The 72,089-nt window shown below is 38.3% G+C and overlaps 3 protein-coding genes across 3 annotated transcripts; 1 reads left to right on the top strand and 2 right to left on the bottom strand.

The window, feature by feature from the left end:
* Positions 1-14,670: 14,670 nt before the first annotated feature.
* Positions 14,671-17,092, bottom strand: LOC145097202 (putative prolyl 4-hydroxylase 10). The gene is made up of 7 exons (XM_079034724.1): positions 16,758-17,092; positions 16,579-16,663; positions 16,016-16,113; positions 15,753-15,850; positions 15,335-15,464; positions 15,057-15,244; positions 14,671-14,966 (listed from the first exon to the last, which is right to left on the bottom strand). Exons 1-7 carry the CDS (start codon positions 16,958-16,960, stop codon positions 14,893-14,895), a joined length of 876 nt encoding a protein of 291 aa, XP_078890850.1. The 5' UTR covers positions 16,961-17,092; the 3' UTR covers positions 14,671-14,892.
* A 17,148-nt stretch (positions 17,093-34,240) lies between these two features.
* Positions 34,241-35,884, bottom strand: LOC145099466 (uncharacterized). The gene has a single exon (XM_079037039.1). It carries the CDS (start codon positions 35,882-35,884, stop codon positions 34,241-34,243), a length of 1,644 nt encoding a protein of 547 aa, XP_078893165.1.
* A 19,143-nt stretch (positions 35,885-55,027) lies between these two features.
* On the top strand, positions 55,028-69,686 carry TOR (target of rapamycin). Its single transcript, XM_079034723.1, has 55 exons — positions 55,028-55,435; positions 56,681-57,019; positions 57,134-57,208; positions 57,347-57,519; positions 57,621-57,719; positions 57,793-57,952; positions 58,040-58,183; positions 58,868-59,037; positions 59,128-59,332; positions 59,459-59,644; positions 59,725-59,877; positions 59,958-60,079; positions 60,174-60,273; positions 60,356-60,454; positions 60,539-60,669; positions 60,756-60,858; positions 60,941-61,123; positions 61,206-61,298; positions 61,400-61,534; positions 61,622-61,720; positions 61,788-61,950; positions 62,039-62,163; positions 62,254-62,306; positions 62,424-62,547; positions 62,635-62,811; positions 62,889-63,041; positions 63,104-63,256; positions 63,345-63,416; positions 63,491-63,625; positions 63,705-63,766; positions 63,850-63,947; positions 64,043-64,152; positions 64,241-64,414; positions 64,496-64,561; positions 64,656-64,724; positions 64,806-65,057; positions 65,142-65,270; positions 65,359-65,518; positions 65,639-65,853; positions 65,954-66,160; positions 66,248-66,361; positions 66,456-66,659; positions 66,740-66,820; positions 66,933-67,007; positions 67,120-67,186; positions 67,263-67,423; positions 67,506-67,679; positions 67,763-67,891; positions 68,008-68,091; positions 68,208-68,269; positions 68,379-68,451; positions 68,547-68,681; positions 68,780-68,953; positions 69,029-69,291; positions 69,385-69,686. Exons 1-55 carry the CDS (start codon positions 55,316-55,318, stop codon positions 69,401-69,403), a joined length of 7,401 nt encoding a protein of 2,466 aa, XP_078890849.1. The 5' UTR covers positions 55,028-55,315; the 3' UTR covers positions 69,404-69,686.
* Positions 69,687-72,089: the final 2,403 nt, after the last annotated feature.

The raw sequence follows: 72,089 nt of genomic DNA, 5'->3' as shown, positions 1-72,089 counted from the left end.
ATCTCCTATTCTGTTATTTATGGTTGTTCATGATCAGCAAAAAGAAGAATAAGAGACATTTTTTGAGAAACGTCTTTGATATATATATATATATATATATATATATATATATATATATATATATATATATATATATATATAAAGTGTCATTGTCGTTAAAGACTCAACAAGTTAATGAGATGGGATTTTGAAAGATAGATTTCGTGGGATTGAAAATTATGGGACCATATAGGCATGGAGTACCATTCCCATACTTGTAAGTTGTAGCCTTGTAAGTGAAAGAAGACATCATGAGCCCAACTCATTAAGAGTAGAAGTTGATGTGGGTGCATTATATTTCACGATGTCTCATATATCTCTTAAATAATAAGTACTAAGTAGTAAGTTTTGTATATTATGATTTATTTTTTTTAGGAACTAGAAATTGCATTCTTCTTGTTTTGTGTGAAACGCAGACAAGGTTTTTGCACTATATTCTAGTCACGCAAAAGGAAAGTTCTACTATTTATCCTTTTATTGTTTTATGTACTGTTTATGGGAGGACCAAACTTATCGATATACAAAAGTTTAGAGACCAAACGTACACAAAGCAATATACAAAAGGTGAAGGGTGGAAATTGTCAATGTTCATATTTGAGGGGGTCAAAATGATATTTAACAAAGTAAAATGGTGGAAAGCTTCATTCTACAAAATAAGGAAAGTAAATTGTTATCATATGAAAATGTAAATTGTTATCATATGAAAATGTAGAGACCAAATATATCAATATAAGATACGTTGGTGTGACCAAAGTACGAAATAAAAAATAGATTTGTCGCCAAATTATGAAAAACAAAAGTTTAGAACAGTGGTTTGATGTAAATTTAAATACATGTGTTTTGTTATTTTGCAAAATAACACTAATCCGGAATGGAGCATTTTGGATCTGATTTTGTATGGGTCCCCTAATCAGATAACCCAAACTGATATATAACATTTGAGACGCTTTTAGGTTAAATTCGCATTTCATACTCCCTTTTGGACATTTCAGAGTATCAATGTTTAATGTTTTCTGATGATGAAGAGTTGGCAACGTTGCGGGTAAGTTATATTTACAACTAGGCGAATCCCCGCGCGTTGCGCGAGAATAGAATTATATAGTTAAAATAATAACTTTTACCAAATTATTATTTTATATTTGTTACTTTGAAAAAATATGTTAGTAATAAAGCAAACATATACTTAACATATTAGTTTTATTAAACATTATAGTTTAATTTTTAAGTCATTATGATATATACAATTATTTGATAATTTTATAAACCGTTTAAAATTGTGTAAATTATATATCAAATTGATGATAATATAACGGGTAACAAAACATATGAACAAAAATATGAACTGCAACTTTTAGTAACATAAAAATAAAAAAGCATCTATTATAACATTTGTATTAAAAAAGATATATATACAACGAATAATAAAAAATATGAAAAATAAACACTATAACTTTTAATAACATAAAAACACTAAAACATCTATTATAACATTTATATTAACTCTTCATATTTAAATCACAAATCTCTTCAAATACATCAACGTTTTTAATGAACAAAACTTTACAACCTTCTAAAAGAATGGAAAATAAAAAGTTATTGATGATTACTAATTAATAATCATAAGTTAAAAACTCTTGAGTTGTAACTAATAAATATACATAAATTAGAAAACTTTTGAGTTGTAGTGTGAGTTTCAAATGAATGTGGTACTTGGAAATGTATTATTATTATTATTATTATTATTATTATTATTATTATATTCGTCTAAATAATTGGTTTTGATGCATTATTTTAATCCCTTTAATTATTAAACATAAAGATATTTAATTATAAATTTATAAGATACATAGGTGCATATACATGTTAAACAAATCACATATAATATATATATATATATATATATATATATATATATATATATATATATATATATATATATTCGTAAATTTCATATGTAATTCTTGTCGTAGTAATATGGATAAATTACTTTCATATGAAGAACATATCATGATAAGTCTATCATAATTACATATCAAATGTTCAAAATTATGTTGTTTTTTCAATATTATCTTTTAAATATGTTGTGTAGGATAACCCAACAAAAAAATAATAGAAAATAAACATAATCAAAATAGAAAAACTACAATCAAATAAATAAGAACATTGGGTGGTTGAATATATAAATAAAGATGTTACATAAACATACATTTAAATCAAAAGAAAAAACTAACATTCGTCAACTTTGCTCAAACAAAAAAACCTATATACATTTTATGAATCTTCTTTCTTCATTTAACATCATTCAACCATAGAAACTTGATGAAAATTCTTCACTAACCTGCAATCAAAATATTTTTCTTGAAAAAGAATAATCAGAAAGATATTCCAAGCAAAACATTGATGTTTGGAGAGTCATATTCAAGATTGAGTAATACATACAAATCACATATAAAGATTAAATGAGAAAGTGAATATAAAGAAAGAATAGAAAAGCTTCATTTGTTTTGATTGAAAAAAAAAATCATATTACAATTACCATCGATGCGACATAATCCATTTCTTCAAATCATCATATTTGGATCGTGAGTGCTTCAACTATATGAAAACTTTTGAATCACAATATCTTCAAATCCTTCTTACATGTAAGATTTTATATAACACAAAAGACACAAAAGATTGACATTTTTATAGTAAAGTTTTTACTAAATGCTAATTAAACATAATATAAGTTATAAAACTTTTGAGTGTTAAATCATAATTAAGAAAACTTTTGAGTTGCATTAGTTAAAAAAGGGGGTTTCAAATGAATGTGGTTTGAGAAAGTTAAAAAATGGGGTTTCAAATGCATGAGATTTAAGAAAAAATGTTAGCTTTATAAGTATGTATGATATGTTACTTTAAGCATATTATTGAATAAATATTAGTCCGAGATATGAATATATTGTCTAGAGAATGCCAGGAATTTACTGCATTATTCTGATGAAGATATTTCGTTTAATTAGTTATTGTTACTCTTATGCATTGTGTGCCACTAAGATTTGTATTAGGAAAAATAAGAACTTATAAATCGTAAAAAGATCATGTTGGGAACACTAAGGACGACTTTGGAACATGTAGGGGTGCAAACGAGCCAAGCTACTCGCAAGCTACTCGAGATCGGATTGTTAAAAGCTCGACTCGAAATTGATTTTAAACGAGCCCGAGCCGAGCTCGAGCTTAATATTAAGCTCGTTTATTAAACGAGCTCGAGCTCAAGCCTATGTCATTAAGTTTGATTAGGCTCGCGAGCCTAAACAAGCCTTTATATAATATAATTTAATATTATTTAAATATATTAAAATAAAAACATATTAGGGGAATTATGGATTTAGGGTATTAGTAAATGAGTTTCTTAACGAGCTCGAGCTGAGCTTAAGCTTATTTAGACACATCAGATAAAAAACGAGTCGAGCCCGAGCCCGAGCCGAGCTTGTATAATTCTTTACGAGCTCGAGCCGAGCTCAGTACAAGGAATTTCGAATCGAGTCGAGCTCGAGCTCGAGCGTTATATAACTTAAACGAGCCCGAGCCGAGTCTGGCCAGGCTCGGGCTCGGCTCGGCTCGTTTGCACCCCTAGCAACATGTATATCTTGTCTGATGTAACACCGTAAATTTCAAAACAATTTTTCGCATTTTATAAAAACACAAATCATTTAACATTCATAAAAACATTAATGTTTGAAACTCAATCCATGCTATATAAAAATCCCAAGATCTGATAATATAAAAATCCCGTGTGTGTGTACTGATCAAGCCGGCGCCTTCCCACGGTTATCACTAGTACGTGAAACAAATAACACCAACACTGTAAGCACAAAGCTTAGTGAGTTCCCCAAAATACCACACGTAACACATATTAGCCACTCGAGGCTATAAATCTGTGGGTCTGTGGACCCTACTCTGTGAACCCTTTGGTTCTATCTCTGTGAACCTTCCGATTCCAACTCTATAAACATGCACAGCATAAATCACATAAAAATAATGCAGTACAACACATAACATACATATAGCATACAAATACTCTGTCACATAACTCTGATTACCTACTCAAGGTAAAGTATAGTGAGAAGACTCACCTCGCGTATCTCGGTAACTCGCAAATCCCTGAAATCACTCGTGCTCGATCCCCCGATATATAGTCCTCCTATAACACAATATATCTTCTAAATAACACTTCACAACTAAGGTTGACTAACCCTATCAAGTCAACACAGGTCAACACTGGTCAATGGTCAACGGTCAACTTTGACCGGACTCGGCGAGTGCACTATAGCGACTCGGCGAGTCTATACGCATCCACTGATTCCCTGGGATCCTCTCTCGACACGTCGAGTATTTTCCTAACTCGACGAGTTCCACCTGGCATGAGTTGCGGGGCCACCACGACTCAACTCTCCGAGTCTCAAGAACAACTCGGTGAGTTCCAGCTTGACTCAGTCCACCCGTCAACCCTCTCTGACTCACTGAGTCAACCCCTTAACTCGGCAAGACCACTCGCTGAGTGGTTATGGACAATCTTCATGCTACTCGCCGAGTCTGTTCTTCAGACTCGGCCAGTCTATGCCATGCAAAAACTCAAACTCACTCCTAAGGTCAGATCCGTTCCAATAACTCATAGATCCAATCCTTCCAAGCACATACATCACGTAAAGTTACTATCTTGGTGCTCATGCAAAGGTTCAAAGGCCTTATTTGATGATATGGTCTCTAGAATGCTATTCGAAGCTCATGGCCTCCATTAACACTCATAAAGCTTGAGGGAAAAGAGTCTCTGGACCTCTTTGGGTCCAGATCTAAAGCACCAACACAAGAATAGGCCAATTACTCCATGGATCATTCCACAAAGAAACCCTAACTCTAAGATTTACACCAAGGACTGAGAAAGAACGAATGGTTACCTCAAATGAAGTCTCTGAGCTCATAAATCACTGGATTAGCACCCTCTTTGGTCTCCTCTTGCCTTGTTCCTCTTTTATATGCAAAAACACCCACAAATAGTCAAGGACCTTCCTCTTCTCTCTCACAAAACGCTCAAGGACTCTTTAGGGTTCTATCTGGGGTTGGTGGCCGCAAATGACGGCCATAAGCCCCTTTAAATAGGTCTCATACCCTGGAAATTAGGGTTTCATTAAACAGCGTGGACTCGCCGAGTCCACCTTTTGGACTCGCCGAGTCCGGACGCGAACCCTTGCCCAAAACCGCGATCATACTCGGCGAGTTTGAGCTCCAACTCGCCGAGTCTCCTTACAAATCACCAAAAATTAAAAGAATAAATGATACCTGGGAATCCGGGCTGTTACAATTTTCCCCCACTAGAACTAGACTTCGCCCTCGAAGTCTCGTTCTGCAAATAACTCCGGATGCTGCTCACGCATCTCACGCTCCGGCTCCCAAGTCATCTCGAACGCCTTCTGATGCTGCCACTGAACCAAAACCAAGGGTACCTCCTTGTTCCTCAGAACCTTGATTTTCTGATCTCTGATTGTCACTGGTCTCTCAGCATAATTCAGGCTTGCATCCACCTGAATGTCCTCTAATGGAACTACTGCCGACTCATCGGCTATTCATTTCCGCAATTGCGACACGTGGAAAGTGTCGTGAATCTGCCCCAACTCTGCTGGCAATTCCAAACGATAGGCTACCCTGCCTACCCTCGCGATCACTCGGAATGGACCAATATATCGGGGCCCCAACTTGCCTCTCTTCCTGAATCGAATCACTCCTTTCCAAGGAGAGACCTTCAGGAGTACAAGGTCGCCGACCTGAAACTCAAGCTCGGACCGGCGTCTGTCTGCATAACTCTTCTGACGACTTTGAGCGGTCAACAACCTCTGTCTGACCTGTTGGATCTGCTCTTTCGTCTGAAGCACGATCTCCGTACTGCCCATCACACGCTGTCCAACCTCTCCCCAACAAATGGGGGTCCGACACCTCCTCCCATACAACAGATCAAAGGGTGGCATACCAATGCTCGAATGATGGCTGTTGTTGTAGGAAAACTCTGCCAAGGGCAAGTACGTATCCCAACTTCCCCCGAAATCCAACACACATGCCCGGAGCATGTCCTCGAGCGTCTGAATCGTCCGCTCACTCTGCCCGTCCGTCTGGGGGTGATATGCGGTACTAAAATGCAGCCTAGTACCTAACTCCTCATGAAACTTCTTCCAGAATCTGGAAGTGAAACGTACATCCCGGTCTGAGACAATCGAGATCGGCACCCCATGCCGAGATACCACTTCCCTCACGTACATCTCTGCTAACTTCTATGCGGAAGAACTCTCGCTGATAGCAAGAAAGTGAGCGCTCTTCGCCAACCTGTCCACAATCACCCAAATTGCATCAACTCCCCTGGCAGTCCTTGGCAATTTGGTGATAAAATCCATGGTGATCTGTTCCCACTTCCATTCGGGAACCTCCAACGGCTGCAACTTACCATGCGGTCTCTGGTGCTCGGCCTTAACCCTACGGCAGGTCAAGCACCTCTCAACAAACCAGGCAACATCCCTCTTCATAGAGGGCCAACAATACTCTTTCCTCAGGTCCAAATACATCTTAGTGGCCCCAATATGGATCGAAATTTTGACCGATGAGCCTCTTCCATCAAAATGGTACGCGTTCCTCCCACAAACGGCACCCAGATACGCCCCTGGAATGTCATAAGCCCCCGACCATCGGTAACGAACTCTGAAATCAATCCAACAACTCGCTCTTTGTTCTGCATCTCAGGTTGCACAGCCTCGGCCTGTGCCCCACGAATGGCGTCTAACACTGGAGCTATCACGGTCAATCTCAAACATACATCCCACAGCGGGGTGCTCTCCGCCCTGCGGCTCAGTGCATCGGCTACAACATTAGCCTTGCCTGGGTGGTACAGGATCTCACAATCATAATCCTTGACCACATCCAACCACCTTCTATGTCGCATATTTAGGTTGGGCTGATCCATCAAATACTTCAAACTCTTATGGTCCGTGTATATCGTACACCGAACCCCATACAGGTAGTGACGCCAAATCTTGAGGGCGAACACCACTGCCCCCAACTCTAGATCATGGGTGGGATATCTCGTCTCATGAGGCTTCAGCTGCCTCGATGCATATGCTATCACATGCCCTCTCTGCATCAGCACCACCCCCAACCCCAAAATCGATGCATCACAGTATACCACAAAGTCCTCCATCCCTTCCGGGAGGGCAAACACCAGGGCTTCGCATAACCTTTGGTGAAGCGTCTCAAAGGAGGCCTGCTTCTCGGGGCCCCATGAAAAAGCGACACCCTTCCGGGTCAACCTGGTGAGTGGCACTGCGATTTTAGAGAAATCTTTGATAAATCTCCGATAATAACCTGCCAACCCTAGGAAACTCCTGATTTCGGAGGGTGACCTCGGCACTTCCCAACTCATCACCGCCTCAACTTTGGCCGGGTCGACCGATATCCCTTTCTGGTTAATGAGATGACCCAGGAACTGGACCTCTCGCAACCAGAAATCACACTGGAGAATTTGGCATAAAGCCTCTCCGATCTCAGAACTCCGATGATCTCCCTCAAATGATCCTCATGCTGCTCTCTAGATCTCGAATATACCAAAATGTCGTCGATAAATACAATCACCGACCGATCCAGCATCGGCCTGCACACTCGGTTCATGAGATCCATGAACACTGCCAGGGCATTGGTGAGCCCGAAAGGCATCACCACAAACTCGTAATGCCCATAACGCGTCCTGAACACTGTCGTCTGGACGTCCTCATCTCGCACCCTCACCTGATGATATCCAGACCTTAAATCGATCTTGGAGAACCAAGATGCTCCCTGTAACTGATCGAACAAATCGTCGATCCTCGGCAACGGGTAACGGTTCTTGACCGTCAGCTTGTTCAACTCCCGGTAATCAATGCACATCCGGTGTGAACCATCCTTCTTCTTGACAAACAGGAAAGGCGCTCACCACGGCGAGCTGCTCGGCCGAATAAACCCCTTCCCCAGCAACTCCTGAAGCTGCAAGGATAACTCTTGCATCTCTGGAGGTGCAAGGCGATAAGGCACCTTAGCGATAGGCGCGGTCCCCGGAACCAAATCGATACTGAACTCCACTTGCCTCACATGAGGCACACCCGGCAACTCCTATGGAAATACATCCGGGAACTCACGCACTATCGGAACCTCCTCAACTGACCTCGGTCTCTCGGAATCCACCCGCGTATCCATCACATACGCCACAAAACCCTTACAGCCCTGCTGTAGACACTGCCTCACCCTAGCGGCCGAACAAAACGCTGATCCAGAACGTGTACCCTCGCCATACACCATAAGAACTCCCCCACTAGGGTCTCATATGGTCACCAGTTGTCGCTCGCAGTCGATAACCGCACCGAATTTGCTCAACCAGTCCATGCCCACAATGACACAGACATCACCCATCGCAATAGGAACCAAATCAATCGGGAACACAACACCGAAAATCTCGAACACGCACCCCCGGAGAACCTCCGTGGCATATATCACCCTCTCGTCAGCTATGGAAACTCTCAGAGGCCGACTCAATTCCTCACGACTAACACTGATATGCTGACTAAAAGTCAAAGATACAAAAGACCGACTCGCACCCGAGTCAAATAACACCAAAGCAGGTACAGAATTCACAAGGAAAGTACCTACGCGTAACATAATATAAGCATAATATCTCAACATCAAAATAAATACACGAAAGAATACGTACCAGCCACGACATCGGGCGCTGCGCGGACCTCCTCCACGGTCAACTGAAAGGCTCTCCCTCGTGCCCTTGGCGCCTCGGCCTTCACTGGCCGACTATCGGTAGCTCTGATGGCGGCATGGGCAGATCCCTGAGGTGCTCCCTGAGCTGATCCCCGCAACTGCGGACACTCCACCTTCCGGTGTCCTGTCTGGTTGCAGTGGAAACACACCGCAAACCCCTTGGGGCAGTCCTTGGCCATATGCCCCTCCTTGCCACACTTGTAGCAAGATCCCGCTCTACAGACTCCACCATGACCCTTGTCGCACTTCCCACAAGTACGGCCCTTCTGGCTCCCTGATTTGGGATCAGCGGGCTTGGCCCGCTTGGCTGCCGGCTGAGACTACGTCGGTCGCCGATCCCTCCCCTGAGACTCCGCCTCCTCCCTGGCCTGAGTCTCTTGCTCAATCTCCCTCTTCCGGGCATTTTCCTGAAGCTCGTAAAATGTCCGGTACGAGGAGTTCGCCATGAACTCCCGAATGTCTCACCTCAAGATACTCAAATATCGGCTCATACGTGTCTGCTCAGTGGACACGTGCTCAGGGCAGAACATCGCCCTCTCGTGGAACATCCTGGTAATCACCGTAACAGACTCAGTACCCTGCTTGAGGGTCAGAAACTCCTGGGCCAAATGCTCCCTCTCCACCTGGGGAACGTACTCATCTCGGAACATGGCAGTGAACCTCTCCTAGGTCACTGTCGCAAGCTCAGCAGGCGTAAAGTGCGCCGTCACAAACTTCCACCAGTCCTTCGCTCCCAAGCGAAGCTGGTTCAGCGCGAACCGTACTCTCAAATGCTCAGGAGATGAGCAAGTGAAGAAACACCCCTCTATGTCAGAAATCCATCTCATAGCCGCCACCGGGTCCTGGGTCCCATCAAACTCTAGCGGTTTTGTGTTGCTGAACTCTCGGAACAGCAACGCATCACCACCCTGCGGCCTCGCGGCAGCAATAGCTGCGGTGGCCGCTGCAACAGCAGCCTCAGAAAGAGCGGCAGAATGCTCGTCAAAGGTCTCAATCAACGTGGTCTTAATAGACCTGAACATCTCTGGTATCTCTGCCCTGATGGCCGCAGCCACCTCCTCATGGATGATCTGGCGGATCTCCTCATCACTGGCCCCACTGCTCTCAGGCATAAGACGTGTCCTCACCATGATCTACCTCTGAAATACAACATACGATAAATTAGAATCCATTCGAGCATACTCACACTCGACAACTCATTCCTCCTTGATCCTTGGTATTCCAAAGATTCTTACTTGGGTTGTACACCGCCCCGGTGCTTCCAGTAGTACGGGCCCAATACTACTGTCCGCACCGTATCAGAATACACCCCAAGTCCTCCTCTTCTGATCCCAAATTCCAAGTACTCTATCATGCATAATCCACTCTCTAACAGATCTCTCATAAGCCCCTCGCTGCTACCTACTCACTCTCAAGCATCTCATAGCAGCTCACCTCTCCCTAGGCTAAGGCATCACAAATCAGGCCACTCTAGTCCTAATATGAGTACCTAGCCTACTCTAGCATGAGAATACATCATATCAATATCAATATCACATAACATGAGGGTATTTTGGGAAATCATCGTTCGGGCACGGACTGATCGTACACACAACCCTGCTCTGCGTTTTTCCAAAAATCTTTTACTCTTTTTGAAAATACTTCTCAAATCCTCAGTTTGAGTTCAAATACGCCCGAATGTGTACTCGAATCCCTCAAACCAAGGCTCTGATACCAACTTGTAACACCATAAATTTCAAAAAAAAAATTCGCATTTTATAAAAACACAAATCATTTAACACTCATAAAAACATTAATGTTTGAAACTCAATCCATGCTATATAAAAATCCCAAGATCTGATAATATAAAAATCCCGTGTGTGTGTACTGATCAAGTCGGCGCCTTCCCACGGTCATCACTAGTACCTGAAACAAATAACACCAACATTGTAAGCACAAAGCTTAGTGAGTTCCCCAAAATACCACACATAACACATATTAGCCACTCGAGGCTATAACTCTGTGGGTCCGTGGACCCTACTCTGTGAACCCTCTGGTTCTATCTCTGTGAACCTTCCGGTTCCAACTCTATAAACATGCACAGCATAAATCACATAGAAATAATGCAGTACAACACATAACATACATATAGCATACAAATACTCTGTCACATAACTCTGATTACCTACTCAAGGTAAAGTATAGTGAGAAGACTCACCTCGCGTATCTCGGTAACTCGTAAATCCCTGAAATCACTCGTGCTCGATCCCCCGATCTATAGTCCTCCTATAACACAATATATCTCTAAATAACACTTCACAACTAAGGTTGACTAACCCTATCAAGTCAATACAGGTCAACACTGGTCAATGGTCAACGGTCAACTTTGACCGGACTCGGGGAGTGCACTATAGCGACTCGGCGAGTCTATACGCATCCACTGATTCCCTGGGATCCTCTCTCGACACGTCGAGTATTTTCCTAACTCGACGAGTTCCACCTGGCATGAGTTGCGGGGCCACCACGACTCAACTCGCCGAGTCTCAAGAACAACTCGGCGAGTTCCAGCTTGACTCAGTCCACCCGTCAACCCTCTCTAACTCACTGAGTCAACCCCTTAACTCGGCAAGACCACTCGTTGAGTGGTTATGGACAATCTTCATGCTACTCGCCGAGTCTGTTCTTCAGACTCGCATAAACTCAAACTCACTCCTGAGGTCAGATCCGTTCCAATAACTCATAGATCCAGTCCTTCCAAGCACATACATCACGTAAAGTTACTATCTTGGTGCTCATGCAAAGGTTCAAAGGCCTTATTTGATGATATGGTCTCTAGAATGCTATTCTAAGCTCATGGCCTCCATTAACACTCATAAAGCTTGAGGGAAAAGAGTCTCTGGACCTCTTTGGGTCCAGATCTAAAGCACCAACACGAGAATAGGCCAATTACTCCATGGATCATTCCACAAAGAAACCCTAACTCTAAGATTTACACCAAGGACTGAGAAAGGAACGAATGGTTACCTCAAATGAAGTCTCTGAGCTCATAAATCACTGGATTAGCACCCTCTTTGGTCTCCTCTTGCCTTGTTCCTCTTTTATATGCAAAAACACCCACAAATAGTCAAGGACCTTCCTCTTCTCTCTCACAAAACGCTCAAGGACTCTTTAGGGTTCTCTTTGGGGTTGGTGGCCGCAAATGACGGCCATAAGCCCCTTTAAATAGGTCTCATACCCTGGAAATTAGGGTTTCATTAAACAGCGTGGACTCGCCGAGTCCACCTTTTGGACTCGCCGAGTCCGGACGCGAACCCGTGCCCAAGCCGCGATCATACTCGGCGAGTTTGAGCTCCAACTCGTCGAGTCTCCTCACAAATCACCAAAATTATAAGAATAAATAATACCTGGGAATCCGGGCTGTCACATCTGAAACATTATGGTACGTAATTTTTAATTTTTTGTAGGATGTCGATATGTGACATAGTTTCACTACAACTTGTAAACCAAAACTAAGTCTAAAAATTATGGCTAGGTAGCAGCAGGCTTGTACAATATGATATTAGTTTGAAGGAACTATTTGTTTAGTTATGTCATATCTTATCTTAGTTTTGAGGAAAGAATTGGTTTAATTATGTTATATAGACAATTAATTACACGTAGTCAGTTAAATATAAGTGTGATTTGTGATACGTAAATAGCCTCATAGGTAGTTAAATGTTTAATATTGGTCACCAATACTTTTACTATGATTTTAAGTTGATTTTATGTTTGTTGGTCTAGACGTCTAGTGTGTAAGTTTGGGCTTGTATTTACAAAATAGCGAAGTAGTGGCCTTATGAAGCAGCTGCCTTTCAAAGTGTGATGAAACGTAACTCATGCATCTCCTTGGGAATTGACTTCAGATGTGTAGGCCTGACGAGTATATCGAGTGTTTAAATGAAAAAGTATGTCAAAGTAAGAAGCCAACTATGTTACACATCACATGAACAGTTTTACAAATCTCACCCATGAGTGCGACCACCACCACCTACATTCGGTGGTGTTGTTCTTCAAACACATGAACACAGACAATACACTTGAACACAGATAGATCATGTTATTCTCCTCAAGTTCGACATTTCGAAATCTACGATGTTTATGGTGTCGAGGGTTTTGTGGTGGTTGTTCTTATCTGGTGGCGGTGTCAGGGTCGGACATAGGTGGTTCCCGTGGTGGCCGATGCAACTCCTCAAAATTTTCAGCAAAAAGTAATTTTTTTTCGACAAATTTCCGACCTAATGTAAATTTTCCAGCATACCACCCCTAAAATCATATTTACTACCCCTGAGATTTTGTATTGCGTCCACTGCCACTCGGTGGTGGTGGTGCTGTGGTTTGGACATGCAACGTCGTCTAGGGTGAAGATAGGTGGAGTTTGACGGCGGTTGGAAGGTGGTGATGGTGGTATAGTTCGTCTGAAAAAGATGGGTAAAGATGAACACAATGGTTGTAGGACTTGGACTTGTATTGTCCAAGGTTTCTTGAAAGTTTTTTTTTTTTTTAGAGAAATGAAAAAGGAAGGAGATAAAGTCCGAAAGTTTTTAAGGAGAAAGAAATTTAAAAATCAACTAAAATTAAAAATCATTTAAGAAAAATATAAAACATAATAAAAATGAGCAAAGAACATCTTTTTACAAGCAAAATTGGTTAAAATATCACAAAGTTTTTGAAACCACGTTGACCAATCGTATAACTTTGTCTTGATTTTATTTATAATAAAATAGTTACAAGTTTCAATTATTATAATTAAAATATTATCTTATACTCCAATAAACTAAAAATACATAACATTCAAAAACATAGATGACCGACTTATAAAAAAAACCTCAAATGTAATGCTAATAAATTGTAAAACAATAAATTTGATATTCTTATTATTCAACCACACTAAAATAGTGTAAAAACTAAAAATAACTATAGTATCTGAGAGGATATAAATTATGTGAAAAAAAAAAATGAGTCTGTTGAGTAACAGAAATTTAAGACAATTTGATATGTTGAGTAACAGAAATTTAACACAAAATTTGATGTAAAAAAAGAATTTTTAGTATCGGTTGAAGATGTTCTTAAAGATATCTATATGTTGTCTTATATAATTGTATAAGACAATGATTTGTAGACCTAGGCTCCATTTGTCTTTATTTTTCCCTTCTAAACCAATCAAAATGCATGCAAGTATGCAACATTTTATCAACTATTCAACACCCATTAAAAGTTTTGGTCAAAGGCCATAAATGTTGTGATTGTTACACATGACATAACAATATCAACTATTCAACACCCATTACAATATCAGCTATTCAACACCCATTAAAGGCTTGGTTAATATTAGTTAGGGTCAAAGGCCATAAATGTTGTGATTCTTACACATGACATATGCATTAGATTAGACAGGCTTTTTAGGTTGTTTCTGATCATAAGGATGAAAAAGGCTTTCACATCTTCGAGATATTGAAAGCAAGTTCTTAATCCAGCTTTTGAATAATTTAGAAAAAAAAAATTGTAATTTTTATCTAATTGACATCATTTTAAGTCATGGTCCAACGCACGGCAAAAGTAGTACAAAAAAATATTTTTTTTGAAGCTACGAATTGATGGGGTAAAAATAAAAGAACAAACAACCCACCAAGTCTAAAGTATTATGGCTTCCCTTTTTACTTCATAAAATCAACAAAATAAATAAACAAAATATTACCCGTATGTTGAAAATGACGTTTATTTTTCACTTTATAATAAAGTTTCAACTTTGTCCAATTGATATCAGTCTCAGTAGAGTCTCAGTCTCAGTCCAATGCATGTCAAACAATACAAAACTGGTATATTTTGTCATGTACGTAACAAACGTGGCCTACATCAAGTTCAACAATCCTTGTCCCACCTTTTATGGGTGGGGACAAAACTCAAAAGCCACATTCAGTCCCATTGACATCAGTCTCAGTCAATACATGTCAAACACAGTACAAGTTGTTATATTCTGCTCAACACATGTTTTATAGATATACCTTTCTAAACCAAAAATTAAGCTCTATACTCATTGACACGGATCCATTTTGTAGCCGACCACTTGTTCCCCTTGATAACGGGGCACCCACCTACAACAAGAAATAGCAATCTACTTTCATTTCTTCATATTACAGTTGAAAATACAATGCTATAATTGGTATGTTTTTACTAATACTAACCATGTAGACTTGAAGCATCAAGAGATGCATCGGGTTTCATGCTCCAAAAAAGCAAAGCATCTCCCATTTTTGGTTTAACAGATAAACCTTCTTTCCCACATTCAGATAATTCATTCCACCAAGGGACTGCACTTATGTTTCCTTTTGCTGATGGGAATACGGTTTCACCCCCTTCTTCAACGTCTGATCTGTCAAATGATACCACAAGTAAAAAAAGATGAGAGAATTGGAATTGGAATTCGAGATTCCATTCCATCCAAAATTAAGGTGTGACTTACAGATACATTAGAACTGTAGCCATACGTTGACCTCCATTTTTGGTGTTAAATTCATCTTGGAAGTAATCAAAGTGAGGCTCATATCTTTGTCCAACTTCATAGTGGAGAACTTGTAGTCCTTCCCCATGTTCTGTATAAAAAATGGTTAAAAAGGTTTTTTTTTACTTGATGGAAAATTTTATAATAGTTCTCAAAATAGATAGTCATTTGTTATCAAGCATCGGTTTTGAACAGAAGGGTAAAACGGTCATTTACTCATATTCAGACAGTTCATTTAGTCCAGAAAAGTAACAAACTTTGTATCCAGCACTTTTTCTCAATGGGTAAATACAAAGTAACATTGCCTATATTACAACTAAAAGTGAAGGAATAAGTAATAAGTAACTTAAAGATTGATAATGTTGTGTGAAAAGCATACCTACAGGTAAAAAGGTGAAATCTGCAATCTTTTTTTCAATGGTCCGGATCGTTTTATCACGCCCACGTGCCAAAAATGTGCCAGAACTTGTTCGGACCCTAAATGAAGGAAGGGTGAAATCTTAAGGTATTTCAAATAATATAAGGATACTATATTAGTAACAAAGATAGTAAAATGCAACTTATGCAAGAAAGTGTGTTGGTAGTTCTTGCATTTAGCATTATAAAAACATGTGAAAAGGTCAATGAAGTAAATAAGCACACCTACTATCTTTGCTTTTGCCAGTTTCACTGTCAACAACAGTTGACTTCTCCATATGAGGTTTAGCAAGGTTGATTAGATACTCACATTCAGCCTGAGTCTGCCATGAGAAATGCACAAATTTCAGTTTGGTGAGCTTTTATAAGCTATTTTTACCTTTTATTTAACTTTGTCTGATCGATCAGGTTAGCATTAAAGCATAACTTTTTTGTAACCAAACAACAGGAAGAAAAAAAGCATCTTTGCTTGTAAAAGTAGAAGTGATAGAGGAGCTTCAATTATAGATAACTCAAACTCAAGTAAGCAACTAGCTCCTTTCCAAACCAAAAAGTTGGTAAACTTTGTTAGCAGAGGCAATGAAACCCAAGTCCATAGAACATTTTTGTATATAGTCAATTCTTCTCCATTAGTTTTTTCCCAAAAGAATTTGCATGTTCTTACAACATTACTAACATGTGAAAAGGTATCTGATTGTATAACTTCAATGACAACTAGCTCAAAACTATTTTATGCTTCATAACAAAATTGAAAGGGGATATACGATTTCAATAGAAAAAACGCTAACCAGAAAATTGTGATAAATAACAGCTCTAGGCTCCCATGAGATCACTTCAACCCAATGATCTGCAGTGTCGTCTTTACTCTCACTTCTACTTTCACCAAAAACAATGTCAGCCCAATTTGATACTAAACCAGATCACAACAATAATTTCGAACAAAAACTCAAATTAAACCCGATTTGACCTGTCAACAGTAGTATGGTGAACGATGGAGCTGAGATCATGAGCTTTCGGAGAATTGCTGGAACTGTTTGGAATTGAAAGAATTCCGAGAGCGAGAAGGATTAAAACGAAGAATGAACAGATAATTGCAATTGAGAATATGAGCGTCGAGGATGAAGATCTCCGTGAAGTACCCCGAAGTAAGGATCTCCCTTTTGACGCCATTTTTACTATTTGGAAAATACAGATCGCGAGAAAAACCCTAGAATCCTCCTGATAGAGAAGAAGACTTGCTGTTGATATATGGGGGAAAACCACGTTTTTCCAATCTCATGTGCTTTGATTCCAGAGTTTATAACACTACACGCACTTTGTTTCCTTTTCTAATTAAGGAATCACTTTTACTTTTCTCATAACATCAGTTTCATGTCTTTCAAAAAGGTAAACCCCTAATCTTACACGATATAACAACTGCTATCAATTAAACTAAGGGGATTCTTGTTAAAATAAAATAAAATAAAAATTATTATTATTATTATATTATATAATATACTAATTTTGAGTTCCTCTTTGGGCAGTTCTATGCTGTTATTGGTGGATTTTTTTATCTTTTTTTTTTATCTTTACTTATCGTTTACTATTGACGGCATAACCAATATACATGTGTTTTTCTCTGTTGACCAGTGGCTTCAAAAATGACACATCATCGGGTTGGACGATACGTGTTGGGCCTCCATTCTTCTTCATCATGACGTTGCCTCCCTAACCCAATTACACCGTCAATTGAGTCCAAGATAAGCACACACGTACACTTCCAACTTCCTCCATCATTTCACTACCTCTCTCGGCAAAACAGTTTTATGTTGTTATTGGTGGGTTTTTTTTTCAATGGGGTCCTTTTTTATCTTTACCTACTCTTTACTATTGACGGCATAACCAACACACGTATGTTATCCTCTGTTGATCAGTGGCTTAAAAAATGGCACATCATCGGATTGGACGACATGTGTTGTGCCTCCATTCTTCTTCATCATGACGCTGCCTCCCCCACCTAATTACACCGTCAATTGAGTCCAAGATAAACACACATGCACACTTCCAGCTTCCTCCATCATTTCGCTCCCTCTCTCAGCAAAACAGTTCTATGTTGTTATTGGTGGATTTTTTTTTTTCAATGGGGTCCTTTTTTTATCTTTACCTACTGTTTACTATTGACGGCATAACCAACACACGTGTGTTTTCCTCTGTTGATCAGTGGCTTCAAAAATGACACATCATCGGGTTGGACGATACGTGTTGTGCCTCCATTCTTCTTCATCATGATGTTGCCTCCCCCACCCAATTACACCATCAATCAAGTCCAAGATAAACACGCACGCACACTTCCAGCTTCTTCCATCATTTCGCTACCTCTCTCAGCAAAACAGTTCTATGTTGTTATTGGTGGTTTTTTTTTTGGGAAAACTGCAATAAAGTCACTACATGTTGGCCTCATAATCGATTTAGTCTCTATATATTTTTTTATTCAATTAAGTCTTAAATACCGGTAATCGTATTCAATTTAACCCTTTGACCCGGTTAACAGGTCATCCAACTTTCAAAAATTACATTTTTGGCCTAAATTTCAAATTTTATTACATATTTGGTCCAAAATTTACACTTTTTGTCCATATTTTAAATTTTGTTACAAATTTGGTTGAAACTTTACCCTTTTGCCAAAATTTTAGAATTTTGTTATGCATTCATCATAACTTTAGTTTTTTTTACAACTTTTTTCTCAAAAAAATGTTTCTAATATTTTTTTCTTTATAAAATCATATTTATACAAAAAAACGTATTTTCGCAAAAAAATCTTATATTTTCTATATAATAAATTTTTTAAAAAAATTGCATATCAAGTATCTAGTTATAAAAATATATATTTATTAAGTATATAAATATATACAAATATTTTTTTATAAAAAAATGTATACAAAATCGTATTTTACAAAAAAAAATGTATACAAACACATATCACATATATATATATATATATATATATATATATATATATATATATATATATATAAGGAAGAGTTATATGGAAAACAAAAAAACCCTAAAAAACTCTAAAAATCATAAAATTGCATAAAAAAAATACCTAGACATCACAAAACTTTTTTTTGACTTTACACATCAAAAAATCGCAGTTTTTTTAAAATTTCGCTGAAAAAAAATAAAAAATCAATTTTATTTTTTGTAAAATTTTTCTTTTTTAAAAAAAAATTTGCGATTTTTTGTTAAAAGGTGCGATTTTTTCAAAAAAAAATTTGTGATCTCTAAGTATTTTCTTTATGTATTTTTAGGGTTTTTTGTTTTCCATAGAGTCTAATTCTATATATATATATATATATATATATATATATATATATATATATATATATATATATATATATATATATATATGTGTGTGTGTGTGTGTGTGTATATATATATATATATATATATATGCACACAAATAGGTGTGTATCTATATTTTTTTTATAAAATCGTGTTTGTTTATATTTTTTTATAAAAACATGTTTGACTAATTTTTTATATAATACGTGTTTGTATACATTTTATAAAATCTCGTTTGTATACATTTTATAAAAATGTGTTTAAATAATTTTTTTATATAATACGTGTTTGTATATATTTTATAAAATCATGTTTGTATACATTTTATAAAATGTATACAAACACGTATTATAAAATAATTATTCAAACAAATTTTTATAAAAAAATTGTAAACAAACACGATTTAATAAAAAAACTAGAGGGGGAGCCCCCGCGATGCGGGGGTCGGATTAAACGTTTTTTGTTTGTTGTTTTCTCTTTGTTGAGGGGATGGAACAGATGCGAATGTCCTCTGTTATACGTTTTTTTACAACTAAGGATGAATACATACTTGATTGGTCTTTCTTATCTATTTTTATGTTGAAGAGAGTTAGTAAGGTGACAAAATTTTGACTTTATGTCAAAAACCTGACCGTACCGTTTAGTATCCGACAACGGAATAGACAATTTCCAGGAGAAGAAAAGTTCATAAACGTGCTTCACATGTGGTTTGCTATGTGTGGGCATTACGGTTTATATATGGAATGAGAAAATAGACATAAACGATAGATTATATTTCTTAGAGGTGAATACAAGGCTGAACCATGGAACTGTTCATAAGCAAAGCATCAAAAGAGGAAACGATTTACAGAGATCATGGATAGTAAGATGACAAAAGAGTTCGTGATTTTGTTGTTGTTGATCAGTCTATGTATGGCTGATCATCTTCTGGAAGTGTTTTGAGTAGTTTCTTGAGCTCCTGGATGGTCGTTTCAGTTTCCTTCTTTAGACTGTAAATCGCCATGATTCTTTTTGATGCCACGTACGTACTGTTGTTGATGAGGTCCTTCATTTGTAGGTAGTTGGTGTACTTTGGCCGGCGGCTCATGTTCTCCAACAGTTTGTTCTTCATCTCCTGGTTGAAGTAGATATCGCTTTGGAGGTTTGTTAGAGCGGCCAACTCTTCCTCCGCCTGGCCAATCAGCATATGAATGATGCTTTCCATTTCAGCCGGTTTCATTTTGTGGGAAGTGGTTTTTGCTTTTCGTTTTCCGATGGGTAGTGTGATTGGATGTGGTGTGGAGATGTTATGGGGTTTATTGATTTATAGGGACTGTTGAAGACTATTGAGTGTTGAAGAGGGGTATTAAATGGGATGCGAAAGGGCGAAGGGTTTTTTGTGTACGTAATCGGCTTCAATCGATTGCTATGTGCATTTATTGTAGGTGATGTAAGGCTATATAGGACTGACGTGGTTGTTTAGATGTAGAAATGGTGATGTTTATCCCTTACATATTCTAATTTTTTTGTGAAGGTTTATATTTTTATGTCATTATTATGCAAAGATGTTATAAATTTTGCTGGTCTGTCCGTTTATCACGTTTGTTGTCATTTTGAAAAGAAGATAACTCACAATTTAGTTATTGGAAAAATGGTCTAATTATTTTTTATCTGATATTTATACAAAGTTGTTGTAATCGATGGTTTCTTTAAAAGTAAAAGATGTAATTTAACTTTTAAATATTGGACCCATTATAAAAAAAGTATCTGATATTTTTTATGTAATTTCATATTTGGAAAGGTAGTTGGAAGTGTCTTAATAGGGAAAAGTATGTAATGAATTCTTATATGATTTTTGTTAAATCTGAATATATATTTGGAAAACCTGTGCCATAAGCATGTAGTTTAATCTTTAGACCTTGGGGTTATTGGGTGTTGGCATGATTTTTGTTTTGTATTGAAGCTAGGATATTTGTTTTTGCGTATAAAATTTTTGTTTGTGAATAGTGTCGTCATCATTCATGACTGTCTTAAATTATGTATTTGGTGTATGTAAAAAATAAACAAAAGGTATATTTTTTTTTGTTTAATAGAAAAGCATACTATATGTGGGAAACCATCTAGATTAAAGACATATATGGTAACCTACTATTCGATTACAATACTAAATAACCCCAAAATCAAATATGTTTAACATATACTAACATATGGTTAAGACACCACGAGAATATTAGTTGTTGACGGTTTTAAACGTAGCAAAAGTCGAACAGGTTACAAAAGAACGAGGTGTCATTTTATGGGTGCCTGTTTATTTTTTCCGGGTGCATTTAACATCTCCTGAAGGCGTCGGCTCATCTGTAAGGTGTTAACCAACAATATCATAAACAGAGATTTAATGAAAGTGATATGTGTGTTTATGTATGTGTATGTACCGTTTGCAGTAAAAGTGCGGGTACGTGCAATATGTCCTCTGGTTGTGTCTGACATAGGGGGGCTGTGTTCCACTGCGGACCTTGTTATTGGAGGTTGTGATGGAGTTGTTGGAACAGCTGATTGTTGGCTTGTTATTGGTATCTCTATGTCGATTATGATGAACCGTACATTATCGTCAGTTGATGTTTTTAGCATTTGAATAGACATTGTTCTTTGTTTCCCCCTGTGCTGACTGATCACCACTGGTAAGGTCTTTCTGTCAACAACTATATTGTCGTCTACTGTATGCTCAGAGTCTGAATTTAGGAGTTTCCGAAATGATGTTTCAGATATGATTGTTGACATCGTGGCAGTTGGATTGCTTATCGTGACATGGAACTTGTGCCTACACGATGTTTTTATTTGTTATTATGTTTTGTAATACAATAGTATGTTGTAGGGTTACAGGTCGGTACGTACGTTAGTATGGGTTTTTCGATCTTTGAGTGTGCACTGCAGTACCATTGCGTTCCCCTTTTGAAGATTGGATCCTTACAGGTTGGACATATCATTTGACACCATTTGTCCTGGAACACAATGTCTGCAATGGATGCTTTCACTAAAAACGTTTTGTCTTGTATGTAACCAACATTGCTAGTGTTTATAACAGACGTGAAGTTATGTTTGAGCTGAGGGTTGTGTAGGTTTACCAGGAGTTGTGATCGTGATTTTTCTCTGATTTCCTTCAACTTGGCTGGTATCCCTGATGGTGTTATTGATGATCGATGTGGACCACTATACCTGCAATGTTGTTGAAGTAGATGTGATTCTTGTTTTTGGATTAAATGTATTTATATATTTTGGTTGGTTCTAAGTGTTTACAGATTCATCAATTCTGTGGTTTCTGGGATTTGTGGATTTACATACACATGCGTAGCATGTGAGGATCCGTGACGTAATGTTCCTACAATAACAATTTGAATTGTAATAAGTAACATGTATCATATTGTGGTTATGATATATCAAAAAATGGGTGACAAACATCCAGAAAGTGAAGGTTTTAGATTTGTAACTGCTACTACTGTCATAGCAGGGGGTGGCGTGATTAGACTCCGATTGAATTTCATAGGATTCGTAAAGCATTCTTTCCATAGATTTATTGGGACCTCATTGCCTCTAAAAGATTCAGAAATCATTTTGTCAGCAGTGTTGAGATGATTTTGTTAGGGTGATATATTACGTGTTATTAGATGTACCTGTCATCAGTTAGAATAAGAAGAACATACGGTTGGCCATCATGTTTTGTACAGTCTCTGATATTGGACAGCATACCAATGAAATCTAAAAATTTGGACAGATAAATGGTTACTTCCTATGAGTGAAACCAGTTTCGTATATTATGATAGTACCTGGATAGTATGGTGGATGTTCCCCAAGTTCTGTTAGCTGCGATTTAGAAGCAAAACGAAACCAAGTAGCCGGGATGGTTATTGTATTTGCAAGTGGTTTTATAACAGATCTGAGGCCAACATCTATGTAAAAATCGTTCTCCAATACCTTTTGATATTTATCTAATTCAGGGCAACTGTATTCTGATATGGTGTAACATTCCGATACATTAAGTACCGATTCTATGTATGACTGGTTCGTACGTTGTCCTAGGATCTGTATTGCATCTCCCTGTGGAAGAGAAATAATATGGTTCAAATTTTGATTAATCAATATGTGTTACACTTAATAAAAGATTGTCGTTGTTTTTTGTAACACCGTAAATTTCAAAATAATTTTTCGCATAAGATAAAAACATATTCATTTAATTTTCATAAAAACATCAATGTTTGAAACTCCAATCCATGACATATAAAGAATCCCAAGATCACATAACATGAAAATCCCATGTGTGTGTGTACTGATCAAGCCGACGCCTTCCCACGGTCATCACTAGTACCTGAAACAAATAACACCAACACTGTAAGCACAAAGCTTAGTGAGTTCCCCAAAATACCACACATAACACATATTAGCCACTCGAGGCTATAACTCTGTGGGTCCGTGGACCCTACTCTGTGAACCCTCTGGTTCTAACTCTTTGAACCTTCCGGTTCCAACTCTATAAACATGCACAACATAAATCACATAGAAATAATGCAGTACAACACATAACATACATATAGCATACAAATACTCTGTCACATAACTCTGATTACCTACTCAAGGTAAAGTATAGTGAGAAGACTCACCTCACGTATCTCGATAACTCGCAAATCCCAGAAATCACTCGTGCTCGATCCGCCGAGCTATAATCCTCCTATAACACAATATATCTCTAATTAACACTTTCACAAATAAGGTTGACTACCCTTATTAAGTCAACACTGGTCAACTCTAGTCAACGGTCAACGGTCAACTCTAACCGGACTCGGTGAGTGCACTAGAGCGACTCGGCGAGTCTATACGTGTTCACTAACTCCCTAGGATCCTCCCTTGACACGTCGAGTACTCCCCTGACTCGACGAGTTCCACCTGGCATGAATCGCGGGGCCACCACGACTCAACTCGCCGAGTCTCAAGAACAACTCGGCGAGTTCCAGCTTGACTCAGTCCACCCGTCAACCCTCTCTGACTCACTGAGTCAACCCCTTAACTCGGCAAGACCACTCGCTGAGTGGTTAAGGACAATCTTCATGCTACTCATCGAGTCTGTTCTTCGGACTCGGCGAGTCTATGCCATGCATAAACTCAAACTCACTCCTGAGGTCAGATCCGTTCCAATAACTCATAGATACAGTCCTTCCAAGCACATATATCACGTAAAGTTACAATCTTGGTGCTCATGCAAAGGTCCAAAGGCCTTATTTGATGATATGGTCTCTAGAATGTTATTCTAAGCTTATGGTCTCCATTAACACTCATAAAGTTTGAGGGAAAAGAGTCTCTGGACCTCTTTGGGTCCAGATCTAAAGCACCAACACAAGAAGAGGCCAATTACTCCATGGATCTTTCCACAAAGAAACCCTAACTCTAAGATTTACACCAAGGACTGAGAAAGGAACGAATGGTTACCTCAAATGAAGTCTCTGAGCTCAGAAATCACTGGATTAGCACCCTCTTTGGTCTTCTCTTGCCTTGTTCCTCTTCTATATGCAAAAACACCCACAAATAGTCAAGGACCTTCCTCTTCTCTCTCACAAAACGCTCAAGGACTCTTTAGGGTTCTCTCTGGGGTTGGTGGCCGCAAATGACGCCCTTAAGCCCCTTTAAATAGGTCTCATACCCTGGAAATTAGGGTTTCATTAAACAGCGTGGACTCGCCGAGTCCGGACGTGAACCCTTGCCCAAAACCGCGATCATACTCGGCGAGTTTGAGCTCCAACTCGTCGAGTCTCCTTACAAATCACCAAAAATTAAAAGAATAAATGATACCTGGGAATCCGGGCTATTACAATTCTCCCCCACTAGAACTAGAATTCGCCCTCGAAGTCTCGCTCTGCAAATAACTCCGGATGCTGCTCACGCATCTCATGCTCCGGCTCCCAAGTCATCTCGGACCCCTTCCAATGCTGCCATTGAACCAAAACCAAGGGTACCTCCTTGTTCCTCAGAACCTTGATTTTCCGATCTCTGATTGCCACTGGTCTCTCAGCATAATTCAGGCTCGCATCCACTTGAATATCCTCTAATGGAACCACTGCCGACTCATCGGCTATACACTTCCTCAGTTGCGACACATGGAAAGTGTCGTGAATCTGCCCCAATTCTGCTGGCAAATCCAAACGATAGGCTACCCGGCCTACCCTCGCGATCACTCGGAATGGACCAATATATCGGGGCTCCAACTTGCCCCTCTTCTTGAATCGAATCACTCCTTTCCAAGGAGAGACCTTCAGGAGTACAAGGTCGCCGACCTGAAACTCAAGCTCAGACCGGCGTTTGTCTGCATAGCTCTTCTGACGACTCTGAGCGGTCAACAACCTCTGTCTGACCTGCTGGATCTGCTCTGTCGTCTGAAGCACGATCTCTGTACTGCCCATCACACGCTGTCCAACCTCTCCCCAACAAATGGGGGTTTGACACCTCCTCCCATACAACAGATCAAAGGGCGGCATACTAATGCTCGAACGATGGCTGTTGTTGTAGGAAAACTCCGCCAAGGGAAAGTACGTATCCCAACTCCCCCCGAAATCCAGCACACATGCCCGGAGCATGTCCTCGAGCGTCTGAATCGTCCGCTCACTCTGCCCGTCCGTCTGGCGGTGATATGCGGTACTAAAATACAGTCTAGTACCCAACTCCTCGTGAAACTTCTTCCAGAATCTGGAAGTGAAACGCACATCACGGTCTGAAACAATCGAGATCGGCACTCCATGCCGTGACACCACTTCTCTCACATACACCTCTGCCAATTTCTCTGCTGAAGAACTCTCGCTGATAGCAAGAAAGTGAGTGCTCTTCGTCAACCTGTCCACAATCACCCAAATTGTATCAGCTCCCCTGGCAGTCCTTGGCAATTTGGTGATAAAATCCATGGTGATATGTTCCCATTTCCATTCGGGAACCTCCAACGGCTGCAACTTACCATGCGGCCTCTGGTGCTCGGCCTTAACCCTACGGCAGGTCAAGCACCTCTCAACAAACCACGCAACATCCCTCTTCATACAGGGCCACCAATACTCTTTCCTCAGGTCCAAATACATCTTAGTGAATTTCGACCGATGAGCCTCTTCCATCAAAATGGTACGTGTTCCTCCCACAAATGGCACGAAAGGCAGTGTACCTATCGATTAGTAATGTAGTTCAAGCAAGTAGGGTATCGAACACAGGGAACGGTAAACAATTAAAATAAATGCTAATAAAACAAGTAATAGAAAATGGGTTTTCTCTAGTTTTGCAAGACTAGAAACTTAAACAATTAACTAAAACATAAACTAAGAAACTAAGAGCTAAGCAAATAAAAATCAACTAAATTCAACAGTAAAGAGGACTTATGTTTTGGTTCGACTCATTTGTTCCCATGGATGATTTCAATGTATCAGATTAATTCTTCATTGGCTACCAACTAAGATGATTAGTTTCACGTTCGATATTACTAATCCTTAGGAAACAAATTAACTCAAGCAGTGGCCAGTTGTCTAAATTAACAGATTTCCTAGTTATTGATTCGGGTTAAACAAGACTTGTAATGGTTAATTAAATTGGCCCTTCAATTAACCTCTTGCTGATGTTCATCAAACAAGCTCACACATTAACTTACCTATCTTCTAGTTAATTCTAGTTTCACATTCGTTATTCCTAGACATACAACTATGTGGTCACAATAAATCATATGAAATTAATAACTAAGAGATGTTCATACAACTTAATTACTAATTTATTAACAGAAGAATAGTTATTGTTAACACATAAGGTTCTTTAACAAGCTTAATAAAACATAATTACCAATTAAAATTAATCCTACTCAAATAATCAATCCATGTTCACAAAATTGTCTACCCTAACAGAAGAATAAGTTTTTAGCTCATGATTGCAGTAAACATAAACTCAAAAACGAAATAAAAGTATGTAAACATGATTCAAATCAAAAAGTTACTAAGAATAAACCAAAATTGTCTTGATTCTCTTCACAATTGAATGTAGGGTTGATTCTTCAGTTCCTCACGACCTAGCAGCACTTCCAATCGTTTCTCAGCCTCCTAGGGTTTCTCTCCATGCTAGGGTATCGATCTGAAAGTCCCTTTATATAGATTTCCACAAACCAGAGGCTACTCGGCGAGTCCAGTGACCTACTCGGCGAGTCCGTCACTTAAAACCCGTGTATGGCAAGTCAGCGCGTCCAGAATCGCGAAAGTTCGATACAACTCGCCGAGTAATCGACCCTACTCGCTGAGTACGTTTCGAATCAGCATTTTCTCAAAACACGAAAGTCATTCGAAATTGTGTCTACTTTTCAGAACATTTTGAATCTCGTCAATCGGAGTTACGGTTCGTGATATATCGCCAAAACACTGATGAGGGGTCAAGCTGTCCAGCAACGTCCTTCTTTCTTCAAAATCCAAGATCCAAGCGTCCAATCGCCAATTCCGCTTCATTTTCCTTTCGAGAATGTAATTGTTGCTGATAAATGAAATTATAAACTAATTAAGCACCTTTTGTTCATTAAATGAGATAAAATCAACATAAAGTATTAAGATAATGCATGAATTTTATAACTAGATATGCTCATATCAGTCACAGTATACCACAAAGTCCTCCATCCCCTCCGGGAGGGCTAACACCGGGGCTTCGCATAACCTTTGGCGAAGCGTCTCAAAGGAGACCTGTTGCTCGGGGCCCCATGAAAAAGCGACACCTTTCCGGGTCAACCTGGTGAGTGGCACTGCGATTTTAGAGAAATCCTTGATAAATTTGCGATAATAACCCGCCAACCCTAAGAAAATCCTGATCTCGGAAGGTGACCTCGGCACCTCCCAACTCATCACCGCCTCAACTTTGGCAGGGTCGACCAATATCCCTTTCTGGTTAACAAGATGTCTTAGGAACTGGACCTCCCGCAACCAGAAATCACATTTGGAGAATTTGGCATAAAGCCTCTCCTATCTCAGAACTCCGAGAATATCCCTCAAATGCTCCTCATGCTGCTCTCTAGATCTCGAATATACCAAAATGTCGTCGATAAATACAATCACCGACCGATCCAGCATCGGCCTGCACACTCAGTTCATGAGATCCATGAACACTGTCGAGGCATTGGTGAGCCCGAAAGGCATCACCACAAACTCGTAATGCCCATAACGCGTCCTGAACGCTGTCTTCTGGACGTCCTCATCTCGCACCCTCACCTGATGATATCTAGACCTCAAATCGATCTTGGAGAACCAAGATGCTCCCTGTAACTGATCGAACAAATCATCGATCCTCGGCAACGGGTAACGGTTCTTGACCGTTAGCTTGTTCAACTCCCGGTAATCAATGCACATCTGGTGTGAACCATCCTTCTTCTTGACAAACAGGATAGGCGCTCCCCACGGCGAGCTGCTCGGCCGAATAAACCCCTTCCCCAGCAGCTCCTGAAGCTGCGAGGATAACTCTTGCATCTTTGGAAGTGCAAGGCGATATGGCACCTTAGCGATAGGCGCAGCCCCCGAAACCAAATCGATACTGAACTCCACTTGCCTCACAGGAGGCACACCCGACAACTCCTCAGGAAATACATTAGGGAACTCACGCACTATCGGAACCTCCTCAACTGACCTCGGTCTCTTGGAATCCACCCGTGTATCCATCACATACGCCACAAAACCCTTACAGCCCTGCTGTAGACACTGCCTCGCCCTAGCGGCCGAACAAAACGCTGATCCGGAACGTGTACCCTCGCCGTACACCATAAGAACTCCCCCACTAGGGTCTCATATGGTTACCATTTGTCGCTCGCAGTCGATAACCGCACCGAATTTGCTCAACCAGTCCATGCCCATAATGACACAGACATCACCCATCGCAATAGGAACCAAATCAATCGGGAACACAACACCGAAAATCTCGAACACGCACCCCCGGAGAACCTCCGTGGCATATATCACCCTCTCGTCAGCTATGGAAACTCTCAGAGGCCGACTCAATTCCTCACGACTAACACTGATATGCTGACTAAAAGCCAAAGATACAAAAGACCGACTCGCACCCGAGTCAAGTAACACCAAGGCAGGTACAGAATTCACAAGAAAAGTACCTACGCATAACATAATATAAGCATAATATCTCATCATCAAAATAAATACACAAAAGAATACATACTAGCCACGACATCGGGCGTTGCGCGAACCTCCTCCGCAGTCAACTGAAAAGCTCTCCCTCGTGCCCTCGGCGCCTCGGCCTTCACTGGCCGACTCTCGGTAGCTCTGATGGCGGCAGGGGCAGATCCCTGAGATGATCCTTGCAATTGCGGACACTCTGCCTTCCGGTGTCCGGTCTGGTTGCAGTAGAAACACACCGCAAACCCCTTGGGGCAGTCCTAGGCCATATGCCCCTCCTTGCCACACTTGTAGCAGGATCCCGCTCTACAGACTCCATCATGACCCTTGCCGCACTTCCCACAAGTGCGGCCCTTCTGGTTCCCTGATTTGGGATCAGCGGGCTTGGCCCGCTTGGCTGCCGGCTGAGACTGCGCCGGTCGCCGATCCCTCCCCTGAGACTCCGCCTCCTCCCGGGCCTGAGTCTCTTGCTCAATCTCCCTCTTCCGGGCATTTACCTGAAGCTCGGCAAATGTTCGGTACGAGGAGTTCGCCACGAACTCCCGAATGTCTCACCTCAAGATACCCAAATATCGGCTCATACGTGCCTGCTCAGTGGACACGTGCTCAGGGCAGAACATTGTCCTCTCGTGGAACATCCTGGTAATCATCGTAACAGACTCAGTACCCTGCTTGAGGGTCAGAAACTCCTAGGCCAAACGCTCCCTCTCCACCTGGAGAACATACTCATCTCGGAACATGGCAGTGAACCTCTCCCAGGTCACTGCCGCAAGCTCAGCAGGCGTAAAGTGCGCCATCACAAACTTCCAGCAGTCCTTCGCTCCCAAGCGAAGCTGGTTCAGCGCGAACCGAACTCTCAAATGCTCAGGAGATGAGCAAGTGAAGAAACACCCCTCTATGTCAGAAATCCATCTCATAGCCGCCACTGGGTCCTGGGTCCCATCAAACTCCGGCGGTTTTGTGTTGCTGAACTCTCGGAACACCAACGCATCACCACCCTGCGGCCTCGCGACATCAATAGTTGCGGTGGCCGCTACAACAGCAGCCTCAGAAAGAGCGGCATAACGCTCGTCAAAGGTCTCAATCAACGTGGTCTTAATAGACCCGAATATCTCTGGTATCTCTGCCCTGATGGCCGTAGCCACCTCCTCATGGATGATCCGGCGGATCTCCTCATCACTGGCCCCACTGCTCTCATGCATAAGACGTGTCCTCACCATGATCTACCTCTGAAATACAACATACGATAAATTAGAATCCATTCGAGCATACTCACATTCGACAACTCATTCTTCCTTGACCCTTGGTATTCCAAAGATTCCTACTTGGGCTGTACACCGCTCTGGTGCTTTCAGTAGTACGGGCCCAATACTACTGTCTGCACCGTATCAGAATACACCCCAAGTCCTTCTCTTCGGATCCCAAATTCCAAGTACTTTATCATGCATAATCCACTCTCTAACAGATCTCTCATAAACCCCTCGCTGCTACCTACTCACTCTCAAGCATCTCATAGCAGCTCACCTCTCCCTAGGCTAAGGCATCACAATCAGGCCACTCTAGTCCTAATAGGAGTACCTAGCCTACTCTAGCATGAGAATACATCATATCAATATCAATATCACATAACATGAGGGTATTTTGGGAAATCACCGTTCGGGCGCGGACTGATCGTACACACAACTCTGCTCGGCGTTATTCCAAAAATCTTTTACCCTTTTTGAAAATACTTCTCAAATCCTCAGTTTGAGTTCAAATACGCCCGAAGGTGTACTCGAATCCCTCAAACCAAGGCTCTGATACCAACTTGTAACACCGTAAATTTCAAAATAATTTTTCGCATAATATAAAAACATATTCATTTAATTTTCATAAAAAGATCAATGTTTGAAACTCCAATCCATGACATATAAAGAATCCCAAGATCACATAACATGAAAATCCCATGTGTGTGTACTGATCAAGCCGGCGCCTTCCCACGGTCATCACTAGTACCTGAAACAAATAACACCAACACTGTAAGCACAAAGCTTAGTGAGTTCCCCAAAATACCACACATAACACATATTAGCCACTCGAGGCTATAACTCTGTGGGTCCATGGACCCTACTCTGTGAACCCTCTGGTTCTATCTCTGTGAACCTTCCAGTTCCAACTCTATAAACATGCACAGCATAAATCACATAGAAATAATGCAGTACAACACATAACATACATATAGCATACAAATACTGTCACATAACTCTGATTACCTACTCAAGGTAAAGTATAGTGAGAAGACTCACCTCGCGTATCTCGATAACTCGCAAATCCCGGAAATCACTCGTGCTCGATCCGCCGAGCTATAATCCTCCTATAACACAATATATCTCTAATTAACACTTTCACAAATAAGGTTGACTACCCCTATCAAGTCAACTCTGGTCAACGGTCAACTTTGACCGGACTCGACGAGTGCACTAGAGCGACTCGGCAAGTCTATACGTGTTCACTAACTCCCTAGGATCCTCCCTTGACACGTCGAGTACTCCCCTGACTCGACGAGTTCCACCTGGCATGAATCGCGGGGCCACCACGACTCAACTCGCCGAGTCTCAAGAACAACTCGGCGAGTTCCAGCTTGACTCGGTCCACCCGTCAACCCTCTCTGACTCACCCTGACTCACTGAGTCAACCCCTTAACTCGGCAAGACCACTCGCTGAGTGGTTAAGGACAATCTTCATGCTACTCGTCGAGTCTGTTCTTCGGACTCGGTGAGTCTATGCCATGCATAAACTCAAACTCACTCCTAAGGTCAGATCCGTTCCAATAACTCATAGATACAGTCCTTCCAAGCACATATATCACGTAAAGTTACAATCTTGGTGCTCATGCAAATGTCCAAAGGCCTTATTTGATGATATGGTCTCTAGAATGTTATTTTAAGCTTATGGTCTCCATTAACACTCATAAAGTTTGAGGGAAAAGAGTCTCTGGACCTCTTTGGGTCCAGATCTAAAGCACCAACACAAGAAGAGGCCAATTACTCCATGGATCTTTCCACAAAGAAACCCTAACTCTAAGATTTACACCAAGGACTGAGAAAGGAACGAATGGTTACCTCAAATGAAGTCTCTGAGCTCAGAAATCACTGGATTAGCACCCTTTTGGTCTCCTCTTGCCTTGTTCCTCTTCTATATGCAAAAACACCCACAAATAGTCAAGGACCTTCCTCTTCTCTCTCACAAAACGCTCAAGGACTCTTTAGGGTTCTCTCTGGGGTTGGTGGCCGCAAATGACGGCCATAAGCCCCTTTAAATAGGTCTCATACCCTGGAAATTAGGGTTTCATTAAACATCATGGACTCGCTGAGTCCACCTTTTGGACTCGCCGAGTCCAGACGCGAACCCTTTCCCAAAACCGCGATCATACTCGGCGAGTTTGAGCTCCAACTCGCCGAGTCTCCTTACAAATCACCAAAAATTAAAAGAATAAATGATACCTGGGAATCCGGGCTGTTACATTTTTTATTCACTTACAAATCTGTCAACCCCAAGAGACCAGGTTTCGTATCGACGGACATCGTGCCTCCATTTCCGAATAATTCTCAATTCTATTGGACTTCCAATTCCATCGCGCTTCAATTCAGATATGCTGGTCATTGTTTGTTGTTCGTTTCTGACAGTAGGTGAATTGTGTTAGTAACTTTCCATTTTAAATTGATATAATGAGCCTATATAAAAGATCATAATTTTTTCTGTAGTTTACTACATATCTGTAATACACATAAATATTTGTTGGTGTCTAATACTGAATGACTATAGTAAAATGACGATATGAACGGGATGACAGTATGCGGTGATGATGTGGGACACCTCAGTTGCAGTGATTTTTTGTAATAAGTCTCTATACACAACATTTTTTGTTTCGTTGTACGGCATATCATCATCTCTTTCTATAAGGATCTTCAATGAATATGGGGAAGTTGCTCTAGAAAGTGCTACATACAACTGCCCATGTGAGAAAACGGGTTGAGACAGATAAACACTGATTTTTTTCAGAGACTACCCTTGGCTTTTGTTGATTGTCATTGTATAGCATAACTTAACAGGGAATTGCTTTCATGTAAATGAGACAGGAAAATCTAATGGTTTATGGATGAACTTTATGCGAGGTATATAGACTCGTTGTCCGATGGATGTCCCTGTGATTATAGTCACCTCAATCACTGCTGGCAGAAGTTGTGTGACAATTAGTCTGGTTCCATTACATAAGCCATCTCGTTGCCTGATGTTTCGCATTAACATTATGGGTGTCTTCAACTTTAATTCCAATGTGTGTGGTGGTATTCCTGGGAAAGTCAACTGATTTAGGTATTCTATGGGGAACAATCCCTCTAAATCTGATGTGTGCTTTTCGTTCGGTTCCATTGCATCCGTATTGTTATATGTCATGCTATCCGTTTCAACCGATTTGAGGATTATGTTGTTGATATTATCGGCAGCTTCATTAGTTGGACAGACAATCGCTCGTGTTGATAGATCGATTACGGTCGAAGTGTTAAGTAATTTTGTGTCGTATACAAAACGTATCAGTTGTTGTAGTGAGTCATGCGCTGGAGGTATCAACAATGAATGAGGGATCTGAATGAAAGACGTGTCGCGTGGATCATCTGGATCAGGCCGTCCAACTATGCCCTCACCAATTTGAAGTAGCCATTCGGCAAAGAAGGCTGTTGACATTGTCTGCGGATTCTTATCCTCATTGGAACCGAGCCTCATGTTTTGAGTCAACATCTGAATGTCGAAAAACTTCCATAGATATGAGTTTGGCACTATAAGATCTATGATTTGGGATCGTGTGCCTTTTGGCAAAACGGGTAGTGTTTGTCGAAAGTCACCCCCAAGAAGGACTGAAATACCACCGAATGGCTTCTCGTCACAGTCAAGTACATCCCGTAAAGACCTATCAAGATATTCAAAGCATCGTCTATCACTCATAGGGGCTTCATCCCATATGATGAGTGATGTATGTTTCATAAGATCGGCTAGTGATGTTCTTTTTTTTTATATCGCATGATCTGTTGCTAGCGAGATCAATTGGTATCTTAAATCTCGAATGCGCTGTAGTTCCAGAAGGCAAAAGCAATGATGTTATTCCGGAAGCGGCGACTACAAGAACAACCTTTCCGAGCGATCGAAAAAAAGAAAGAATAGTTGTCCAAAGGAATGTCTTTCCGGTACCCCCATGGCCATAAACGAACATAAGAATATGTTTGTTAGCTTCTATACGGGAAAAAACACTTCCATAGATCGCCATCTGCTGCGTATTTAGTTGTGGAAGCAATTGTGCATGTTGATCTGCCAAAACCCTTTTGTCGTAAGTCATCTCTTCCAGGAGTAGTCGATTTTGGAGAATTGTATGCATAACAGGTGATGGCATGGGCAAATTGAAATGAGCAAGTGATCTTGCTGGAACAGAAGAAGAGAGCATGTCTTCTAGATCATTAAGTAATTGCTGACGAACTACATCGTCTGTTGCAGAGAAAGCCTTATCAGGTAATGTTGATTTTAATCTATAAATGTAGCCGTCTGACATTTTTTCATAAGCCTTTTGCCACAAAAGGTTTGGATCTGTAACTTCACAGAATAATAACAAACTACAAAAAAGAAGACGGAGTTGGAATGGTGTTGCCCATGTAGAAGCATCATTGAACGCAACAAGACACTCAATGTCATCCCCTATGATTCCAAGCGCATTACATGCAGATCTGTATGTAGGGTGAACATAACCAGATACGGTTAGGAGGTCTTCAAAAGAGGTACAACCCTTTTGGTGACACAACAACAACCGCAAGTAGAACAATTCACCAGATGATGGATGCACAAATACAAGACGACCAACCATGTTAGATGAAACAGCTGCTCTCCTATCCCACGATTTGGAAGGGCCATCCCATTTGTAGTATTTTGGATACTCAATATATGTGTTTTCATGGCCCGTCGGGTCCTTTGCGTTGCTTTCAAACCATGCTAAAAGGGTTGTCCTAGTAGCAGATGGATTACGGAGAACTTGTATTATTGTTGTGTCTTCCTTGAAAAGAATTGGCTGACTATTTTCTTCATGAACTGAGAGTATATGGACCGCTGGATTTCGGTGATGTATAGGGAAATCAAATATTCGCCATGCTGCTTCATGCGGACAAATATATCTACCATCCAAATATGTTTTTATCTCATCGATGCGTTGCTTTTCTTGACACATGACATCCGGTTGTTCATTTACAGTGTTGCTTGGTCCAACATCATTGACACCTACATCCTTTTGAATGACATATCTGACACGATCTGTTCCCTTTGAGATATACTTAAAAAGGTATTTGATCATCATGTTCCACCCACAATATTCTACATTTATATGAGCTTCGAATCTGGAGCAAAGTTTCTTGTTATATGGCACAACATATCCACTGTGGATAATGATTCCACATGATGTTGTGTATTGGGCATCTGGTCCGCGTTTGTAGCGAGCGTAACCTTCTATATCAAAGACTGTAGCAGCGAGGAATGGCTTTGGGAAATGTTTGCTGCACTTTCCATCCTTCATACATGGAGCTCTTTCATTGAGCAATCCACACGGACCATGGATCATGCACGTTGTTATAATTGCATATAGTTGAGGCTCTAGTAATGGATCCGACAGTTCTGTTGTAATAAACGCATCAACTTCTTCCAGAGTTTTTATCTTGTATTCAACATTTACCCAAATTAATGTGTGACAATGGGGAAGCCCTCTTTTTTGAAATTCAATTGTGTACAAATCTACACAGATATAGAAATCTGTTATATAGGAAAAGGGAAACAAATCGAAATGGGAATTAACAAATAGTTATAAACTATTGGGAAACAATACTGAGCACACTATAGAAGTGAAGTAATAATTGATAAATACAAAGAATGGTTATACGTACATGCATCGATTTCTCCAAAAGGTTTATCCTGCTTTAGGTAATTTATGAAGGATTGTACTTTCAGCTTGAATACTCAGCAATGATATCTGCTCTGCTTTGCGGGTCTCTCTGATCATGCATGTACATATACCGTGTAATCTCCGGCCATTTGACATTGCATGTAAATGTAATGAAATACTGTGGATTTCCGTGTACCCTACAGATCGCTAAAGCATCTTGATAGTGGCTATACATATAACGTGGACCACCAGTAAAAGATGCTGGTAGGAACACACGTTTTCCAACTGATCGGGACTCCCTATCACCTTTCGATAATGCATCATAAAGGCCTCCAACATATTCGGAACGAAGGGTTTCCTGATGTGTTGCATAAAACTGGAGACGACTATCCTCGATACATGTAAACGCATCAACTAAATACTGCTGAAACAATTTAGAAGAATTAAGAATAGCAGACCATATGTACTGACGCCCGTGAAGGTGGTATGCATAATACATATTTACCATGAGGTTTTTAGCCCCAACATCAGTTCTATTTCCTAATCTCATGATCGGACACCAACCGGGCTCACCGTATGGAAACAAAAGCGGGTAATGCAGAGGCATATAAGTAGGGTGTAGCTTAATAATACGCTAAGGACGACCTGTATTGGAATGAATGACAATGTCGTAACGATCACCAGCAGACGCATCACCTGTAACAATACAACCTAAAGATCCAGGTGTAGGTAAATCATACCTACGATCAGCAATGTCATTAAATAGACGAACTGAATATGATGGGATGTTCATCTCATCTGCAAACTGTTTTGCAGTCTTAAACGTCCGTACGTATTCGTTATACTAGAAACCTAACCACGCCCTCATCCAGAAGATTTTTCTGAGGATTTTTAAACGATTTCAACCTGTTCTGAACCTCGTTAGCTGTATCAAATAGATATAACTGGAGAAATCTAGGCCCCTTTACAGCATCAGGACAGAGGGAACCGATCCTATGACTAATTTGTCCTAAAACCTTAAAAACATAAGGACCACGACCATCGTTCAGTTCATCGTCTATAGTGGTGCCAAAAGATGTCATAGAGAACATACTATTATAAGCCCTAATGTCCCTCAGGAAGCTGTTATTACGGAAAAGCGACATGTATTCAGGTGGAAATGTAGAGGGATAGGGCAGGACAACTTCACCAGACCTGCAACAACGACTATACCTCGGATGATTACGCGTAGATAATTTCATACTTCTTTCAGAAAACCAAAAAAAGACACCACAATACTCGCAGACACAACGACTATCCCCTAGGTCAACATAATGAGGAAGAACAGGCGGAAGCCTCATCCGACCTGGCCGTGGACCACGGCGAGCAGCATGAGCAACCTGAACATAAGGAACAACCAACGTTGAGGCGGCATCACCAGCAACAGCTGAAGGGACACCATCACGGCAAAGTCGTTTCCGCGGACCGTACATCACAACATTTAAATGCAACGAATAGAAAATAAAAAAAACTACACCAGGAACGAAAATACACAACGTGACAATTAGAAGATAAGAAAACGGAATAGAAAGCAAACATTCTACCTGCACACAAACGAAGGAAGCAGAAGAAGCAAATGGAGGTGTCTGAACCGCGAAAAGGAAGAAAGAGTAATGCAGAGAAAGCAAGGAAACAGAAGAAGAAAGAGTACTGAATGCACAAGGTTCGAAAATACGGATAAAGATGAAAGAAACAGACGTGGGATTAGTTGAGAAGAAACAGCAAATAAGACCCTCAACAAAATTAATGAAGAACAATAAGACCCAACAAAATTAATGAAGAACAATAAGACCCTTGAAAAAAACAAAGAAAACAGAAGGATGATTCTTGGCAAATAACAGATAAGTTCACTATTCCTAAAAACTAACCTCCTTTAATATATATATATATATATATATATATATATATATATATATATATATATATATATATATATATAAGAATATAGATAAAATAGGTGTCTGTATACATTTATTTTTGTAAAATATGTTTTTGTATATATTTTTTTATAAAAACGGATTTGTATATATTTATATACTTAACAAATATTTATTTATAACTAGATATTTCATATAAAAAAAGTTTTTATATAGAAAATATAAGATTTTTAAGTGAAAATACGTTTTTTTGTATAAATATGATTTTATAAAGAAAAAACATATTAGAAACAATTCTTTAGAAAAAAAAAGTTATAAAAAAACTAAAGTTAGGATGAATTCATAATAAAATTCTAAAATTTGGGCAAAAAGGGTAAACTTTGGACCAAATTTGTAACAAAATTTAAAATATGGGCCAAAAGTGTAAATTTTGGACCAAATTTGTAATAAATTTTGAAATCTGAGCCAAAAATGTAATTTTTTAAAGTTGGATGACCTGTTGACCGGGTCAAAGGGTTAAATTGAATACGATTGCCGGTATTTGGGACTTAATTGAATAAAAAAATATATATGGACTAAATCGATTATAAAGCCAATATGTAGGGACTTTATTGCAGTTTTCCCTTATTTTTCAGTGGGGTCCTTTTTTTATCTTTACCTACCGTTTACTATTGACGGCATAACCAACACACGTGTGTTTTCCTCTGTTGATCAGTGGCTTCAAAAATGACACATCATCGAGTTGGACGATACGTGTTGTGCCTCCATTCTTCTTCATCATGACGCTGCCTCCCCCACCTAATTACACCGTCAATTGAGTCCAAGATAAACATACACGCACACTGCCAGCTTCCTCCATCATTTCACTACCTCTCTCAGCAAAACAGTTCTATGATGTTATTGGTGTTTTTTTTTCAATGGGGTCCTTTTTTTATCTTTTTTTATCTTTACCTACAGTTTACTATTGACGACATAACCAACACACGTGTGTTTTCCTCTGTTGATCAGTGGCTTCAAAAATGGCACATCATCGGGTTGGACGATACGTGTTGTGCCTCCATTCTTCTTCATCATGATGTTGCCTCCCCCACCCAATTACACCATCAATCGAGTCCAAGATAAGCACACACGCACACTTCCAGCTTCCTCCATCATTTCACTACCCCTCTCAGCAAAACAGTTCTATGCTGTTATTGGTGGATTTTTTTTTTCAATGGGGTCCTTTTTTTATCTTTTTTATCTTTACCTATTGTTTACTATTGACGGGATAACCAACACACGTGTGTTTTCCTCTGTTGATCAGTGGCTTCAAAAATGACACATCATCGGGTTGGACGATACGTGTTGTGTCTCCATTCGTCTTCATCATGATGCTGCCCCCCCCCCCCACCCACCCATTTACACCGTCAATCGTGTCCAAGATAAACACACACGTACACACGCTTCCAGCTTCGTCCATCATTTCACTACCTCTCTCAGCAAAACAGTTCTATGTTGTTATTGGTGGATTTTTTTTTTCAATGGGGTCCTTTTTTATCTTTTTTTTTTATCTTTACCTATTGTTTACTATTGACGGGATAACCCACACACATGTGTTTTCCTTTGTTGATCAGTAGCTTCAAAAATGACACATCATCGGGTTGGACGATACGCGTTGTGCCTCCATTCTTCTTCATCATGACGCTGCCTCCCCCACCCAATTACATCGTCAGTTGAGTCCAAGATAAACACACACACACACACACAATTCCAGCTTCCTCCATCATTTCACTACCTCTCTCAGCAAAACACGAAGCCACCGATACTACCTATGGCGGTCTCTCTCATTTGTGTGCTCTATTTATCATATCCTCCCTCTCTCTCTCAAATGCGATTCATGAAGCCACAGTCTGTCATATCTCTCTGCTCACTCTGGCATACGAAATCAGGTAGCCACCCAACCACCTTTGACGGTATTTCTAAGCGCTCTTTTGGTGCTCCGATCTATACTGCTCTCTTCCCGTTTTGTCGACTCCAGTCAAAAGTAACCGTCTCTCTCCCTTGTTCCTTAATTTATGTCAAAGACACACTCCCATACTCCATTTATGAATTTGTCAACTGAATAAAACCTCAAGTGTCGTTTTCAAATGTCAAAATTGGAATCATTTTCCCCATATAGTCGGATTAGATTTACCTTTTTCACAATCCATTCCTACATAGAATCTGTAACTCGAACGAACTTTTGATTATTTGGAATTAACAATGGGTTCTTGGAGTGTTATTGCAGGATATGAAATTTGGAAGTTGATTTGGTTTCTCTTACTTGCTGGTTGTGGATTGAACTGCTTATAAAGTTGAACCCTATGAGATACATGCCTATAAGGCGTTCGATGAAATGTCAAAGCCAATTTATTCATTCCACTTTACCTCATTCATTACTTTATTATATTTCATTTGGATTATCATAATTTCAAAATGTTCTTTGATTATTTCTTTAAAATTTGTAAATATTTTATATTCTAGGATCTTGCATTTAATCTATCTCATAAGCATGAAAGAAACAAACTTTGGAGGAAAAGAAAAGGACAACGAATAAGTGAAATGCTTGCAAAGGTGATAGTGATTCCTCTAATTTTAATTTCATTTTTTTCCTATTTTTTAAAATTCACTTCTTACAAGGAACTCAATCAATTAGAGAAAGATGATCGAGAAAAAGGAGATTGCAAAGCGAAGGGTAATATTGGAATTTGAGAGTAATAGTTAACTTAAGATTCAAAATCTAAATCTTAACCTTTATACAATTATGTCATTATAATCTTAAATAAGTGGCTGAAATTAGAACATTTGATCAAGGATTTTGTTGTTGTTGGTTCGGATGCAAGGTACATTTTTCATTCAACTCTCTTTTTAAAAGACTATCATACCCCTACTTCTTTTTTGTTGTCCAAAATTTCCATTAGAATAGGGACATACTTTTGGAAATGAACATGATTAAGCCAAATTACGATGATTTTTTCAGTCAAAGTTGAGTTGATGCGTCATCCAGGAAAACATACTGGCAAATTGTTTTGTGTGTTTTTTTTTGTGTTCATCGATATCACCTAACGTGGCTTGCTTACTGTTATTGAGCTATGATAAAATAACAAAAGAAAAGGGAGATTGGAGTTTTTACTGCAACAAAAACAACCATTTGCTCATTTTGCCAAAAGTAACGCATCTTGAAAAAAAGGAAAGAAATAGATTGTATATCTTGGTGACTCCATTATCCAAGATATATGAGCTGCAGTACCTGCATCTTCATGTGCAGGTAATTATGTTAGTGCTAACTCATTGTTTTTTATTGCTTATATGATAAACTTTACGCATGAATTTTGATTTAATACTTATAGTACTTGTATTAGGTTAAGGATGTGGAAGAATAATTGGCGAAATTACAGGGAGGGGTAACTTTGTTGAGCCGAAAAGTAGCTGACAAAACTTTTCCAGATGCAATCAGTCATTGGAGAAAAAAGAAACAAAATGTTTAAAGATGTGTAGGATATTATTACTGAAAATTCACCCAAAAACTCAAACTAATTCAAGGTTTTGTATCTGTAAAAAGATATAAACAATACCCTTTTGTGGTAGATGTGAATATTATTTATTAATGTGATTTTTGTTTATGTAGGACGAAGTAAACATTTGTCCAAAAAAAATGTTTTTTTCGGGTTTAAATAATTTTATTCTAATATTTTCTTGCATGTTATATACAAAATAACCGATTTGTAGCAACTGCAGGCTATGTATTTGATTACATTATCCTATAACTCTAATATAAAATAACAATATTAATTAGTGGTAAATTTGTATGAACGACATCTTTCACTTCCAAATTGTGTGAGGCCTTAAGAGCAGAACAATTTGTTGGCCCTCAATGGAGTTAGGTAGTAACTTTGTCAACTATAAATTAGAAAATAGCTTCATTTTTATTGCATACGTGAAAGAGTAGATAGAATCTTATAAATCATGGAAGTATCGGGTATCATGGAAACGGTTTGTAACGACCCAAAATTCAAGACCAAAAATTTTGTTTTATTTAAGTTATCATTACATAAAACCATCAGTATGAAAGTCATAATAATATCTCATGTCAAACCAGTGTGAATAATCAAGCATGTCATCATAAAATAATATCATAGTGTAATTCCAAAGATCTCATGTGCGGAAAACATAGTGTGATGCGTTGCGATCGAGCCGGCTCCTTTCCTTTGAAAACGAAGTACCTGAAACCATAAACAAAACCTGTAAGCACGAAGCTTAATGAGTTTTCCAAAGCATACCATACACACAATCCACATATCACATATCCCGTTAGCTATAAAAGCTACCCGTATCACATATCCTGCTAGCTATAAAAGCTACATATAAGTCATGCATACAAAAACCTGTAAGAATGCCATGGGCTACCTCACATGGTCTTCACCTAGGACTGTCATGGGCTACCCCACATGGTCTTACATCCAATGTCATGGGCCACCCCACATGGTCTTTACCTAGGACTGCCATGGGCTACCCCACATGGTCTTACATCCAATGTCATGGGCCACCCTTACATGGGCCTTACCCTAGGCCCATTAAATTATTTTAGTCCATATGATTATTCTTGGATGACCCATTAATAATCCAATCATCAAAGCCCAATAGAAAGGCCCAACAATAAACCCAAGTGGGTTTCACATAAAATGTCGATTAGGGTTAAGTTTCCTATTTAACCCATTAAAGACTTAATCCACTAAGGACTTAATCTATTAAGTCCAATATTGCTTAGATTAATTTATGCCAATTATTATTATTTAATATTTCAAGTTATTAAATTATTCCTGAATGTGTCCCAAACAATTCCCACAATTAAGATTTTATGCCCTTAGGGTTTTCCAACCCAATACTAGCCCATTAGTGTCTTGGTTGGGCTTTTAAGTCATTTTGGGCCTTATTGGGCCCATTAGGGTCTCTTTGGGTCAATTAGGGTCCATGAGACCCATTAGGGTTTCCTTAATCCCATTGATCACATGCTTGGGCTTTTATGTCCATTAAGCCTCATTGGGCCCATTATGGTTTTAGTCCCTTCCTCAAACATCCCCAAACTAGCAATCCCAACACAACTAAACACACCGCCACCCAACACGGCGGCCGGTGGCGGCAGCCACCACCCTAAGGTGGTGGTTTTCAATTTCCTTTCATTATTACATTTTGCAATACACTTTACAATGCTTAAAACACAAATAAAAACACACACACCTACTAAACACACACATCCACGGCGGTGCATGGCGGCAGCCACCACCTTGTGGTGGTGGTGGTGGTGAGTTTTTCATAAATTCCCGATTACATAGCACACTCACACACCTAATTTCACGGTAACACGCACATACAGCCACCTGTGGTGGCCGACGGTGACAGATGTCGACAGCAGAACGATTTCACGTCGGCAGCCATTATAATGCAGCAAAACAAACACCCATTACTTCACAGCAACAAACACTCATCCGATGGCAAAATATCGAACACAATAACCCCTTCACGGCGGCATGAAACATCTCGGCGATAAGCAGCAGCTGCGCGAGATGGCGGCTGCAGCGGCGACGGCAAGGACGGACCCAACAGCAGCAACACAGCAGTCAGAAAGGCACCGGAATAGCCAAAAGCGGCAGCGAACGACAGCTGAAGACGTGAACGGTTGCAACAATCCACCCAAAACCCGTCATCGACTCGTCCACGGCTGATGCTACGGGCTGGGACGCATTAGTTGATCGGAAACGAAGTGAGCGGTGGCGCCCGGTGGTCTTGCACGATCTGAAACGAGAAGGAGAGTGGCGCATGGAGGTTGACGGACGGTAGTGGGGAAGATCCATAGATGGCGGCTGAATAATAAGGTAGGGTTAGGGTTTGGATGGGAGCTTAATACCTGTGCCTTTCCAAACTTATTTCCATAATGTCAAGAATGGTCCCTCTTCCCTCCTCTTCTTTCCAAACGAATCCCTCATTTTACCTTTTAACCCCTGGCAACTAAAATCCATTCGAATTAAGTCCAAAATTTACTCAACAACCCCTCCCTCTACAAATTGTTTTCAAATGAAGTCCCAATAATTACCAAGTAATCCCTTGCCTCATAATTCTTTACGGAACCCATCCGAAACTTACACTTTTAACCCCCGACTTCTAAAATATTTACAATTTGCTCCTCGAAATCACACTTTGCTAAATAATTATTGATTTTAGGGCTATAATAAAATCATTAATTTACTTATTTATTTATTAAATAAACGGGTGTTACATGGTTGGTTGAAGTCTTTTGTTGAAAGCATGTAATATTTTTTCGGTAAGCCTTGAGAAAAAAACCAAACCAGGGCGAAGCCCGGCTTCTTCACTAGTTAACTAGAAAGAGACCTATGGGTAGGATTTTTTCAAGTTTGTTTGTTTGCAGTAAATTATTGTTGTTTACATGAGAAATTCATGGTTTATATATAAAATATAGTAACAGGTTTTTTAGATTTTTTTTTCGGTTTGCAATTCGGTTTCCACCTATGTCCACGACGGGACTTGAACCCCCAACCTCGATGAGGGAGGGCAACACCGGATGCCGCTGGGCTAGAAGCCCTTTGGTACGTATTTTTTAGATAACAACACATAAACTCGCCTTTTTCTATTGATAACAAACTATTTATTATTGATAATATAGAGGCTCACATAAAACGGTAAGTTATTTTCCGTTGTCCTACTTTTACATTTGTTCATGTTGCATCATTATATACTAATATTTTTCAAAAACCAAATAATACTATATTTTTTCAGAAACTGTTAGCTGTTAAAAAATCAACCGATAAAGAATGCAAAATATATAAAAATGAACAATGTAAATAGTGTTGTAACATGACCCGAACATTAAATACAATGATCCTAGAATTTATAAACCATTACAAAACTAGAACCTTGTAACACCCAAGATCAGAAAGGCCGAGAAAGGAAAGAAAACCCTAAGTCAAAGAGTTAACTCGTCAAGTCCAGGGAGGAACTCAACGAGTCGGAGCGTGATCCGTGTCGCGACTTAAGTGACCGACTCGACGAGTCGGGGAGACTGACTCGGCGAGTCTGGTCTGGGTTGAGAAAGCCCTAATTCCGGGACTTGTACCCTATTTAAGCATCTCATTCTCCTTCTATCAGCCTCATTTGTAGCCTCGATTGTCCAGAAGCTATTCCACGAAACCCTAGTGCTCTCTTTGAGTGTGTGAGCCATTGTTGAAGAGTTGGAGTGTTCTTGAAGCCTAGAAGGAGAAAAAGGAGTTGAGGGTTCAAGAGGAAGGTTGTGGATCCAGAAGATTCATCTCTTTAGCTGCTCATTTTGGTAATCAAGTTCCTTCCTTGCCTTGTTAATTGTTGGATCATTTCATGTCCATCTTTATGAGATTTTGGACCAAGTATGATACATTTCGGGTTTGGACGTCCCCAAGCTGAATCCCTTCAGCTCCAGTTGTGTCTTGGCCCAGAGAGTCATAAAGTATCAGCCTTGAGAGTATAGGTGATGCATGGTTGTCTTAAACCCTAGTTTGTGGTGTGTTTAGCCTATATCTCCTTAGCTACACGTAAAGGTTGCAACTTTACGTAGGGAATGGGCTTTGGGAGAGTGGATCTACAGTTTGGAGTCCCTGCATGACTCAAAAGCCTCTGAATGTATGAAGGACTGAATAGACTCGGCAAGTCCTTCGAGTGGACTCGGCGAGTAGTATGAAGATTAGGAGGAACTCGACGAGTTGGATGAACAACTCGGCGAGTCTGTTAAAGTTTGCTTTAGACTCGGTGAGTCTGTTCTTGGACTCAGCGAGTCAAGTCGCAAAACCCCAAACCCTTCGAGTTAAGACTCGAATCAGTGAGTCGAGTGGAGACTCAGTGACTTGGACAGGACAGGACTCGGAAATCGGTGGACTCGGCGAGTCATGGGCTGACTCGGCGAGTCGAGTCGCGAATGGAAGGACTTTGAGCGTGTGAACTCGGCGAGTCAATAAGTAGACTCGGCGAGTAGGGTTGACCTGGAAGGTTGACCTTGACCAGGACTTTGACTTTGACTAAAGTTGACTTTCGGAGGACAGTTAGACTAACTATTATATTAATATTGGTAGCTCGGGGAGCTAGTGGAGCCGCAGTTCAGAGAGTTGTCGGGCAGCAGCCAGAGGGGTATCGGCAAGTGCAGGTGAGTTTCCCTTTTGTGTGGGTGGGTCTACGACCACAATGTCGGCCCATGTGGTTATGAGTAGAAGACCCGGGGGTTAGCCCTAGGCGCAGTATGCTAGTATGATATTCAGGACGAGGTCCAATGATAGCGGGCGGGTGCCCAAGGAATGGTTTATATGATAGTTTATACTTGTTGTCTGTGTGATACATGTATGTGCCTGGTAGGGAGGTGAGTGTGGGCGGGGTCCCGTATCTCACCAATAGCAGAGTGTGGATGGTGTTCCACATCTCATTAGCAGTAGAACAGGGGCGAGGCCCAAGTTAGGGAAAGAATGAGTGTGGGATGGGCCCGTATCTCACTATCAGTAGGAGCATGGACGGGGTTCCATGAGTCATCAGTAACAGGACAAGGGCGAGGCCCAAGATAGGCGAGGCCTCAGGACATGATTTATTAGTACGTGTTAGCTTATGTGTTGTGATATGCTTATGTGTTAGTATATGCTAGCGGGCGAGGCCCAGTGACAGGCGAGCCTAAGTGAAACAAATCTATATCCGAGCAGAGCTCGAAGCCAGGCGAGGCCTGGAGCAGCGGGGCCGTTGTAGCGAGCGAGGACTGAGGTAGGGGCGAGGCCCAGAATAGCGGGCGTGGCCCAGTATGTGCAGTATGTGTTTATGCATGGTATGTGGTAGGTTGGGGAACTCTCTAAGCTTCGTGCTTACGGTTTCCAGTTTTGGTTTCAGGTACTTCCGGTAGCAGAGGGAAGACCTCGGGGTGATCGCATGACACACACCATAAATTAGACAGCCTGGGATGTTTTACTCTGATAACGAGCATATGTTTTGAAAATTAATACTCTGAATTGTGTTATGGTTTATGATATCTTTTATGAATATGGTTTTAGAAATGATTTATAAAAGAAATTTTTAGTACGGATTTGTGGGACGTTACAAACCTAGTTTAAATCTAAACCTACTAACAAAAACCATTATAGATCATTGTCCGGTTAACATCCATGTAAGAAATAGCAACATAATATTATTTATTATTAAATTTACTTTTATTACAGCATTGTACTTTCAAATTTTCTCTCACTAATAGTATTTTTGTTGATAGATCCACTCATCCAAGTGTAGAACAAATTTATGTCGATGGTATCTAAAATAATATTTCAACTGAGAAACATAAAGTTTTTTGAGTAAAAATATTGAATTTTTTTGGGATAATCTTTTCTTTACCTCACATGTAGATGATATTCCAATTCCAATACCAGCAAGCAAGCAATCGACCTATGATCATGGTTTGTATATTTTATAAATGAGTAGAATACTACACAACGTATTTTCACCATTTTATCAGTTTGGTCACTGAATTATAATGATCAAAAAACTATTTTTCCCGAATATGTGCTTTTTAAAAACAAGTTAAAATACAAAAAAACACATATTGTGCCTTCATTATTTTGTCGATTTACCTACTAAGCAATTATTTATTTATTGATTATTACATTTGCTATAAGTTTTGAACTCGATTTGTAACTCCAAGTGCAAGTTGAGAAAGAAAATATGAATGTCTTGACCTAACCATCCCTAGCAAAGCCTTAATTCCACCTTTAGATCACAACCGAGTTTACAGATAAAGTTTTATCTCGCAATTATAAGTTTTTTTATTAGCTTTTGTAGACACCACTCACAAACAAAACATGTGAATTAACAAAAAAAAAAACTCAACAAAAATATCTAAAACGTTGAACCTAGTTACATATTGTTTTATTGAACTTATTTATTTATTTTTTTACCAAAAATACATATAAGTCATCAGTTTTTAGGTGATGAGTGTAAATATTGCTTACACGATTCTAGAATTTATCTGCAAATTAATTAAAACTAAATAAAATTATTCAATAAGAATCACAGAAAATAAAGTCTGATAAAATAAATTGAAGAACACTTGTTCTCTTTTTGTTCTCGAGTCCATATTTTGAGCTCTAAGTTCTTCATGAAGACTTTCCATGGCTTTTCTTTTCTCCGCAATCAAATAACGAATCATATTTACAGAAAAAGTGATTTAAGGGAAAAATCCAAGTTAAAGTTAAAAGAGTATTGCATACCTACCATAAACATCTCGAACAATACCCCCCCCCTCTAATACACCAATTAACAAACAGATGTTGGTGTTGAAGCTCACTTATGGTGCTAATGACCTAAAGATGCACTAATACCGAAGTGGTAGTAAAAATAATCACTAAAGCACCCTCTTCCGACTAAACTGGCACACCCCCAAACAAGGATGGCGGAAACGTCTGGGGGTGGATGAATTCATGAATCGTACCAGAACAATATGTATAATAGTGAACAAAGCAAAATGCAACCATCATAAATATAATTAAAAAAGTTACATTGTCGTAAGAGTTTCATGTTTCAAAGTTAATTACATTATAATGATAAAAAGATTTGTTTGACGCATTAGCGTCCCATCCTCAAAAGCTTGTAATTATTCGCTTTAATGATTTCCTGATAATACAAGTAGTTTTGAAAAGTGTCAACAATTAAGTTGGTGAGTTCATAAGAGTTTGTATGAAGAATTGTAAGTCTTTCCTTGTAAAATGATAGTGTTTGTTTCCAGAAAATCCAATATTTTCCTTAAAAATGGGTGTAGTCTTAAAACCCCTAAGACCGAAATGTACAAGTATTTTAATACTTAAAATAGTAACGTCTAGTTTTAATCTCATTTAAAACCATTTGAATGTAATGTTGCCCCGTAAACTAAATGTATCGTTGGTTCCCCATGCGAGTTATTATAATCGTGCTAAAACATAAATGGCCTGTTACGACGTTCTTCAGGCGTCAGAATGTTAGACATTTGTCACCCCAGACCTACCGTTCTAGCTATTGCAAACAACTTAGGTGCATGATTATCAGTCCCGTATAGATATATACACAAGTATCAAGCTCTCTTACGGGAGATTCTGGTTATAATACACGACTTTTGTAGGTACTCTGATGTTGGATTTGGTGTCTAAGTCCATAACTATAACTGGGATGTACTTGACCCGATTGTAGCATGGTCCTTTTGGGTTGCCTTCACCAGTGCAATTTGATAGGATGGACTTTTGAGAATAAGGTTAATATATTTGTAGGTTAATATATTATATTACAAATATGATATATTAATATGAAATCATATTATTTAATTAGTATTGATCAATAATTAATTTGGAATTAATTATGTGATCAAAAGAGACTAATTAAATATATGAGGATTGATTATGTAAATCAATGAATCTTATAGTGTAGGCTAATGATCCATGGTTATTTAGGATGTGCTAAACCAATGAGATAGTCCATGGAGGTTAACCCATGGAGCCTAAGTAATATGAAAGGTCATTATGGTTTACAAAGTGTAACCCTAGCATTTGCTACACTATAAATAAACCTCCTTAGAGCTAAAATCGGTTACATGAGTTGCTACAACATTCTTGGAGAGTGTGTATTGATTTTGTGCTAAATAACATATTCTCTCAAGCCTCATCTTGCATATTGGTGTTCGTGAACCATTAGATGCATCACACTTGGGGTGCTCAAGCTTTCAAAGGTCAAGAACTACAAGTCCTTCTAAGAGGTAAGTCATCTAACTAGTTGTATTGCTCAAATGTCAATTTGTATGCTAGTTAGGATATATGCTTTAGAAAATTGAAAATATGCATGTATAATTAGAGAAAACATAGATCCAAAGCAATTAGGGTTTCATGTGCACCATAGTAGTGTTATAGTACTCAAAACCCAACACTAGTATCAGAGCCTAAGATTGTTTTCGATTATACTTGATGCTTGTTATTTTTCGAAGTTGAAAAAAATCAAAATTTTGGCCTCTGACTGATGAACTCGCCGAGTCCACTGGCTGACTCGATGAGTTCACTCGGTAACAAGGGCAACTCGTCGAGTCAATGGCTCTGGTTGTAGAATTTTGAGTTTCCTTGGCCTAGATTGGATTGGAATCACTACTACAAACTGTTTTACATCATTAAATATGGTTTTATGATATGGTAGTGATTATGCTCGTCCAATCACAAGATAAATGTCAAAGTTTTAAGATAATTGTTGATTTATATGATAAACAAAGTTGCTTGCAAATGGTTGACTTGATATTATCTTGTTTATGAGTTTAGTTAGATCAATCTTGAATTATATGATAATTTTAGTTGTTGAAAAATTGATCTTAATGATTTTAATGACCTCCATAACTTGTCCTCAAGTTATGGAAAATGAAAAATCTCATCTTAAAAAATGCATTAAACTCATAAGTTATGAATTCCAAGAGTCATCAAAAGATAGTTGTCAAAATTATTATGATAGTTGTTAGTTTATATGTTAAGCCAATTACTCGTACCATTTGATTTGAAACTATTTTGCCCTATAAGTTAGTTTAGATCATGATTAAAAAAAATATATGATAGTTTTCCTTATTAGAATTGATCTAAATGTTATTTAATGGGTTCCATAACTTGTCCTCAAGTTATGGAAATTGAAAAGTCTTATCATAAATGTTTTAATGAACTCCATAACTTGTCCTCAAGTTATGGAAAATCAAAAGTCTTTTCATAAAACCAACATTAAACTCATAAGTTATAGAATTGAAGAGTTTTGACAAGTTTCAAAACTTGCCCTCATGTTCTAGAATTTGTAAAGTCTCACTAATGAAACTTTAATTCCAAACCCTAAAATTTTAAAAGTTAAAATTCAACCCTTATACTTTATAATATTATAAGTTTAATATATATATATATATATATATATATATATATATATGTATGTATGTATAAGACAAGTCAGTCTTAACGTTAGTAGGGCTCATTCACGAAGCCGGTCTACAAGGGGGTATAAGGTTACTGCCTATAAAATGGTGGTTTAATGGGTGTCCACTCTCACTCACCGCTTCTTTGACTGGTGGAGGGTCGTTAGCCGAACGGGTAAGATATGACATTAATTCTCCCCCATTAAAAGTATAAAGATAAATATAAAGTAACTAAACTTTTATTAAATTCTCAATCTTAGTTACTTTAGGAAATTGTGAAAAATGGTGTTAATCCATGAAATTGCACTTTGCACCTTGTTAAGTCGTTAGTGGAGCGTGTGTGGTTAACTGACACACTAATCTGGGACTGACAAAGTGTGGCAAAGGGTAGTTTGATGTTAATCATAGATCAATGGAACGTGTGAGGTTAACCAGCACATTGATTAGGTGATTTGTAACATTGAGTGTACCAAACTAATTTGCATGGTTATTCACACCTTGTTTGTGATCCTCGGCATCCCAGTCACAAACTTGAATGGCACAATCGAGATTTAAACATGCCATTGAAAAGTTCAATGAATCTCAAAGGATCTAGGAATTTCAATCCAATTAAAACTTAATAATCATTTCGTTATTCATGATGGAAATTGGTAAATCGTCATTTACCCACCTTCAAATATTTTACAACTGGATTACGACATCCCTTTTCGCAATTGTAAAATATTGTGTTGGGTCCTATTAAGGTAGTTTTCGGCCAAGGAATGGTCCATTAAGGTAGTTTTCGGCTATGATGTGTCCCATTGAGGTGATTTTGGTCCTAGGTACCTTATTTTTGGTTTGATTTTGGTCCTAACTTGTCCCCACAAGGTGTTTTCGACCATAGTGGAGTGTTATGCAATAAATCCTAAGAAATTGTTTAATGTGTGCTTTCTTGTTGACTTGTCAATGTTAATTACATCATGGTTCCTCAAGACTTACGTATATATATATATGATAGCTTATAAATCAATGCCCTTATGGCTTTCAAATGTTTTATTGCAATAGGGTTACATCTTACATTGTGGATACCCTTATACATGAGACTCCTTTAGACTTGGTTCGACTCAAAACTTTCTAGTTGCCACACAAAACCCTGAAAATTAGGGTTTCACTCTGGCAACCCTACTCGTCGAGTTGAGGCTCTCAACTCGTCGAGTAGACTTCAAGTCCCGTGTCCAAATTCTATTCGTACTTGATGAGTCTGGGACCTCTAACTCGCCGAGTCCCTTTGCAAAAATGAATATTTTGATTTAAAAATACATACAAGGATCCAGACGTTACAACACATGGAAGGCGGGGTGTACGTTATTGAGCTCTTGCGGTAGTTGAAGTTTGTAAGCTACCGAATGGCCCAATATACATTAGATTCGGTTTACCACGTTTTCCAAAATGTATCATTCCCTTCCAGGGTGAGACCTTCAACAGTACGCGGTCACCAACCTGGAATTCTAAGGGCTTTCGTAGTTTATCCGCATAACTCTTTAGTCGGTTCCAAGATGCTTTTAGTCGTTCACGAATTTGAACGATCTTCTCCGTTGTCTCTCGTATGATCTCTAGGCCATATGTTCCGAGATGCCAATATCACGTTTTTATGACTCTAGACATGGTAAAACGTCTAAAAGGACAACCCATATGTTCTATAGCATGTCATGCACAAGAAAGTCATAGCCTGGGGACAAAAGTTCATAAAATCATCGTATAAACAAGATCTATCAAGTTAATCACCAAGGTATGAACTTTATACCTTTCGGAGGTTGAGAATGATGCAAGACTTCCACATCCAAGCTTCACCACCACCTTCCTATTTATTTGAAATACACAAAACATATTTTAAAGCTTCAAAGTGCAACAATAGGGCTAGGGTTTGTAAGGGGGAACGTTTCTAGTGATGGGGGCTAGAAATGGGATGGGGGAATGAAACTTAAGGTTCAATATATAGGATCCAAACCCTAAAGATTAGGGTTTATGTCCAGACATAGTATGCCCAACGTACTCAACATGCGCCCAATGTACTCTCCAAAAACGCCACCGTTTCGCCTAATGCCCCTACGCCCAACGTACCATCTAGGTACGCCCAGCGTAAGGGCCAAAGTTGCAAAGATTACAAATAAAGGTAGAAAGGGAAACTTACCAATATTCGAGTGTAACATTCTCATTCACAAAATAATTGCTTTTAAGCAGGAAAAAAACATGAACACAATGTACTCGTTTAATGGCAACATGAAGCAAAAAAAATAGAGAAGAAATTGAAACCTGATAGCAAAGACTTGCAGGGTAGGATCGTCACCGGTGGTACACAAAGGCGGGAGAGAGTTTGATTCTTTTATGTGTGTTGTATATTTGACGTGAAATTGCTATATAGGGTTGAAGGGTAGATTGGTAAACGTTGAGATTTATCTTTATCAGTGATTCTCTTCTCTCCAAATCACTCCAATTTGGGAGGAAGATTAGGAGAGAAACTAATCCTTCGAAATCATTTCCTTTCTTTCTGAATCATTCCAACCAAAAAATCGGGGAACACGATCGACATAACTTTCTCTCCAGTTCCCTTCATTTTTTTCCGCTTCACTCGTTAATTACACTCGGGAATAGGGTGTTAATAGAGTCCTTGCCAACCTTTTGTATTAAGGACTCCCTTAAAGTTTAGATTCCAATATTAATATAACATAGACCATTCATGTAAGACCTAAAAAATCTCCCAACCCAAACTTAAAAGTTAAATTAGAGAACCCCCTCCACACACATGGAGTTGTGAAAATTGATATTCACATATTGCGAAATACATATCTTGTTGTTAACATATATTTTAAGCAAAATATGAGTAAATACTGGATTTACTAACATTGAATTAAAGCTATATATATATATATATATATATATATATATTGATTATTAAGTAAACGAACTTATTTGATTTGATACATTTAATGCAAATAATGTTCTAAGCTATATTTCAAAATACGAAATATTGGATTATAGTTTCATAATGAAAATTTTTGTGAATTTTTTTGGAAACGGTTAATATTATTAATAAAAACAAACCACTATTAGCAAGTAACCAGCAAGGGATCAGAAGTACAAAGACGAAACAGAAACATCCATAGAATAAGATACAAAATTATGAACTTAACATATAAATGAAGAAACGTTCCAGTTTACAAGTCATAGTGTCTTTATTCTAAAATTTGTGGTTATTTTTCATCTAATAAGGGAGGGAAAATTCATTATCTCCCAACCTAACCCACTGAACCCACTGTCACATCAATTTTTGTTTTTTTTTTCTTCATCTTTCCAACCCACAACATACGGAAATCCTATATTTCTCAACACATTCAACCCGTTTAATTAAAAAAAAAATACAAAACTGCTAAGGTACAAGTTTTAAAACACATGGTACAAGAGAAAATTAGAGAGAGAAAGTAGAGAGAGAGGATAAAGTGAGTTAGCGAAACCAATTAAACAACTCGCGTTGAAGATGGAGTGGTACCGACAGTACCTCTATTGTTAATTCAGATTTTACCTTGATTATTTTGTATTTTTTGAATTGAATGAGTTGAAAAGATAAGTTTCTGCGTGTTGTGGGTTGGAAAGATAAAGAAAAATGAAAAAGAAAAACTAATGGGACAGTGAGTTTCGTGGGTTGGAAGGGAATACTCATTCTCCCTAAAAATGGTTAATTTCTAGTTGGATAGGTAAATTTGTATTGTTTTTTGGTCATTAATTATTCCAAATATTTTAACTCATAAATTTTTATTTATTAATATTTATTAATTTATCTAACGGCATTTAAATCATAAGTAGTTATTTCAAGTGACAAATATTCGAGGGTGAATTGATAAAAAATATAAAGTTTGACTAAAATTAATGACGATCAACATTAACTCAGATTTCTGAGAGGAAAAATAGGGTTTTTGCCTGTATTTGTCGCATCACCACCCCCTACTACCTTCTCTAGACACTGAACACTTCGAAAACCCTATGAATTTGGTGAAGAAAATCGTCTTCGATCTCCGATCAAGCTAAATTCAGTCATCGGAGAACGCTATTCGCCAATAATCTTCGAATTTTTGTGTAAATAAATCAATCAAGGTGGGCAATTGTTTGCCCACCCTAGAAACTTCCCCCTTCTTCGCAAGGTTGGGGTTAGGGTTTTGGGGTAGTACTGAGACTATCAGTGAAGAGATGGCGGCTCCTGCGCAATCATACCGCTTTGGCGGTCCGGCCACCACAGCAGCAGCTGCCGGGAACATCGAAACTCTTAACAGAGTCCTTGCCGACCTTTGTACTAGAGGCCCCCCAAAGGTTAATCAAACAGTTTACTTTCATTTTCTCGAATTGTTCTTATGCGTGTCTGTAGATTTGGTTGTTTTTTGTTGATTAATTTTCACTCTCCGACCCCGATTGCGAATCCAATTTCGACTTTAAGAACAAACGAGTCATTTTTAACTTGAATTGTTTTGATTTACAAGAAAATTACTAAGTAATCGCATTGAAGTGTAAACATTACTACATTGCAAGGAGATTGGGGCTACATTAATAAAAAGATCAATGTAATTGAATCTCTCAAGTGCTAGGTTTTACAATTTAATTTAGAGGGTGGGCATAGTTATGGGACTGGGTGGATCCTGTAATGAGACTGAGTATCATCTTGGTTTTTCTGATCTAGGTTTAACATGATTGATAAAATTTATATAACTGGTGGGGCAAACATATTTGGGTGTTGGACATTTATTTAGCATAACTAGTTGAAATGCGAATGTGAGCTTGATAAAATTCAATTTATCAGTGCATTGGATTAACAGATTTGGAAAAGAGCATAAATGTTACCGTATCTAAAAATCCATTGCTGTTTTGTTGATTCAAACAATGTTGGTAGTAGGATAATGCCTTACCTTGTATTATGCCATTTGAAGATTATTTAGTATGCTAGAAATGTTATTTTTGCAGCTAAAGAGCTAAATGGGTGTATCAATGATAATCAACTTATGACATGAAAACTAAAAAAGTTGCTTAGTTTGTAGTCTTGATTAACAAGTGTAAACTACAAAGTCATACATTTGTTTTGCCACACAATTTTCCTTTTCTGTAAGAAAGTTAATGCTCGAGTTGGATATAACTGATAAATAAGCATTAAAAAGTTAGAATATATTGAGTTATGCATTTGTTTCGAACAATGCGCAAGGGAGAATAGAAATCTTATTTGTTATTTTGCCTAGTAGACTCTAACGGTTTTGAATCATCTGCTTTTCTTATTTTAGACTAGCATTTATGATGACCTTCTTTCAATTCAAATTTTATCTTAAAAGAGTTCAATGCATGCTATATATCGAAATTCGAACATGGTAATTAATGTTTTTAACAAATGTCGAACGACATAATAATTGCCAATAAGTGTTCTTGAAGAATTCAACACGTGCTTAGGCCAATAAATGTAGCTTCACTATTATTCACCAATGAAGATGCTTTTCAAGAGAGAGAGAGTTAATTTACATTTTGAAGGTTTTTAGCATATTGGGTACTTAATATCTTGATATTGTTCAATGACAGGATGGTTCTGCTTTTGCTTTAAGAAGACATGTTGAAGAAGAAGCACGTGCTCTTAGTGGCGAAGCCTTTTCTCGTTTCATGGACCAATTATATGATCGAATCACTAGTCTTCTAGAAAGCAATGATGTTGCTGACAATTTAGGAGCTTTAAGGGCTACTGATGAATTGATAGACTTAAGACTTGGGGAAAGCGGGACAAAAGTTTCCAAATTTTCTAATTACATGCGTATTGTATTCGATACAAAGCGGGACCCAGAAATTCTAATCCTTGCTAGTAAAGTCCTTGGCCATTTAGCCAGAGCTGGTGGAGCCATGACTGCAGATGAGGTGGAATGCCAGGTGTGTACCCCCTAATCCCCTATCCTTCTTCAATTACATTTTTCTTTTTCTTTTTAAAAATTTCACTTGTAATAACTTTAATACATGTATCATATATTCATATTATCATCACAGGTTAAAAATGCCTTAAAATGGCTTGGTGGTGATAGAGTTGAGTATCGCCGCTTTGCTGCTGTCCTAATCTTAAAGGTATCAGATTGCTTTTTAACCCAAAAACTGTATTTTTTTTAACAATATTTTGTGAATTGTGAAAGTAAGGTTAAGGTATGCTAATGCTAGTTTTGATGATCATATATTCATATGTGTCTTATTTGCATATTCTATCAGGAAATGGCTGAGAATGCTTCTACAGTTTTCAATGTTCACGTGCCTGAATTTGTGGATGCTATTTGGGTGGCATTGAGGGATCCAACATTAGCTGTTAGGGAAAGGGCAGTTGAGGCATTGCGTGCTTGCCTTCGTGTTATTGAAAAACGAGAGACACGTTGGCGTGTGCAGTGGTTAGTAGACTAGCTTAGTGCATTTACAAATTACAAAGTCTTCAAATCTTTTCAAATCCTTATTTTATGATCTATCTATTAACATATGTTGATGTTGATAGGTATTATCGTATGTTTGAGGCTACACAAGATGGATTAGGGAAGAATGCTTCTGTACATAGTATACATGGTTCTCTTCTTGCAGTTGGTGAACTCTTGAGGTTGGTTTGGTTGACAAATATTGTGAAAAAGATGGATTAAGTTAACAAACCCTAAACTTTTTCCATGAAACAGAAATACAGGTGAATTCATGATGTCAAGATACAGAGAGGTTGCAGAAATTGTTCTTAGATATCTAGAACATAGGAATCCACTTGTTCGTCTCAGTATAACTTCTTTGCTTCCTCGGATTGCACATTTTCTACGTGATCGATTCGTGACAAATTATCTTACAGTTAGTCAAATCTTTTCTCAAAATTATTGTTATATTGTTTTTTTTTTGGAAGAAAGAATTTAATCTTTATCTTTGGTAAACAAACAGATATGCATGAATCATATTCTTGCTGTTCTGAAGATACCAACTGAACGTGCCAGTGGATTTATAGCTCTTGGGGAGATGGCTGGTGCTTTGGATGGCGAACTAGTCCACTATTTGCCGACAATAACAACTCATCTACGTGAAGCAGTATGTTTTTTTTTTTTTTTAAAATTATTTTATTTGTCTGGTTGGTTGCTTCCCTTAGAGCATCTACTTTAATTATACTTATTTCGGTCAAATAGCTCATGAAAGTCAAACAACAGCTTTTTCAATTGCATAGCTTTCTCATTTGGCTTGTAAATTTACAAGCTTGACATGAGCTTTTTTGTATTTCTTTTTATCTTTTATTATTATTCTAGTTTATGAATTGTTATTTTGTTTAATATAATGTAAAATAGGTGTTTAAAGTATTTTATAATCTTTAATTTTAACAAAAATATAAAAAAGAAAAAGGTACAAGTTTGGTAACTTTTAGAAATATATAAAATGTATTTTTATTTGTTGTTCTGTAGTAAAAGATACACTATCTATTTAGTTTAATTTTATCCCAACTCCCAAGTATCTGTATTTTTACTATAAGAATAATTAGATTCAAATTAAAATTTGTATGTACTAATTTTCTTGTCTATAATGAGAAACTACATAGTTATTTATGTTTGATTTCAGTTATATTTATAAATTGAAATTGGTAAATAAGCTTTACTATGGTAGAGATTTCTACAAAAAAGCTTTCCTATTGTGGATGCTCTTTAACTGACCAGTTTTAAGCATTCTTTTTCTCTGTTTGGAAATTCCAAAAGCAAAATATATTGATACTTGGTGAAATTACAGATTGCCCCTCGTAGAGGAAGACCCTCTCTTGAGGCATTAGCTTGTGTTGGAAACATAGCAAAAGCCATGGGTCCCGCCATGGAAACTCATGTCTGCAGTCTTTTGGACGCCATGTTTTCAGCTGGTCTTTCTTCAGTACTAGTGGAATCACTTGAGCAGATTACCATCAGGTATACTAGTTTCAACTTCAAGAGGGTATTATTGTAATTTTGATGAGGTTCTGACAGATAATCATAACAATGTGACTCTAATGCTCTCAGCATTCCATCATTGCTGCCTACCATCCAAGATCGGTTGCTTGAAAGCATTTCAGTAGTTCTTTCAAAACCCCAAAATACCCACACAGGGGCATCTGCAACTCCAAGTAGAGCAAACATAGCTAACAACATGCAACAAATGTCAGAACTTACTGGATCTGCTTTGGAGCAGCTTGCATTACAAACACTTGCACGATTCAATTTCAAGGTGCATTCAAGATTTGTATAATTCACAAATTAGTTGTAAGAATTACAAAAATCAGCTATGCACAGGGACAAAAAGAGTAGTTTATTCAATTTTCTGTTATTTATCATTACAATTTCATGCATGTAGGGTCATGATCTTCTTGAATTTGCAAGAGAATCGGTTGTAGTTTATTTGGAGGATGATGATGGAGCCACAAGGAAAGATGCTGCTCTTTGCTGCTGTAAATTAGTTGTAAATTCTTTCTCAATTACCACCTTCAATCCCAGTAGATCCAGTCGAGCTGGAGGCAAAAGAAGACGTCTTATAGAAGAGGTTTCATTAGTTTCTATATTCTCCATTAAATATTTTTATTCTCTTTATTACATATTAAATGGTAAATTCTCTCACTGCAGATTGTGGAGAAGCTTCTTATTGCAGCTGTAGCAGACGCTGATGTCACTGTGAGGAACTCAATCTTCTCATCCCTCCATGGAAATGGAGGATTTGATGACTTTCTAGCTCAAGCTGATAGCTTGACTGCCATATTTGCTGCTCTAAATGATGAGGTACATTTCAAATTAACTAATTCAAAATGAGAATGATATTAACTTTATTTATTTATTTTTTATATCTGTATATGTGGTAGGATCTTCAAGTTCGAAAGTATGCAATATCAGTGGCTGGTAGATTATCTGAAAAAAACCCTGCATATGTTTTTCCAGCACTTCGGCGTCACCTTATTCAGTTGTTAACATATCTTGCACAAAGGTGAGAGAACTCAATTGTCTTGTCACCAACTTTTAAATGTTTAATAATATATTATTTAAAGACCTTCTTTTTATTGCTCTTATTTTTTAAACAGTGCTGATAGCAAATGCCGAGAAGAAAGTGCAAAGCTGTTAGGTTGCTTAATTCGCAGCTGTGAACGACTTATACTTCCATATATTGCTCCAATACACAAGGTCTTACACTCTTACTATTTACAAACCTTGCATCTTTTTTTTTTTGCATATTTATTCTATCAGCTGACGTGGCATATTTCAGGCGCTTTTGGCTAAACTATGTGAAGGAACAGCAGGTGTGAATGCAAACAATGGTATCATCAGTGGTGTTCTTGTAACTGTGGGAGATCTTGCTAGAGTGGTAGGAGATTGTTACATTCTTTTTTTTGTGCTCTCTTAAAGTGTAAAGTGTTTGATTTGCTGAGTCTCATTTGTATATGTGTAGGGTGGATTTGCTATGAGAGAATATATCCCTGAACTTATGCCAAGAATTGTTGAAGCTTTACTGGATGGAGCTGCTGCTTCTAAACGTGAGGTTGCTGTTGCAACTCTTGGTCAGGTTGTACAGAGCACAGGGTATGTATTCATCTTTATCAATATTACAAGTGACACTGCAATGTATTTTACCCTTTTTACAAAAATTGGTTGGTTTTTGTTTGTAGTTATGTGATAGCTCCATATAATGAGTACCCACAGTTGCTGGGCTTACTGTTAAAATTGTTGAATGGTGAGCTGGCATGGTCTACAAGGCGGGAAGTTCTTAAGGTATGTTTTTGACCCTTTTGTAGTTATACTTATGTAAATAGATTTATGCTGAAAAAAATGTGTGTTAACAATGAATGATTAGGTTCTTGGAATAATGGGTGCTTTGGATCCTCATGTTCATAAGCGCAATCAACAAAGCTTACAAGGACCTCTTGGTGATGGGACCCGTACAACCAATGATGCGGGCCCACATATCCAGTCTAGTGATGAGTTGCCAATGGATCTTTGGCCATCATTTGCAACATCAGAAGATTATTTCTCCACTGTAAGTTTTTTACCAAAAAATAAAAATAAAAAGAAGTCGTACCTTTACTCCTTGGTCTAATTCACATTTATTACTTTTGCAGGTTGCTATCAATTCTTTAATTCGGATACTTAGAGACCCTTCTCTTTCTAGTTATCATCAAAAAGTCGTTGGATCTCTCATGTTTATTTTCAAGGTTCGTTGACTTTAAGAACACATAATACATATATATTATATAATTGTAGATTCTTTTTTATTTTTTTCCCCTTGATTGATTTTTCTAATATCTTTTTTTAGTCAATGGGTCTTGGCTGTGTGCCTTACTTGCCAAAGGTTTTACCAGACTTCTTTCACACTATTCGTACGTGTGAAGATACTCTCAAGGAGTTCATAACTTGGAAGCTTGGAACTCTCGTTTCAATTGTGCGCCAGGTAGGATTGTATTTGAATTTGTATGATTACAAAAACTATTTCCTTAAACGCCACGTCATCATTAACCAATTTCGGTTGATATTCTAGCACATTCGCAAGTATCTACCCGAGCTGCTTTCTTTAATATCAGAATTATGGTCATCATTCAGTCTCCCAGCAGCTAATCGTCCTGTTCATGGACCCCCGGTAAAGTGTGCTTTTACTATCTGTCTTTTGTACAAAGGGCAATAATGTAATTTGATTTTCTGATCAGATCCTGCACCTAGTTGAACAACTTTGTCTGGCCCTGAATGATGAATTCAGGAGATATCTTCCTATAATACTTCCATGTTGTATACAAGTTCTGAGTGATGCTGAAAGGTGTAATGATTACACTTATGTCCGTGATATTCTTCGCACCTTGGAAGTTTTTGGTGGTGAGTGTGATATGATTGTGGAAATTATAATAATTAGTCTCCTAACTTGTAACTAATTTGTTAATTGTTATATAATTTTGGTCTACAGGAACATTGGATGAACATATGCATCTACTTCTTCCTGCCCTCATACGTTTATTTAAAGTGGATGCTTCTGTTGACATAAGGCGTGCTGCTATAAAAACCTTGATAAGATTAATCCCTCGTGTTCAGGTTAACGAATGATTTTATTTTTTGGGTTTGTAATAATTATATATTTTTCATAAATTATTGACTTAAACGCCATCAATTTCTTTTCATCAGGTTACAGGACACATTTCAACACTTGTGCATCACCTGAAGCTTGTATTGGATGGGTATGTTAATAATGTTATTGTTAGTTTGTTACTCTCCCAACATGAATTCCTCTTCCTCTTCCTCTTCCTCTTCACTTTTAATTTTATTTTCTTTTAAAACATTTTTCATGTATGTAGAAAAAACGATGAGCTTAGAAAGGATGCTGTTGATGCACTCTGTTGTTTGGCACATGCTCTTGGCGAGGACTTCACCATTTTCATCCCATCAATTCACAAACTTCTCATAAAGCATCGCTTGCGGGTTTGTATTTTGTATCATTACTTCATTTCTTACAAAAAAATTGCATTCTAGAAATATGTAAATGTTTTACATAAATTTCACTTTCAGCACAAGGAATTTGAAGAGATTGAGGGGCGATTGCAAAGGCGTAGACCTTTAATTGTTGCCAGTGTGGCAGCGCAAAAGTCAATCAGACAGCCTCCTGTGGAGGTTATTAGTGATCCTTTGAGTGATATGGAGAATGATCCTTATGAAGATGTTCACAAACAACCCAAAGTTCATCAGGTATTAAAAAAATATATATTATTTAAACACGAAATTTTATAACTTAATCATGGTTTTACATTTACTTTTTCCAACAGGTTAATGATGCTAGATTGCGTGCTGCTGGAGAAGCTTCTCAACGTAGCACTAAAGAAGATTGGGCAGAGTGGATGAGACATTTCAGCATTGAATTACTTAAGGAATCACCTTCCCCAGCTCTAAGAACATGTGCCAGGCTGGCACAGTTACAGGTGTCATTTTAAAATTTACTATCTTTTATAAATTCGATTGTAACCCTCGTTTCTTTTTGTAGCCATTTGTTGGACGAGAGCTGTTTGCAGCAGGATTTGTTAGCTGTTGGTCACAACTCCATGAGTCTAGTCAAAAAGCCCTTGTTCGCAGTTTAGAGATGGCATTTTCTTCCCCTAATATACCCCCTGAAATTCTTGCAACATTACTTAACTTGGTAAGGCTAAAAAACGGTTGCTTATAAGCTATATAGAGTTACAGACTCTGTGATTTCATATTATCAATTTGCAACATGTATTTAACAGGCAGAGTTCATGGAACATGATGAGAAACCCCTTCCCATTGACATTCGTCTCCTTGGTGCTCTTGCTGAAAAGGTGAGATGGCTTACAAACTATAAACTTTTCATTTTCAAGGCATTGTTTTGTTTATATGATCTTTTTTGTTGCAGTGTCGAGCATTTGCCAAGGCTTTGCATTATAAAGAGATGGAATTTGAAGGTGCACTTTCCAAGAAGATGGATGCCAACCCTGTTGCTGTAGTTGAAGCACTCATTCATATTAATAACCAGTTACATCAGCATGAGGTGAGTATATATATAATATCCACTGTCATTCTACTACTACTTTGGCCTTTCATATACTAATATTCTAATATTAATTTAGGCTGCAGTTGGGATATTGACCTATGCTCAACAGCGTTTGGATGTACAACTGAAGGAATCATGGTATTTTATCCGGGACCCTAAAATCATTTACATTTTCTTATTTTCTCAAAATATTAAATAGTTATGTTGCTTCTAAATACAAGGTATGAAAAACTGCAACGGTGGGATGATGCCCTTAAAGCATACACTGCAAAATCCGCTCAAGCAACCAGTCAACATCTTATCTTGGATGCTACGTTAGGTATTATTCAAATATACCATGCCATGGTGTTATAATATTTATATTATTATCATTTCAAGGTAATTAAATCAATTAAAATGTCTGTTCATTATTAGGTCGAATGAGGAGTCTTGCTGCATTAGCTCGTTGGGAAGAGCTTAACAATCTATGTAGGGAATATTGGACACCTGCTGAGCCAGCTGCTCGATTAGAAATGGCACCAATGGTCTGTGCTCATAATTTATATCTCTCTCAACTCTCAAGCATCTTTGATTTCTTTTGCGTTAATATTTACCATTTTGTCCTTGGCTTAGGCTGCTAATGCTGCTTGGAACATGGGGGAGTGGGATCAGATGGCTGAGTATGTATCTAAACTGGATGATGGTGATGAAACTAAACTCAGGGTGTTAGGGAACACTGCTGCCACAGGTGATGGTGGCAGCAATGGGACATTCTTCAGGGCTGTTCTCTTAGTTCGTAGAGGAAAGGTATTGTTTGGAATCTGGATTTGGATTTCTTCACTTGTAATTGTATGTTTGGATATCTTTTTAACTTTTTTGATTTTACAGTATGATGAAGCACGCGAATATGTCGAAAGAGCAAGGAAGTGTTTGGCAACTGAGCTTGCTGCTTTGGTTAGTTTCCATTTCCAATTTCCAATTTCCAACATCAAACCATAAACCCTAAACCCTAAATCCTTGTGTGTGCTGAGCATGTTAAAATGTGTAGGTTCTTGAGAGCTATGAACGAGCCTACAGCAATATGGTCCGTATTCAACAGCTGTCTGAGTTAGAAGAGGTATTCGTATTTCCTTTAATCCTTTTGCTGATATAATGAAATTTGTGTTCTAAAGGATCATGTTATTCTTGTTTGTGACAGGTCATCGATTACTGTACTCTTCCAGTTGGCAACTCTGTTGCTGAGGGGAGAAGATCACTCATTCGTAACATGTGGAATGAACGCATTAAAGGCACAAAAAGAAATGTTGAGGTTTGGCAAGCTCTTTTGGTAGTTAGGTCACTTGTATTGCCTCCTACAGAAGATAGTGAAACCTGGTTGAAATTTGCTTCACTTTGCCGAAAAAGCGGTAGGATTAGTCAAGCCAAATCCACTTTGATTAAACTCTTACAGGTACGTATTAAAATTTTTTGTTTATTTAATCTAAAAATCAGACATTCAGATGTCAAATCTGTAATTCATTACTATTTTGAACAGTTTGACCCCGAAACAACTCCTGAAACTGTAAGATACCACGGGCCTCCACAAGTAGTGCTTGCATACTTAAAATACCAGTGGTCACTTGGGGAGGATCAAAAGCGTAAAGAAGCTTTTGCTAGGCTGCAGGTAGGTTTAATCATTTTCACTTAAGCTAATTGTATTAATTATAATTTATAAGTTATAATCAGCTTATTCTTTTTTACTTCTTTTATAGGATCTAGCAATAGAGCTTTCGAGTTCTTCTGGTCTTCAAGTATCTACACCAACTGGCTTTGGAGGTGTTCCACATGTATCACTTATGGCACGTGTATATCTGAAACTCGGGGCATGGCAATGGGCTCTTTCCCCTGGTCTTGATGATGATTCTATACAAGGTAGTTACAAATTTTGAGTTTTTTTTTTTTTTTTTTTTTTTTTTTTTTTTTTTACATGAGATGATGTGATTATAGTCTGTTCTGATGTTTTTTTAAAAAAAAAAAAATTATGTTTTCTAGAAATTCTTAACTCGTTCAAGCATGCGACTCATTGCGCCACAAAGTGGGCGAAAGCATGGCATACATGGGCTCTTTTCAATACAGCAGTGATGTCTCATTATACAGTGAGAGGCCTTCCTAATTTTGCTGCACAATTCGTAGTGGCTGCAGTCACTGGCTACTTTCATTCTATAGCCTGTGCAGCACATGCAAAGGGTGTAGATGATAGCTTGCAGGTGAGTCATTATAAACTTCATATATTGGAATCAGGAAAGTCCATTGTATTTTTATATATCTTTAATGTTTACCGTTTCATTACTTTTCTGATTTTTTCAGGACATCCTTCGTCTTCTCACTTTGTGGTTCAACCATGGAGCTACTGCTGAGGTTCAGGCAGCACTACAAAGAGGATTTTCACATGTTAATATCAACACATGGTTGGTTGTTTTGCCTCAGATCATTGCAAGAATCCACTCAAATAATCATGCTGTGAGAGAGTTGATACAATCTCTTCTCGTTCGCATAGGACAAAGCCATCCACAGGTCTCTTCTGTTTTTTCCTTTTTTACCCTTTTAGAACATAAATGATAAAACATCATGTAGACTTACCTGTTTTAAAATCCATTGCAGGCTCTTATGTACCCTCTTCTTGTCGCCTGTAAATCAATAAGCAATCTGCGTAAAGCTGCAGCTCAGGAAGTGGTTGACAAAGTGAGGCAGCACAGTGGTCTGTTGGTTGATCAGGTGAAATAATAACTTAATAATAACGAGTCAATGACTGTTGATTAATTTAGGGTTTAGGGTTTTTAGCTGACAACTTGATTTGTTTTATGTGAAGGCACAACTTGTATCAGAGGAGTTGATTAGGGTTGCAATTCTCTGGCATGAAATGTGGCATGAGGCACTTGAAGAAGCTAGTCGGTTGTATTTTGGTGAACATAATATTGAGGGAATGCTTAAGGTTTTAGAACCATTGCATGAAATGCTTGAAGAAGGTGCCATGAGAAACAACACAACCATAAAAGAGAAAGCTTTTATTCAGGTCACTTCAGATATTCTTTTACATCATATTATCAGAATTCACATGTTGTCAAAATATTATACTGATTGGTAAAATTTCAGACATATCATCATGAGCTATTGGAGGCGTATGAGTGTTGCATGGAATATAAGAGAACTGGAAAAGACGCTGAGCTTACTCGGGTACACAATGAATCTTTATATCTCTATAATATTTTTCTAAGTGCATCATCTTGAATAACAGAATCTCATATCTTCATCATTTAAATGTGTATGTGTTTTTTTTTGTCTTAAGGCCTGGGATCTGTACTATCATGTCTTTAGAAGGATAGATAAGCAGCTTCAATCTCTTACAACACTAGACCTGCAGGCAAGTAACTTATTTCATGCATTTACTTTTTTTTTTGTGGCTTCTTTTTACAATATGAAGGGAGGAATACTCAAAGTTGGTGTTTGATTGTTTTCCTTTTGTGTAAATGCAGTCAGTTTCTCCAGAATTAGTAGAGTGTCGCGACTTAGAGCTTGCTGTTCCTGGAACTTATTGTGCAGGTATAATAATAATATTATATTATATATGTTTTGAATGATGAGTAATATAATTATACATACGTATTTATATTTGCAGATTCACCAGTGGTGACAATTGCATCATTTGCACCACAGCTTGTTGTGATTACATCCAAACAAAGACCCAGAAAACTGACAATTCATGGGAGCGATGGGAAAGATTATGCTTTTTTGCTCAAAGGACATGAAGATTTACGCCAGGATGAACGTGTCATGCAGGTTGGTTTTTTTTGACTTTTTCATTAATTACTTTTTCTTTCTATTCTGAATTACAGTTTCTTAATACTTGTTCCATGATCAGCTGTTTGGTTTAGTAAATACTCTGCTGGAGAATTCGAGAAAGACGGCAGAAAAAGATCTTTCCATTCAACGATATGAGGTCATTCCATTATCTCCAAACAGTGGATTAATTGAGTGGGTCCCTAATTGTGACACCCTCCACCAACTCATCCGAGAGTACAGAGATACCCGAAAGGTTTTTACTCTCTCTTTCTCTTTCTCTTGCTTTTCTATCTGTATTATACATAATGGTTGCTTCTTGTTATTGTTGTTGTGTAGATCACGTTGAATCAAGAGCATAAATATATGCTTAGTTTTGCTCCAGATTACGATCACTTGCCACTTGTAGCTAAAGTGGAGGTGTTTGAGTATGCTCTTGATAATACTGAAGGAAATGACTTGGCAAGGGTATGCACATTTTTCTATATATGATAATGATAATGATAATGATGTATCCATATGTTGTTGAGATTGAAACAGGAATATTCATAATTGAAACTTTTCTTTTCAATTTATGTTTGAAGGTGCTTTGGCTAAAAAGTCGAACTTCAGAAGTGTGGTTGGACAGGAGGACTAATTATACTAGAAGCTTGGCTGTCATGAGTATGGTATGTATGATTTTTTGTAAATAATAAATTAACTAGTTAGTTACAGTTTATTAACCTTTTTTTTTCAACATAAAAAGTTGATTCCATTATTTACCACCTTATTCCATACATTACAGGTTGGTTACCTTCTTGGGTTGGGTGATCGGCACCCCAGCAATCTTATGCTGCATCGTGGCAGGTATCTATCTATCTATCTATCTCATAAATAAATACTTTATAATATAATATAATAATATTAAGTATTAGATATATTGTTAATGGGTATCTGAATTTTGTTGTACGTATAGTGGGAAGATCTTGCATATTGATTTTGGGGATTGCTTTGAAGCCTCCATGAACCGTGAGAAGTTTCCTGAAAAAGTAAAGTCCTCGAAAAATATTTTATTTGTTTTTTGTTACTTAGTCATTTATCCATGGATCCACCACTTGAACTCTGTATCTGTATGTGTTTGCAGGTTCCTTTTCGTTTGACTAGAATGCTTGTAAAGGCTATGGAAGTTAGTGGGCTTGAAGGGAACTTCCGTTCAACTTGTGAAAATGTGATGCAAGTTCTTCGAACCAATAAAGACAGTGTCATGGCTATGATGGAGGTACCATTTACCTCTCTCTCTCTCTCTCTCTCTCTCTCTCTCTCGATTGCTAATGATGATGATATGGATATGGTTGTTTGTTTTGAGTTGGATTTCAGGCATTTGTTCATGATCCGCTTATAAATTGGCGTCTTTTCAACTTCAACGAAGTGACACAAATGTCAACCCTAGCAAGCACCACAAATGCCCAACCTGCTGTAAACGGTGAAGAAGCCGCTCCAAATCATATGCAACAACCACAACGTGGTGTTCGCGAAAGGGAGCTTTTACAGGTGATTTGTTTTGTTCAATAATTTCCAATGAGAAATAACTAAATAAATAATTATGATTGATTTCGTTTTGTGTAGGCTGTGCATCAACTTGGTGATGCTAACGAGGTGCTGAACGAGCGGGCAGTGGTGGTTATGGCGCGTATGAGCAACAAACTGACAGGGCGTGATTTTTCAACCGCACCAACCACCACCACCCTCCAGCCTGCACCAGACAGTGCTACTTTACTGTCTTCCGGTGATGCCCGTGAAGTGGATCATGGCTTATCTGTTAAGTTACAAGTTCAAAAGCTCATTTTACAAGCCACTTCTCATGAAAATTTGTGCCAGAATTACGTCGGGTATCATTTCCATATAACACACAAATAAATTTAACTTATTTTTTTTTTCTTGCATTTAATTTAGCCTTACAAAATTCATTTGGATATTTTCAGGTGGTGTCCGTTCTGGTAAAAAGAAAAGAAAAACTGGGATGTTGTAGATATGGAAGATGTGCATCTGTACATAACTTTATTAGGTCTTGTCTTGGCTCCTGTAATTTATGTATAGAAGCATCATGTAAGGTGAAGTGGGGGGGCTTGGCTTAATCGTAATTTTAATCAATCCTATGTATATAACTATAGATCGAGTTTGGGATTTTTTAGGGAGGGGTAGTAGTAACCTAAACACCAATTCATTTCAGTTAAATGTTTATGTTGGTAATAATAATTTCATATCTTTGGGACAGTTACATTTACATGATTGGTGCGATATATGTTTGTAGTTACAAAGATAAAAAGGTAATATTTGAAACATAGAATGAAAGATAAAAAGGCTACGTTTTTGGTTGGCAAACAACTAATCCGATTGTTGACATCTATCTCTATTCTCTAAGTGAAGTCATTATCTCAATTTTCAAAATTCCAAATTATGTTCAAGACATTTGAAATCTTATACGCTAGGCAAAAACAGATTTTCAAAATATCTAAAAAAACACGAGGTTTATGTGTTTATGTTATCTTTTCTAATATAGATTATGCACAAAGGCTTTTACTAAGTTGAGATCTTTTGTATTGCAAAAGTATGCCAACACTTGTTTTCTTAGTGAGGTAAAACACCTAAGAAACTCCTACTCTACTTTTCAACTAAAACTATCTGCATGGAAATACTTCGACAACTTTGTCGACATTCGAGGACACCCCCACCCCCACCCTGACAATGAGAACCCCCAAATATAAGATTGATTTGATGCCGCCTAAGAAAAAAAAAGGAGAATATGTAACATGAAATATAAAATATTTAAAAGTTACCACACACATTAAGACCAAAGTATGAAAAACGTAGAACGCTAGAACACAAGAAAGAATAAAGGAATTTTTTTGAAGTGTGTCAAAACTAAATGAATACACAACATAAGGAGGCAAAATAGTAAACAAAAATGGGCCAAAATTGGCCTCAAATGGCAATATATCTGTTCCCTTAAAAACTTATAAGTCCACTAAAAGACCAAAAAAGGTTTGGTAACCAAATCAAACCATAATATCCCAAATCTGTCGGGCTTTATGAACCTAAACCAGTCCAAAGTAAACCCGGTTTTAGGTCAGTCACTAGCCCAATCCGGTAAGATGTTTGGATGTCCACCTCTACCCAAAAACATAATGTGAAATATAAATCATGTATAAAATGATTCGTTATGGTCTGTTACCTATTAGAGGCTAACATAGAGCTGATAATCGGGTTGGATTGGGTTCAAGTGAACCTGCTTTACATTTCCATATAACACCTCCATGGATTTTAACATTACAAGTTTTCTAGGTTTATTTTTGTTTGGCAAGGTTGATTAGGGTATTTTCTTCTTTTACACATACGAGAACTAAACTCTTTACATTCTTGTGTAGATTTTTTTTTTCTTCTTCAATTTATGTCCCTTTGACATAGTACAGCTTATTTTGTCCAGTTGTGTCATACGTGACAAAAATGATCTAACTGAAAATACAATGGTTGCTACTTAGCCTTTTAGCTATAACCACCATAGCTATCTAGTTATAATAATAGTATGATTTTATTTAGAGGCATCCATTGGGTTTGACACAAAGGGATAATGACTTAAAAGGGTAATATATTATTGGATTTGTATATATTTGGTCATTGAATTTTTTTTCGTCCATATTTACCCCTTCAACTTATTAAACTGTACACATTCAGTCTTTTGACCGGTTACTCCAGGTTTTTTTTGAACCGGCAAATCTAATCTACTACCAAACTAACAACACCTATTCCACCTATGTCCACGACGAGACTTGAACCCTCGACCTCAAAGAGGGAGGACACCACCTGATACCGCTGGGCTACAAGCTCTTTGGTGGTTACTCCAGGTTAGCCGAGAAAATTGACTTAATAGGGTAATATATTTCTCATTTTTTACATATTTAGTCCTTAATATTTTGTACATATTTAGTCTTTAATATTTTTTTTGTTTCAAAATAAGTCATTTTTGTTTTTGTACACATTCAATATTTATGAATGTTTTCTTTAGGCTTTTCTCACGACATTTTACGTGAGACAATCATTGATGAAGTGTGTGGGGCTGTTAATGTTTATGTGTAATGTCTAATTTTCACAAAAAAAATTTATTTTTAAATAAGGCAAAACTCCTTAATTATAAATCCATTATTAAGAAAAAACGTTTATTCCAAAATACATTTATCAAAAATCAAAGTAATATAAGTAACGCAAAATCCTCAATATTGTTGATGAGTGTGTACAGACATACAATCATGCATTCTCCTTCCCACGACCAACGATAGAACCTGAAAACATAAACAACTAGATAAACACAAAGTTTAGTGAGTTTCCCCCAAAATACTCAATACAACAAATTTATTATCATGCATAACGAACCTACACTCATCAGACTGGAATACCTTGGCCCAATCAGTCACCGGACTGGAACGCCAACATGCAACAGGTACAATCAATCATCAGACTGTAATACCCAAGGTTTGTTGGCATGCCGCCTAAACCCAACCGCTCTTCTCGAGTCTCCGTGCCTATAGCTTATAGTCGGCCCGCACCACGTATCTTGGCCTACAACATATAGCAAGACCACCTCAACCTATCCCACCACCGTATGACTATCCCACATACGATGTCGTGAGAA

The sequence above is a fragment of the Lactuca serriola genome, chromosome 4, assembly GCF_051521515.1.
Source record: "Lactuca serriola cultivar US96UC23 chromosome 4, Lser_US96UC23_V15, whole genome shotgun sequence".
Lineage (NCBI taxonomy): Eukaryota > Viridiplantae > Streptophyta > Magnoliopsida > Asterales > Asteraceae > Lactuca > Lactuca serriola.
Note: the sequence above shows the minus strand (reverse complement) of the source record. Positions and strands in the feature narration are given on the sequence as shown.

What these genes read in the sequence shown, in the direction of transcription:
- TOR (XM_079034723.1), top strand. Translation starts at nt 55,316, where the DNA reads ATGGCGGCTCCTGCGCAATCATACCGCTTTGGCGGTCCGGCCACCACA. An exon ending in GTACTAGAGGCCCCCCAAAG is followed by an intron (nt 55,436 to 56,680) that starts GTTAATCAAACA and finishes GTTCAATGACAG; the next exon opens with GATGGTTCTGCTTTTGCTTT. An exon ending in TGGGAGATCTTGCTAGAGTG is followed by an intron (nt 60,455 to 60,538) that starts GTAGGAGATTGT and finishes GTATATGTGTAG; the next exon opens with GGTGGATTTGCTATGAGAGA.
- LOC145099466 (XM_079037039.1), bottom strand. Translation starts at nt 35,884, where the DNA reads ATGATCCATGGTCCGTGTGGATTGCTCAATGAAAGAGCTCCATGTATG.
- LOC145097202 (XM_079034724.1), bottom strand. Translation starts at nt 16,960, where the DNA reads ATGGCGTCAAAAGGGAGATCCTTACTTCGGGGTACTTCACGGAGATCT. An exon ending in TTTCACCTTTTTACCTGTAG is followed by an intron (nt 15,465 to 15,752) that starts GTATGCTTTTCA and finishes TTTTTTATACAG; the next exon opens with AACATGGGGAAGGACTACAA. An exon ending in GCTACAGTTCTAATGTATCT is followed by an intron (nt 15,245 to 15,334) that starts GTAAGTCACACC and finishes ATCATTTGACAG; the next exon opens with ATCAGACGTTGAAGAAGGGG.